Source organism: Mustelus asterias, chromosome 21 (assembly GCF_964213995.1).
Source record: "Mustelus asterias chromosome 21, sMusAst1.hap1.1, whole genome shotgun sequence".
NCBI lineage: Eukaryota > Metazoa > Chordata > Chondrichthyes > Carcharhiniformes > Triakidae > Mustelus > Mustelus asterias.
This window is the reverse complement of record NC_135821.1, coordinates 381,783-450,548: the sequence shown is the minus strand read 5'-3', so window position 1 is coordinate 450,548 and position 68,766 is coordinate 381,783. Positions and strand designations below refer to the sequence as shown.

At 44.7% G+C, this 68,766-nt stretch overlaps 1 protein-coding gene across 1 annotated transcript; it reads left to right on the top strand.

Annotated features, from left to right (window-relative positions):
- Positions 1–14,182: 14,182 nt before the first annotated feature.
- LOC144508864 (F-box only protein 47-like) lies at positions 14,183–54,289 on the top strand. The gene is made up of 10 exons (XM_078237078.1): positions 14,183–14,387; positions 16,935–17,096; positions 19,588–19,664; positions 27,015–27,092; positions 29,410–29,518; positions 36,047–36,223; positions 40,600–40,743; positions 43,290–43,432; positions 44,350–44,509; positions 54,177–54,289. The coding sequence occupies exons 1-10, from the start codon at positions 14,183–14,185 to the stop codon at positions 54,287–54,289; spliced, it is 1,368 nt and encodes a 455-aa protein (XP_078093204.1).
- Positions 54,290–68,766: the final 14,477 nt, after the last annotated feature.

Genomic DNA, 68,766 nt, shown 5'->3' with positions numbered 1-68,766 from the left:
ATAGAAAATGCTGGATAAACTCAGCAGCATCTGTAGAGGGAGTTTTGGATCCAAATGATCCTTTTACAGGAAAAAAAGGTGTGGTTGGTGAATTATTTGCAATGTGCATTGCATGGCTTCAAGCTTTGTTTCAAGGCAAGAAGTAGAAAAAACAGACATGGTCTTAATGGACTCGTAAATTTTATTTTCGCAAATTACCAAGATCACACCATGATACAGCACAGAGGGAGGAGGCTATTCAGCTCGCTCTGTCCCCATGCCATTCCTTTAAAAAAGCTATCCGACTCTGCCAAAAGGAGTAACACTCCAAACTTGCCGCTAACGAGGCTGAGACGTTACCCAGGGAAATGTGTGAAGGGCGAGTTTAGAAGTTGGAGGGTCAGTGAGCGGGGTGACAGAATTGGGATCAGAGCAGGGGATTTTCACAGCAACTTCACTGGAGTGTTAACCTAAGCCTTACTTGTGACTAATAAATAAACTTTACTGAAAATATGTTCTGTCAGCACCAGTGGGTCATTTTACTCTTTAAAAAAAATGGTACTGTACAAATGCCAGGGCGCAATACACACATCCAGTTAGTTATTAGCATTAGATCAACTACCCTGCCCTTTCTGAGGACACACATCACAAATCGTAAAATTTGTGGGGTCAATTTGCAAAGTAAATCTCATCTTTTCCCCCACCTCTCTTTTCCAGTTATGTTATAACGGTGTCCTCTGGCTATCGTCCCTCTTTGCTCGCGGAACCAGCTCATTCAGCGACCGTCACAAAAGGAAAGGAACAATCAGAACGGCATTTGGAAACGATTCACACAGCTCTCTCTCTGCAAACGTAATTCCACAGCATGCCTGGTTGTCGAAGAATTGCCACGTTTCTTTGCTTCACATAGCGCAGAACATGTCCCAATACCCAGAGAGAAAGCCAAGTTTCCTCCCCCCCCACCACCTCATCCAACAGATAATTGGACACATCACCATTGTCAGATTAGTATTAGATAAAATTGAGAGAAAGTAGACAGAACAGTTCTTAAATGTTGAATATACCAAATGACAGATTTATTTTATCTGCGAATTATTTCCAGCACATTTAAAAATAAACACTCAGCATTTTTCCCCCATATTCCAAGCTTGTTAAATATACTTGTCCAAAATAAAAATTAATTTTGGCTTCAAAGTCTGAGTCAGAAAGGCGTGTACAAATTCATCACTCAAAACAAATGGGAGTTTATAATTAGCTTAAATGGGAGTAACTGCTCATACAACGGGTTGCTTTCTTATTAAAGACCATGTTTGCAATGCAGTCCTTTTTTTTCTAAGTACTTGATGGTTTTTTTTCCCTCGACTGAAACAAAAAGCTTGAAGCTATGCAAAGCACAAAAAAAGGTGAGCAGGCTTGAAACGTTTCTAGTTTCTGGCTGTAAATGGGGTTTTTTTTGGAAAAAAACTCAATTTCTGAGCATAAACAACATGTACCAAGTTTTTTTTTCCAAAACAAGTACTCCCCTCTTTCTCAGAACATTGTCTTACCATTTGACAGAAGCAGCCTGACACAGTGAACTTTCCACTAATTTCACACTTCAAATCATTCGCAAATTTTGTGAAGGTTTAGACAATTTTTCCCCCCCTTTTGAAAAGGAATAAGGTTTGACATCTTTTAGCAAAAGTGCCCAAATTTCAAAGCAGCAACAGGCACAATTTTGACACAAGAGCAAAAGTTAACATGGACTTTTTGCCAACTTTGAAACATTCTTTAAAACTTTTTAAAAGTGGGCAAAACACACAATTGCATTAATTTAAAAAAACATAAACATCTGTGTTATTTTGCAATAAGTTAAAATCAGTTGCTGTCTTATTGACATAATCTGATAAATCTTACCAGTTATCAGTGAGTGTGATAAGATGCTGAAATCATGCCTGTATAAAAAGTTATATTGAGACCACAGGGGGCGTGGTAAGAGTTACCCAATCAGCGCTGCGCTTTCATTCGGCGCTCAGCGCCTACCCATCTGTTACAGATCTTTTGATTGGCGGATTCCACCAGGGTGACATCATGCCGCTTACCGGACTTCTAATTGGTCGGGAATTGCCACGTTGACAGGAGCGAGTGTCTGCGCCTGCGTACTGACCGCAAGGCCTTCTGGTACTTGTAGTTCTTCCCCCTTCCTCGGGATTTCATTTTCAAAAAAAACACAAAAAAAATTGCTATTTCTATCATTAACGGTCTTAAAACAAGTAAGAACGATTAATAGGCGGAGTAAAACAAAAAGAAAACGCGAATTTTGAAAAATAATTAAGGACGCTTTTGGTCGGCGTCACACAACGGGGGGCGGATCCGCTGCCCCCAACGACCGATCTTCCCCATTGGCGCACAAATCACCGACCCGATACGATCATTGGTTAATGTTAACGTCAATCATAGCCGGACCGCCCTTATTTCCAGCGTGAACCACTCCTGATTGGCTAATTCGCCGGTCACACACCAGCTCGCGGCTGGATTGGCTGCTGCCTGTCGGATGGGGGCGGGACTCCCAATAGTTTCTTTCTCGATCGAGGTCCCGCCTCACACGGTGGGACGTCAGCCAATCAGAACTGGCCTGACCCAGGGATAAGGGGCGGTGCGGGTTATGATTGGCGTGGTAGCTAACCAATGGGTGTGTCTTACGATTGATCGACAGCGGACATATCCAATCACCATCGAGATTCAGATTTGATTGATGCACGTTGGGCGAATGGTAATGAGGGGAAGGGAGCCCCGCCCACCGCCACTACGTGAGGGAGAAAGGACCAATCGAATCCCTAGGAGGGCGGGACCTGGTCGGGAGGGCCGGGCGTTGATGGGCCGAGCGGGTTTGGGCGGGAACCTGGCGCGAGGGCGGTTGTTCGTAGGCGCGAGGCTGGCGTGGCGGCGGCGCCGCGAGAGAAAACCCAGCCAGCAACCTTTCCCTCACATAAAACAATCATAATTAATAACCATATTTACAAAAATAAGTGAGCCTCAGATATAAAAAGCCCACCTAAGAGACAGCTTTTTAACCAGAAAAAAAAGAGGTGAGGAATTTAAAAAAAAAGAAATTTGTGGAAGGGCCAATTCTTTTTAAATACCCATATTTCGTGAAAAAAAACCAAATTGTTTCTGTCAGAATTTGTGCGGCAGGGAGAGAGAACAGGAATTATTTGAAGATTTGCATTGGGATGGCGGTCATAGCTCATTCAATTAAAAGTCAAGGCAATTATTTGCAGCAAAGTCCTTTTTTTGAAGTCACGCCCCATTTTTTTTGCACAACCCCCCCCTCCTCCCCCTGCGTTTGCCTTCCTATGAACGTATCCGAATGCTTAACCCCACGCAGTTGGTGGCTTTCAATGACGCTCCTGGTACAAATTGAACCATCTTTGAATTTAGCTCAGCTAAAAATTGTTGCCGCCCTCGAACCAAACTCGCACCAACGGGCGGGATTTTCCGGTTGCCAACGACCCCCCAAAATTGGAAAACCCACCACAGGTCAACGGACCTTTGCATGGTCCGCCCCCACCTCACCTGCTACGATCCCCATGGTGGGCGGCATGGTGGCACTGTGGCTAGCAGTGCTGTCTCACAGCGCCAGGGACCCGGGTTTGATTCCTGGCCTCGGGTCACTGTCTGTGCGGAGTCTGCACGTTCTCCCCGTGTCTGCGTGGGTTTCCTCCGGGTACTCCAGTTTTCTCCCACACTCCAAAGATGTACAGGTTGGGTGCATTGGCCGTCCATGCTAAATTGCCCCTTTGTGTCCCGGGATGTGTAGGTTAGAGGGATTAGCGGGGTAAATATGTGGGGTTGGGGGATTGGCCTGGGTGGGGTTGGGGGATAGGCCTGGGTGGGATTGTTGTCAGTGCAGACTCGATGGACCAAATGGCTTCTTGCATTGTAGGACATCTATGACATTCTATAACGGAAGAATTCCCCCGCCTCCCCCCCGCCCCCCCCCCCCCCCCCCGAGTGTCATTTGTCCGAAACTCCCTTTCCCCGCTGATCTAAATTTGTTTTTTGTCTGGCAACATCTCGATTTTTAAAATTCTCACCCTTGCTTTTGTCCTCCAACCTCCCACCTTGAACTCCTCCAGCACTGGTATCTTCGTATTTCTGCAATTCCTTTTGATTTGATTTATTATTGTCACATGTATTACTATACAATGAAAAGTATTGTTTCTTGTGCGCTATACAGACAAAGCATACCGTTCATTGAGAAGGAAGGGAGAGGATGCAGAATGCAGTGTTACAGTCATAGCTAGGGTGTAGAGAAAGATCAACTTAATGCGAGGGAGATCCATTCAAAAGCCTGATGGCAGCAGGGAAGAAGCTGTTCTTTGAGTCAGTTGGTATGTGACCTCAGACTTTTGTATCTTTTTCCCGATGGCAGAAGGTGGAAGAGACAATGTTTGAGGTGCGTGGGGTCTTTGATTATGCCGGCTGCTTTGCCGAGGCAGCGGGAAGTGTAGACAGAGTCAATGGATGGGAGGCTGGTTTGCGTGATGGATTAGGCTACATTCACGACCCTTTGTAGTTTCTTGCGGTCTTGGGCAGAGCAAGAGCCATACCAAGCTGTGATACAACCAGAAAGGATGCTTTCTATAATGCATCTGTAAAAGTTGGTGAGAGTCGTAGTGCGTCCTTGATTATTGGCTCTTCCCTGCGCACGACTCGCTACGACAGCCAAGGATCCTAACCTTCCTAACCATCCCCTCTCGCTCTTTTTAAAACCCACCTTAAAACCTCTTAGACCAAGTTTTTGTTTACGGGTGGGATTTAGCAGCCGTGCTTGCCCCAAGGCTGGAAAATCCTGCCTGACGCCAACGGATTTTTGCAAGGCCTGTGTCTTACCTGCTACGATTCTTGTGGCAGGCGAGATGGGAAAATTCCTGTTTATATGCCTTAAACCGCCCTTAAATAAGGACAGAAAATGCTGGAAATAGTATTGTGTGCATCCGCAAAGAGAGGGAAAAACAGGGTTAACATTTCAGTCAGTGATTAATTTCATCAGACCTGGAAAAAGTTAGAGACCTTGCCAGGTCTTAAGAAAATATTGAGGCAGAGATAGTAGAGATGGGAGAAAAGAATACAGGGGAAGGTCTGTGATGGTGGAGAGCAGGAGAGACTAAGCGAGTGAAGGGATAAATGGTGCTGGCAAAAGGCAATGGTACAATGCTACAAGTAAAGAAACAAAAGATAAGTCTAGAGATGGTGTAAATTAAAAAAACAGGATAATTTGGGGCGGCACAGTGGTTAGCACTGCTGTCTCACAGCGCCAGGCTCCCGGGTTCAATTCCGACCTCGGGTGACTGTCTGTGTGGAGTTTGCACATTCTCCCCGTGTCTGTGTGGGTTTCCTCCGGTTACTCCGGTTTCCTCCCACAGCCCAGAGACGTGCGGGATAGGTTGATTGGCCAAGATAAATTGCCCTTTAATGACAGGGGGATTAGGAGGGTAAATACGTGGGGTTACGGGGATAGGACAGGACCTAGGTGGGATTGTAGTTGGTGCAGGCTCGATGGGCCAAATGGCCTCCTCCTGCACTGTGGATTATATGATTCTAAGAGCATCAGCACCCGACCGAGGAAATGAGGGAAAGAGGTTCTGATCTGAAATCGTTGAACTCAGTATTGAATCTGGAAGGCTCATTGTAAAGTGCCTAATTGAAAGATGCTGTGTTATCCCTTCAATTTCCATTAAGCTTCATTCAAAGCTGGAGACAGATATCTCACCCCCTTTCCTGCTTTTCCTGCCTCAGTATTTATTTAAAACCTGTTAGCTTCCCTCATCATTTCCAGCTCTGATGAAAACTGAATGAAAAACCTTTACTCTGTTTCCTCTTCCTGAGTATTTTCATTATTTTCTGTTTCCATTTCAGATTACCAACATCTCTGGCATTTTTCTTTTGTTCTAATATCTCCATACGTGGCTTAGGCCAAATTTATATGATGCTCATGTGAAGCGCCGTAGGACAGTTATAATGTTAAAGATGTGATATAAATGAAAGTTATCACTCCAATAGCATTTCTTGCCTGTGTGCACCTGTCTTGTTTAACTTCTTGTCATAATATTTGGCCTTGAATTTATGTTAACTAAAACTGCGTATATAAATATTTAGAATGGAAATCCGGTATGTAAACATTCCCTGTAATATTGTCATTGCGTGACGTAGGTGGCATGGTGGCACAGTGGTTAGCACTGCTGCCTCTCAGTGTCAAGAACCCAGGTTCGATTCCCGGCTTGGGTCACTGTCTGTGTGGAGTCTGCATGTTCTCCCTGTGTCTACGTGGTTTGCTCCGGTTTCCTCCCACAGTCCAAAAGACGTGCTGGTTAGGGTGTATTGGCCATGCTAAATTCTCCCTCTGTGTACCAGAACAGGTGCCGGAATGTGGCAACGAGAGGATTTTCACAGTAACTTCATTGCTGTGTTAATGTAAGCCTTACTTGTGACACTAATAAATAAACTTTAAAACTATTAAAAACTTGCAAGCAGCAGCCAATAAGTAAAGTTCTGGAGTGACTTTTCTAAAGCGTATCTCAAACCTGTCCCCATTATTATATGCAAATACCAATAATAATAATTACCTGTCCGAGGGCAGTTTAATTAATAGAAGTATTAGCTTTTTTTGACATTTGCTGGTGTTTAATTAATTTCCCCATTCTTGTCTCTTCCCATTGATCCAGGTAGACTGGACACCAGCTGTGGTTGACAAGGTAGGTAGGTGATCCTGCATCTTGAAACCTCCAGCAGTACTGCTCTGAATCTTGCAGGGGAAGGTTGGAATGCTGATTTTGTTCGTTTATCATTCCTTCACTCAATGACTTGTTTCAACCGACAATGGAAATCCGAAATGGGGTGAAAATGACAACCTGTGCCGAGAGGAACCTGACTGTCCATTTATCAATAGTAACATTGATTATCAATTGTATAATCCTAAAGGTTATCAATTTAAAAATTAAATTAGGCTTGTAGTGAGCAGTGATGCCAAGGGTGAATCCTAATCATAGAATCACTACAGTGCAGAAGAGGCCATTTGACCGATTGACCAGAATTTTACCACGCCGCCCGCCACAAGAATCGGAGCGGGCGAAGGGCGGAACATGAAAAGGTCCGTTGACCTCGGGTGGGATTTTACGGTTTCGGTACGAGCAATGCCGTGATACCACCCATTGAGTCTGCACTGACTCTCTGACAGAGTATCTTACCCAGGCCCTCTCCACCGCCCTATCCCTGTAATCCAACACATTTACCATCTAACCTACACATCTTGGGACACTGAGGGGCAATTGAGCACGGCCAATCCACCTTAACCCGTACATCTTTGGACATTAAGGGGCAATTTATCATGGTCAATCCACCTAACCTGCACATCTTTGGACTGTGTGAGGAAACCGGAGCACCCGGAGGAAACCCACGCAGACACGGGGAGAACGTGCAAACTCCACACAGACAGTGACCCAAGGCCGGGAATCGAACCCAGGTCCCTGGTGCTGTGAGGCAGCAGTGCTAACCACTGTGCTGATTTTAGATGGTAAGAGAGTGAAGGAGACTTTAGCCAAACCTAGTTGAGTGTCTAACATCAGGATAATCTTGTATTGCCTAAAAGTGTGGAAATGATCTGAACTGAGTGTCCTTTTTCACAGCCATCATCACTTTCTTCCACTTTTGCAACATTTTTTTGCATCTGATACTATCTGGTCCTAATCTCTTCCGAAACATTTTTTCACGCCTTCATCACATTTAGGCTTGTTTCCTGTTGATAACTCCCAGCTAGCATTCCACCTTCCACAAATCACAACTCATTGTGGATGGCACAGTCCAAGTGTGAAAGGCATAGAATAGAATCATAGAATCACCACAGTGCAGAAGGAGGCCATTCGGCCCATTGAGCTTACACTGACAACAATCCCACCCAGAACCTATCCCCATAACCCCATGTATTTATCCTGTTAATCCCCCTGACACTAAGGGGCAATTTAGCATGGCCAATCAACCTAACCCGCACATCTTGGACTGTGGGAGGAAACCGGAGCACCCGGAAGAAACCCACACAGACACGGGGGGAACGTGCAAACTCTTTTTCGCTGACGATTATTCTCCACCTTAATTGCCACTTGAGAAGGTAATGGTGAGCTTCCTTCTCGAATTACTACAGCCCATGTGGTGTAGGTACTCTTATGTAGCAAGTTCCAGGATTTTTAAAAGTTTATTTGCTAGTGTCTCAAGTAGGTTTACATCAATAGAATGGTAGAATCGTACAGTGCAGAAGGAGGCCCATTTGGCCCATTGAGTCTGCACCGACAACAATCCCACCCAGGCCTTATCCCTGTAACTCAGTGCATTTACCCTAGCTAGTCCCCCGATACTAAGGGGCAATTAAGAATGGCCAGTCCACCTTAACCTGTACATCTTTGGACACTAAGGGGCAATTTATCATGGCCAATCCACCTAACCTGCACATCTTTGGACTGTGGGAGGAAACCGGAGCACCCGGAGGAAACCCACGCAGACACGGGGAGAATGTGCCGAGTTTGCACAGACAGTTACCCAAGCCGGGAATCGGACCCGGGTCCCTGGCGCTGTGAGGCAGCAGTGCTAACCACTGTGCCACCCCTACTGCAATGAAATTAATTCGGCCCAATGATAACAAAGCAACGGCGATGTATTTCTAGGTGAGGACGGTGAGGGCCTTGGCTTGGAAGTTGCAAGTGGCGGTGTTACGAGGTGTCTTTGATGCAAAAGCAGACCCTTTGAAGATGGAAAAGATTTTGATAATGCACTGGGAGAAGTGTACTATATTACGGATCTTTCCAGAATCCCAGCATGATAGCTCAGAGAATGAGCATTATCTAGATGATATTTATAGCTTCTGACAATCAATCGTTTTAAGACAATCATTGCCAGGAGAAATTCACAGAGAATAACTATATGGTGGGCTTTATGGAAACAACCAATTAACAATATTATGCTGCTAGATATACATTGAAATAACAAAGGAAGTTTATATAAATCAGACATTTGCCGTAGACATCTGCTGTCTTTCATTTTTAATCTTGATGATGGAGGATGGATTTAACTTTAGTTGTTTTAAAAATTAATATATAAAGGCATTCGTAAAACTGAAATATGATTTGCTTGCCAATCCACATTATTGCCCACATGGCCATACTGAACAGGAGCATTTGTGCTCTGCTAATACCTCCAAAACCCCCAATATCTATCGTCTAGAAAGATGAGGGCAGCAGGCACCTGGGAACTCCACCACTCAGTCCAAGGCTCTCACAAGGTAAAAGCAAACTACTGCGGAGGCTGGAATCTGAAACAAAAACAGAAAATGCTGGAAAATCTCAGCAGGTCTCAGTACGGTAGCACAGTGGTTAGCGCTGCTGCCTCACAGCACTAGGGATCCGGGTTCGCTCCTGGCTTGTGTCACTGTCTGTGCAGAGTTTGCACGTTCTCCCTGTGTCTGTGTGGGTTTCCTCCGGGCGCTCTGGTTTCCTCCCACAGTCCGAAAGACGTGCTGGTTAGGGTGCATTGGCCATGCTAAATTCTCCCTAAGTGTACCTGAACAGGCGCTGGAGTGTGGCGACTAGGGATTTTCACAGTAACTTCATTGCATTGTTAATATAAGCCTACTTTGACTAATAAATAAACTTTTACGTGAGCATCTGTGGAGAGAGAATAGAGTCAGTGTTTCGAGTCTGGATGACTCTTCGCCAGTTCCGCCAGTCTGGTGCTGCCAGACCTGCTGAGGTTTTCCAGCATTTTATGTTTTTGTTCAAGGCTCTTACCATCCTGACCTAGAAATACATTACTGTTCCTTCATTATTGTTGGGCCAAAACCCTGGAACTTTTTAAGTTGACTTATTAGTGTCACAAGTAGGCTTACATTAAGACTACAATGAAGTCACTGTGAAAATACTCTAGTCGCCTGTTCGGCTACACTGAGGAAGAATTTAGCATGGCCAATGCACCTAACCAGCACGTCTTTCAGACTGTGGGAGGAAGCCAGAGCACCCGGAGAAAACCCACACAGACATGGGGAGGATGTGCAAACTCCACACAGACAGTCATCCAAGCCGGGAATCGAACCCGGGTCCCAAGTGCTGTGAGGCAGCAGTGCTAACCACTGTGCCACCATGCCAGCCCTGCCACCGTGCCGCCCCTCATTAAAACTTACTTCCTAACAGTACCTACACCATATGGGCTGCAGTAGTGTGAGAAGGTGGTTCACCATCACCTTCTCAAGGGACAGTTAAGATGGGGAATAACTGCCAGCGACTCCACAAACATCCCAAGTCACTCCTAATATCTCCTTATTTGACTCAGCATCCTTTTTCCTTTATACCTAGATGAAACGTATAGGGCTGTTTGTTGTTACAGTTGTTACTTTGGCCTATCATGTTAACTCTCAGACTGCGTTCTAACAAAAACATTGGGTGGGATTTTACGTCCTTGCTTGGGCGAGGCTCGTAAAACCCCTCCCGAGGCCAACGGAGAATTCCGTTCAGTGAGCCTTGCCCGTCCCGATTCCAGGGTGGCCGAGGCGGTAAAATTCGGGCCATTATTTAAATTTTGGGAGTCATTATCCAACTTTGGGGAGCGAAAATGAAGTTTGAGCTCTCATCTAATCAGTTTTAAATGTGGCTTTCAAAGCCTTAGAGGAGTGTTACTGCCCAGTGATAAAGAGATTTTCCTATTTCAGTAAAACTACTTGTAACAAAATGTTGTGATGGAAGTAGAGTTTGAGCATGCTTAAATCTCTATCTTCCTCATATTAATTTCAAATAGAAGAATATAATGTGAATTTAAAATGAGACTGCGTTGAAAGTTCCCCTTTGAAAAGAACACTCTTGGTTTTGTGCATGAGAAGGGAGACAGACACACAAAGGATGAGAACTTCTATTCCCTGGGAAGGAAAAGGAGGTCGTATCCCAGAGGTACCTAGAAGATGTGCTGGGGAATCCCAGAAGTCCCCACGTAAGGACCGCATGGGAATTGCCTGGGAAGTTCCAAGAAGCAATTAGCCTGCACCTGGAACCATCCTAAACTTCAAGTTAAATTGGAGACTTTGGATTGTTCTTAGCAGAATAGTTACCCAGCAAATGTTCGAAGGACTAAAATCACTTCTAACTCCGGGGTGACACCCCTACCCTGACTAACCCCCACATCTTGACTACCCACTTAACCCCCACCACTCAGACTATACCCCTGTCCCCACTGACTACCCTCTCCAAAGACCAGCCTTTCCCACCCCTCCTGACTACACTACTGTTCCCACGACTCCAAGTACTCCCCTGGCCTCTGCCTCCACAGCCCTCTCTCCCTCACCCCCAATTACCCTCCGACTATAATCCCGCCCCCGACTACACCCATTCCCTCCCCTGACTGCACCCACCACAACGACTACCCTCAGACTATCCCCAACCCTCCCCCTACACCGTCCAACCTCTCCCCGACCAATCTACCCCCCTGACTACTTGACTCCCCCCACCTTACCATGGACACTTACCTTCTCCCTTGGTTCTCAAAGTAGCTGGCACCTTTTAAACTTACCTTTGTGACAGAGAGTGCTATAAAAAGGTGGCGTGGCTTCACTTGCCCCCAATATTGCAGCCCCACACTGGAATGAGTCTGAAGCTACTCCTTGCATATCCTTCACCAGGGAAGATTGGGCAAGAAGTGTACAGATACTGGCCTAGGTAAGTGAAAAAAGGAGCAGAATGGTAATCCAACGGTAATTGACATTCCATAGCACTTCTGGACCGAAGACAGTTAGTTTCAAAGATAGGTAGTCCACCTCTGTTAACAGGACCGCTTGGAGCCAGAATAAAATCAACCATTTTGTTTGGTTGGGTGCATTGGTTGTTGAAATGGCGATGTCTGCACATTTGTCATTGTCACAACAGATAGAGGGAACCTCTGTGTTATTGCCACAATCATTAAACGAGTAGGTGTTAAGAGAGCCAGGTGAAATTTCAGTTGGTTTTTATTCTCTGAAATTTAGAAGAATGGGAGGTCATCTCATTGAAACATACAAGATTCTGAAGGGCTTGATAGGGTAGACAGTGAGATTGTTTCTCCAGGCTGGGGAATCTACAACACAGGGACATAGAACATAGAACAGTACAGCACAGAACAGGCCCTTCGGCCCACGATGTTGTGCCGAGCTTTATCTGAAACCAAGATCAAGCTATCCCACTCCCTATCATCCTGGTGTGCTCCATGTGCCTGTCCAATAACCGCTTAAATGTTTCTAAAGTGTCTGACTCCACTATCACTGCAGGCAGTCCATTCCACACCCCAACCACTCTCTGCGTAAAGAACCTACCTCTGATATCCGTCCTGTATCTCCCACCACGAACCCTATAGTTATGCCCCCTTGTAATAGCTCCATCCACCCGAGGAAATAGTCTTTGAACGTTCACTCTATCTATCCCCTTCATCATTTTATACACCTCTATTAAGTCTCCCCTCAGCCTCCTCCGCTCCAGAGAGAATAGCCCTAGCTCCCTCAACCTTTCCTCATATGACCTACCCTCCAAACCAGGCAGCATCCTGGTAAATCTCCTCTGCACTCCTTCCAGCGCTTCCACATCCTTCCTATAGTGAGGTGACCAGAACTGCACACAATATTCCAAATGTGGTCTCACCAAGGTCCTGTACAGTTGCAGCATAACCCCACGGCTCTTAAACTCCAACCCCCTGTTAATAAAAGCTAACACACTACAGGCCTTCTTCACAGCTCTATCCACTTGAGTGGCAACCTTTAGAGATCTGTGGATATGGACCCCAAGATCTCTCTGTTCCTCCACAGTCTTCAGAACCCTACCTTTGACCCTGTAATCCACATTTAAATTAGTCCTACCAAAATGAATCACCTCACATTTATCAGGGTTAAACTCCATTTGCCATTTTTCAGCCCAGCTTTGCATCCTATCTATGTCTCTTTGCAGCCTACAACAGCCCTCCACCTCATCCACTACTCCACCAATCTTGGTGTCATCAGCAAATTTACTGATCCACCCTTCAGCCCCCTCCTCTAAGTCATTAATAAAAATCACAAAGAGCAGAGGACCAAGCACTGATCCCTGCGGCACACCGCTAGCAACCTGCCTCCAATCCGAAAATTTTCCATCGACCACCACCCTCTGTCTTCGGCCAGACATGGTTTCAAGATAAGGGGCCAATCTTTTAGGACTGAGATGAGGACAAATTTATTCACTCAAAATTGTTGTGAATCTTTGGACTTCTCTGCCGCAGAGGATTGCGGATGCTCCATCATTGAGTCATAGAAGTCATAGAATCCCTACAGTGCAGAAGGAGGCCCTTTGGCCCATCAAGTCTAAACGTAGCACATTACCCAGATCCTATCTCCATAGCCTCACCTATTTATCCCGCTAATCCCCCTAACCTACGCAACTTGGGACGTGGCCAATTCACCTAACCTGCACATCTTTAGAATGTGGGAGGAAACTGGAGGAAACCCACACAGACATGGGGAGAACGTGCAGACTCCGTACAGACAGTGACCCGAGGCTGGGAATTGAACCCGGGTCCCTGGCGCTGTGAGACAGCAGTGCTGACCAGTCTGCCATGACCAGTGACACCTATGTCTCACGATTGTTTAAAAAAAAGCCGTGAGATGGGCAGAAGTGTGCCCATGTTATATATTTCAAGGACTCTGTGAAAAGAGTTGGAAATAGGATAGAATCCCTACAGTGCAGAAGGAAGCCATTTGGCCTATCAAGTCTGCACCAACCACAATCCCACCCAGGCCCTATTCCCATAACCGCACACACATTTACCCTGCTAATCCGCCTGACACTAAGGTCAATTTAGCAAGGCCAATCAACCTAATCCGCACATCTTTGGACGTTTAAGATTTCAAGACATCATTATTTTGTTTTTCAGGATCAGTTTAATACATTATGCCAGTCAAACTTTGTATTGTGAAGTTTCTGTAAAATTTCTAGCTGAAATTGTGTACAGGTGCAAATGTAACTTGGGTGAAGGCCAACAAGACTGTTGACTATTAAATCATACATCTCTTGAGTTGCCACCTTCAGGGGTAAAGGAGAGAAAACTATAAGATGCAAGGAAAGGAAAATAAAGTGGTCAGACACGGGATTTACTTGGCTTTGAATATTTACTTGTCCATTTACTTTGCAAATAACAGATGAAAGCCATGGAGGGAGATGAGGTGCCTTTGGGGATCAATGCTTTCACCCTGATTCCAAACCAGAAATACAGAAGAAGTTGCAGACATCTGCAATCCAAGAAGGATGGCAACAGGCTGGAAAACTTTCACATACAGTATAACTTTGGCTACTTCCAGATAATACCAGTTGAAATCTTTCACAAGGTGTTGTGTTATCTTTCAGGTATAATTATCACAATACATGATTTTAAGAAAATCGTTGCACCCCCCTCTGCCCCCCCCCCCCGCCCCCCCCATCCCTCAACCTCCCTTTTGCTGATCTCCCAAAGGCCTTAACTTTCTTCCCATCTCTCGTGATACTGTGATGAAGTTCCAGAGGGCAACCCTCCAGTTACCTCATCCGAGCGGCTGTGTATTTATTGCAGTCTGGGTGGTGATGGTCAACAGTTAATTCGATTTTCAGCTGAGCTTTCTCGTGTTCTCACTCAAAGTCCATGTATGCACAAATGTTTAATCTTGGCCCCCTAAATATTAATCGAGAGCAGGGAAACCTAAATTCTTTTTCATTTTCACCTAACCTAGGAGCATTGAGTGCAATTCTAATTTAAGTCCAGACTGCGGGAATCAAATCTGGGATTTTTATGTTCTTTAAGTTCAGTACCACACTGAGTGATTCATTATAATTAGTAAAATTACTGTAATGTAGGTTAGGTGTCAGTATTATATTTTAACAAGCCATCCCTGCTAAAATAATTTGCAAGTAATGTTTGGAGTTTGTAAACACTAATAATAACTGGTATGATTAAGCCGTTCCATCACTGGTTTTCTTTGCAATATGCTCCTAAAAACTAGAGCTAAGCATTGAAGCACCATTATGAGTTACCCCGTGACATTGTAAAGTCACTGCCTTGTGTAGTATGATATCACATAGATCAAAAGGCCCACATTTGATTATTTATCTATCCTCAGGTTGCTAATCTCAAAGCAAATTCCCATTCCTGATCACTTTTCCGTAATCCCTCCACATGTGTAGATAACAGTCATGGAGCTCTGGAGATAGACAGAGACACATCTTGTTTCTTTCAGAACCAGGCAGTAACTGCTTCTTTCAAAATTGAAAGGGAAACTATGGACAGAATCTCCCAAAAACATTCTGAATTGGCGAGAAAACTGGTGAAATTCACGATTGTTTTTTCAGTGGGTGTTCAGAATCTCCCACACTCTGTGCAATGCAGAGGTCACAATCATGAATATCATTAAAAGCTCGGGGGGAGAGGGGCCTATTCACGCCAGAGTCTGACAGTTCCGGAACTCTGCTCATACACCGTGGCCCCGATCTGTCAGCCCGCAGTTTGCTGGCTACCTCGATCGCTGGCCAGCCCGGGACCCTCGCAGTGCTGCCCCTCCAACAACCCCCCCACGGACCAATCGCAGCCCACACAAGCATTCCTGGGGCAACCCCGACACTCCCCCTCCACCCCATCCTGGAGCGCCCACCCCCATCCCCCAGCAGTGACGGTCCCCCCCCCCACCATCCCAGTCAGAGGCAGACCACCCCCCACGGGAGGCAGACCTCCTCCTGGAAGGCAGAGCCCTCCCACTCCCCGGCGGACAACCACCCCCCCTCCCCCAGCTGGCCCCGACCACTGGCCTCCCTCCAGCCCCGACTGATCCCAATGCAGAGTGACAACAGGATTCCCCATCCCCACCGATCGCCCCTTGGCCCTGCCCACAATAGGCCCTGCCCCTGGCCCTATTCACAACAGGCCTATACTTTGGCCCTGCCCACAATAGGCCCCACCCCTTTTCCCATTCCTTTGCCCCCCAGGCCCCTCCCCTAGGCCCCACCACCTTGGCACTTTGCCCCTTGGGCAGTGCCAGGGGCATAAGCTGGCACTTCCAGGGTGCCCATGCCCAGGGGCATCACTCCCCATCGCCTGACACCCTGGGGGGGCCTGATTGCCCCCACCGGCAGGGTGGGAGGTGCTATCGGGCCCGGCACAGAATTCTGTGCCGGGCCCGATAATGACATTTAAAATACATTAAAAACAGATTTAAATGACTTACCTCTCTTCCCGCTTGTTTCCAGCGTGGGTCCTGACTGCGCCTGCTCTCCGGCTGTGGGAGTCGCGCATGCGTCGGGAACGCATGCGTAAATCCCGCGAAATGGCTGATGCGATTCTCCCATCCCGCGCGCCAAAAAACGTGCGTGTTGAGATGCGAGAATCGGGCCCTATGGTTTTCCCTGCAAGCTTAGCTCCTCCTATGAAGCACATGACTCTGTCCCTGTCAATCAACCTAATTAAAATTCAACTGTGAAACTCCAGGGAAACCGAAGTAAACACAAATGCTCAGCATAAAACAAACACCTCCAGCACTTACCCTCTTCTCCCAGCTACCAATTTAAATAATTTCTTAGACAAATTGGCACCTTGCAAAACAAATCTGAATTTTAAACATACCCCTTGCAAGAAACATGGTGTACATATATTTCTTAAAGGCACAGTATCATCACACCTCTAAGTTTCTTAAAATATACTGATTGTGCCACAGATGACAGACAACATTAGCAGCCACAGGCTTTCTAACACTGGAATTTGTCAGAAGTAAATTGCCCCCCTGCCCTTTGTTGCAGGACAGAGATAGGTCTGTGCACCCGATGTGGAGAGAAAAGGAGACAGAGTGAAGAGTCTGTATGCTATCTTTAAAAATAATAATTATTGTGTAATAATCAAACATGATGCCTTACTTTTTTATCCTGTTTTCTCAGTGACAGACATCAGTGTTCTGAGCATGGCATCAAAAGTGGTTGGCACTCAGATTGTGGGTTATATCGCCACTTCATCTGGAATCAGACGGCTTTTATTGGAAGGATTCCACTCCACTGATATTTCCAACAAATCAATTGCGATGGAGCACTACAAATCCTTAGGTAACACCCGAACGCAGGGTAAGGTACAGATCCACAGGTACAAGCAGCCCCCTGTGCAAATGGAATTCTTTATATGAAGCAGAGATTCAATTTTTGCCAGAAGTATAAAGGGAGAGCTTAGGGGAATTTCTTTCACACGCAAGTGGTTATTGAAGCTGATTGAATCACAATATTTATAGACCTTTAACAAAGAAAAATCAGAAGAGAGCAGCAAAATGGCACTGTAGTGTGTAGCTCCAGTCTGGAATTAGCCGAGGTACGGTCACGATGGACAGAATTGCCACCTTCTGTGTTTAACTTTATGATATACAAGTGCACCTAGTTACATCGGCAAGTTATTTAATGGTTAGTGCAGGGGGGCTTAGATCCAAGTCCAATTCTGCTCTCACATGTAGACAATTAGCAGGGGCCACACTATGCCAATATCAAGCAGAATTCCTGGCTTTCTTTCCCATCTCTGCCTTGCTTGTGTACACTTTAGCAGAAAAACGAATTACGTAATACGACCGGGGTGGTTATGGTGGCACAGTGGTTAGCACTGCTGCCTCACAGCGCCAGGGACCCAGGTTCGATTCCCGGCTTGGATCACTGTCTGTGTGGAGTTTGCACGTTCTCCCCCTGTGTCTGCGTGGGTTTCCTCCGGGTGCTCCGGTTTTCTCCCACAGTCTGACAGACGTGCTGGTTAGGAGCATTGGCCGTGCTAAATTCTCCCTCAGTGCACCCGAACAGGCGCCGGAGTGTGGTGACTTGGGGATTTTCACAGTAACTTCATTGCAGTGTTAAATGTAAGCATACTTGTGACACTAATAAATAAACTTTAAAAAACTTTAAGACTTCAGAAAGGCCATAAATATCAGTTAGAAGTGGATACATCATCCAGTGATACTGCATTTTAAGGAGGGTCATATGTAGATTGCATAGAATTTACAACACAAGTACAGGCCATTCGGCCCATCAGGTGTATGTTGGTGTTCATACTCCACGCATGCTTCTTCATAATATTTTCTTCATTCCACCCTAGCTACATAACATTTTAACCCTTTCTCCCTCATATACTCCCTCACTTTCCTTAAATCAATGTATATTATTTATCTCAGTTACTGATATAATAGCGAGTTTCAAATTCTCACCAGTATGTGCAATGAAGTTCCTCTTGAATTTCTTACTGGATTTATTAGTGACTATTTAATGGTTTGGTCCCTGGCTTTGGACTCCCCCACAATTGGAAACATCTTTTTGCCTACTCTATCAAAGCCTGTCACAATTTTAAAGACCTCTGTCAGGCCATTTCAGCCTTCTCCCTGGGAGATTACTGGCGTCATATATTCACAGAATGGTTACAACACAGAAGGAGACCATTCAGCTCATCAAGCTCGCAGTGGCTCTCTGCAACAGCTATTCAGCTGGTCCCACTCCCCTGCCCTTTCCCCATAAACCTTCATTTTGTTTTTAATCTTCAGGAGCTTATTCAATTCCCTTTTGAAAGCCATAATTTAATCTGTTTTCACCACAAGCCCAGGCAGTGCATTCCAGATCCTAACCACACCCTGCGTAGAAAAAATGTTTTCTCATGTTGTCTTTGGCTATTTTGCCAAGCTCCTTAAATCTGTGTCCTCAGCTTCTCACCCGCTCTGGCAAATGGAACGGCTTCTCTCTATCAACTCTGTATAAATGCCAAATGATTTTGAACCCCTCAATCAGATCTCCTCTCAAGCTTCTCTGAGGAGAACAGCACCAGCATCTTCAATCTGTATGTGTCTTCCCCGTTTCCCCCATTAACTGGAGCCCTCCCCGAATTCTGGTGCTCTCAATTCCCTGAATTACTGCTGCTCTCCATCAGTTTAGGGTGGCACGGTGGCACAATGGTGAGCACTACTGCCTCACAGCACCAGGGACCCGGGTTGAATTCATGGCTTGGGTCACTGTCTGTGTGGAGTCTGCACATTCTCCCTGTGTCTGCGTGGGTTTCCTCCGGGTGCTCCGGTTTCCTTCCGCAGTCCGAAAGACGTGCTGGTTAGGTGCATTGGCCGTGCTAAATTCTCCCTCAATGTACCCGAACAGGTGCCGGAGTGTGGCGACAAGGGGATTTTCACAATAACTTCATTGTAGTGTTAATGTGGGCCTCCTTGTGACACTAATAAAATAAACTTTAAACTTTATTTCCCACACACCAGGCCCATTCTCAATTCCTTCATTTGCCAGTATGTCCCCTGCCCGCACCACTCCCCACCACTGTTTCTACTCCTTCCAATTCCTCCCACTATATACTGCTGCCCTCCCCTGATTCCTCTGTTTACAGTTGGCCTTCCTGAATTTCCCCCATGTACTGAAGCAAGAGGGACCTAATCTCGCACTCAGTTGCATCTTCGGCTGAGATCATCTAACTCATCAAAGACTGAAAGTGGATTGGAATTAGCATTTTGCAGTCATGGACCTCATCAATCTGTGCAGCACGCTATCACAGTAGTAATTTTTGATTTCTCCCACGCAGGTTTGCTGTTTAAAAGATGCACCCTTTTGTTGCCCACTAAAGAGAGACTAAGATTTGTGCAAAACCAACTGTTAAAGGTAAGATAGCATGATTGTAAAGATTTTAAAAATGCAGCTTATAGGATAAACTCAGTATAAATGATAGTTGATATCAAAAAAGAGAAAACGCTGGAAAATCTCAGCAGGTCTGGCAGCATCTGCAAGGAGAGAAAAGAGCTGACGTTTCAAGTCCAGATGACACTTTGTCAAAGCTTTGACAAAGCGTCATCTGGACTCGAAATGTCAGCTCTTTTCTCTCCTTACAGATGCTGCCAGACCTGCTGAGATTTTCCAGCGTTTTCTCTTTTGGTTTCAGATTCCAGCATCCGCAGTAATTTGCTTTTATATAGTTGAGAGTCAAGTCTGTTGAGCCGTGGCAAAATCTAAAGTGTTCCAGTATAGTTGTTTTAGGTCACGAAATACTGCAGCTTGGGATGAATGACATTGTTGTGCCAAATTTATGTCCTCGCTGACGATGTTGTTTTTGCCAAACAACCCAGAATGGGTCAAGAACATCCAAAAATGACTCCTGGATAAATGCATCTGCATGGTGTGCCTGATTCATATGAACCAGGAGGTCCTAGGTTCAATAAAGCCAACTGCAGTAAGCTAGTACATTTGGGTTACCGGAGTCTTGCACAGGTGTCCTTATTTTCAAGATGGTCATTGGTATGTTAAGTAAACTGGATAAGCCACATACCCTGTGACTGGCTGTGCTTCCTCTGGCGTATCTTATTTTTCACCTTAACCAGATTTTAGAGCCCTGCCAGCAGGATGTGATTTCATTTCGTTCTGTGTAGCTAGGTCATTGCGATCCTGAGGCCCTATTCCATGAAGGGATGGATGTCCAAATCCTGGGAACTGCAACATTGGCAGCGTGTGGGGTGACTGCTGTAGGATCTGAGTGGCTGGGAGATCGTAGCCAAGTCGCTAATGTCCAGCAGATCCCTATCCCCTTGAGGCAACGTGGCACTGCTGCCTTCACAGCGCCAGGTTCCCGGGTTTGATTCCCAGCTTGGGTCACTGTCTGTGTGGAGTTGGCACGTTCTCCCCGTGTCTGCGTGAGTTTCCTCCCACAGTCTGAAAGACGTGCTGGTTAGGGTGCATTGACCTGAACAGGTGCCGGAGTGTGGCGACCAGGGAATTTCACAGTAACTTCATTGCGATGTTAATGTCAGCCTTACTTGTGACTAATAAGATAAACTTTAACTTTAACTACAGCTGTTAATGTTTGAAATGTTGGGGTGTGGTGGGTGGGGAGTTGTTGGCAATTCATTAGTACCTGACACTTGGGGTAGGCAGTGGTGTAGTGATATTGTGACTGGACCAATAATCCAGAGACCCAGGGTAATGCTTTGGGGACTGGAAATCCCATCATGACAGATGGACAGAATGGCCTCCTTCTGCACAGTAGGGATTCTGTGAGATGGTGACATTTGACTCAGTCGAATTCTGGAATTAAAAGTCTAATTATGACCATGAAACCATTGTCGATCGTGGTAAAAACCCATCTGGTTCACTAATATCCTTTACGGCAGGAAATCATGGAATCACTACAGTACATTTGACCCATTGAGCCTGCACTGACAACAATCTCACCCAGGCCCTATCCCCGTAACCCTAGTATTTACCCTGCTGCTCTCCCTGACACTAAGGGTTAATTTAGCATGACCAATCAACCTAACCCGTACATCTTTGGAGTTTGGGGGGAAACCGGAACACCCGGAGGAAACCCAGACAGACATGGGGAGAAAACGCAAACTCCACACAGACAGTCACCAGAGGCTGGAATGGAACCTGGGTGCCTGGCATTGTGAGGCAGCAGTGCTAACCACTGTGCCACTTTGCCGTCCAAATCTGTCATCCTTATCTGGTCTGGCCTACATGTGACTCCAAATCCACATAAATGTGGTTAATTCTTAAATGTCCTCAGGGATAAGTGCTGGCTCAGCCAGTGATGTCCAGTGACATCTCTACTTTCTCAGAAGATTAAGGAAATTTGGCATGTCAGCTACGACTCTCACCAACTTTTACAGATGTACCATAGAAAGCATTCTTTCTGGTTGTATCACAGCTTGGTATGGCTCTGCTCTGCCCAAGACCGCAAGAAACAACATAAGGTTGTGAATGTAGCCCAATCTATCACAGAAACCAGCCTCCCATCCATTGACTCTGTCTACACTTCCCGCTGCCTCAGAAAAGCAGCCAGCATAATTAAGGACCCCACACACCCTGGATATTCTCTCTTCCACCTTCTCCCATCGGGAAAAAGATACAAAAGTCTGAGGTCACGTACAAACCAACTCAAGAACAGCTTCTTCCCTGCTGCCATCAGATTTTTGAATGGACCTACCTCGCACTAAGTTGATCTTTCTCTACACCCGAGCTATGACTGTAACACTACATTCTACACTCTCTCATTTCCTTCTCTATGAACGGTATGCTTTGCCTGTACAGCACGCAAGAAACAATACTTTTCACTGTATGCTAATACATGTGACAATAATAAATCAAATCACATCTCAATAAACGAATAAAAAGAAACATTGATGAAGTTGGGTTGGCTACTCTGGCTGGAGTTCAATTGCATGCAGTTTTGACCATGTGATGCTTGAACATGTGATGCCAGATCACATGGAATCTGATCAGGTGACTTCTACAAATGTTATTGGAATTACCTTCTAAAGAGCTCTGGTGAAACCACATCTGGAAAATTGTGTACAGTATTGGTCTCCTTATTTAAGAAAAGATCTATATGTGTTGGAAACAGTTCAGAGAAGGTTTACTGAAATAATTCCAGAATGGGCAGGCTGTCCTGCGAAAAAAGTTTGCAAAAGTTAGGTTTGTATCCACTAGGGTTTAGAAGAGTAAAAGGCAACCTTTAAGATCTTGAGGGGTATTGACAGGGTATATGTGGAGAGAATGTTTTCTCTTGTCGGAGAATCTTGAGCTAAGGGTCATACCTAATTGCCCTTGCATGGCTTGCTAGGCCATTTCAGAGGGGCAGTTAAGAGTCAACCACATTGCTGTGGATCTGGAGTCACATGTAGGCCAGACCGGGTAAAAATTGGCTTGTGATGATTTAAAAAATGCCGAAAAACTGTGTGAAAGTATGGAAGCAGGTGTTATTGAAACAATCAGAAATAAAATTAAAAAGAATGTTGATATGCAGAAGCCCAGTGCTCTGGATATTGATCAACTAGGGGTAGGGGAGGCAGTGGCGTAGTGGTATTGTCACCAGACTATTAACCCAGAGACCCATGGTAATGATCTTGGGATCAGGATTTGAAACCCACCAGGGCAGATGGTGAAATTTGAATTCAATAAAAATGTGGAATTAAAAGTCTAACGATGACCGTGAAACCATTGTCAATTGTCATAAAAACCCATCTGGTTCACTAATGTCCTTTAGGTAAGGAAATCTGCCGTTCTTACCCGGTCTGGCCTACATGTGGCCATAGCAATGTGATTGACTCTTAACTGCCCTCAGGGATAGGCAATAAATGCTGGCCAGCCAGCAATGCCCACATCCCATGAATGAATATATTTAAAAAATGGCAGATTTCCTTCCCTGAAGGACATTTGTGATCCAGATGGAGTTTTAATGGCAATCATTGATAGTGTTATGGTCACCATTACTGAGATTAGTTTTATATTCCAGATTTATTAGTTGAATTTAAATTTCACCAGCTGCCGTGATGGGGTTTGAACCCATCTGACCAGGCCAGTATCCTGGGCCTCTCAATTACTAGCCCAGCAACATTACCACTAAACTACCATCTCCAGTTTGCCGTTGATATACTGTGATCAGGAAAGTTTTGAAAGGAAATATTTTATAACTCTTAATAATGAAGAAAGCAGAAAAACTAGTGCATGGTTTCACCCATTGGTGCCTGAAGATTGCATCAGGTCTCATGAACAGTTTCTGATTTGTAAGGTAAAAGTAAGCTCACAATTGAAATAGGCGGGCACTCTGACTGCTTATTTCCTAAATGGGTCAGACATGATAGGAGATCAGAGTAGCTTGCAACTCCTTTCCCAATCTATGGAATTCCTGAAGGAAAAGCAGCCAGCATAATCAAGGCCCCCACGCACTCCGGATATTCTCTCTTCGACCTTCTTCTGTCAGAAAAAAGATACAAAAGCCTGAGGTCACGTACCAACCGACTCAAGGACAGTTTCTCCCCTGCTACCATCAGACTTTTGAATGGATCTACCTTATATTAAGTTGACCTTTCCCTACACCATAGCTATGACTGTAACACTACATTCTGCACTCTTTCCTTCTCCCCTTTGTCTTGCCTGATATTTGTCCCTCAACTGGCATTGCTAAAATAAATTGTCTGTCCATTATTTCAATGCTCTTTGTGAAATCTTGCTTTGTGCAAATTGGCTGCTGTGTTTCTTACATGACAATAGTGAGTTAATTTTAAAAATGCGACATTAGCTGTAAATCGCTTGGGCACATCCAAGTCCATGAAAGGTGGTGCATGGATGCAAGTTCTTTCTTTTTCTGACCCCGGCTATGTTACCTGTGGTCATGATCACCAACTCATCCAGTCCCGAATGATTACATACTGCTCATGTTCAGACTTGTCCTCAAACCCTGGCCATGTTCTTTCCTGACTTAATTCTGTTCTGTCATTTTTCCACTTGCTGCCTTGAACCTGACAGGCTGTTTAATCTTTACTTATGCTGTTAGGTCTGCTTGATACTTGGCCGAGACTTTTCTCTTCCCAGGCCATTTTCACACCATCCCCGCTCCTTTCATCTTTTGTACACCTCCTTGGCAGTCCCTGAGCTGACGTTTTCTAGAATCCCACTTAATAAGAACATAAGAACATAAGAAATAGGAGCAGGAGTAGGCCATCTAGCCCCTCGAGCCTGCCCCGCCGTTCAATAAGATCATGGCTGATCTGACGTAGATCAGTACCACTTACCCGCCTGATCCCCATAACCCTTAATTCCCTTACCGATCAGGAATCCATCCATCCGCGCTTTAAACATATTCAGCGAGGTAGCCTCCACCACCTCAGTGGGCAGAGAATTCCAGAGATTCACCACCCTCTGGGAGAAGAAGTTCCTCCTCAACTCTGTCTTAAACCGACCCCCCTTTATTTTGAGGCTGTGTCCTCTAGTTTTAACTTCCTTACTAAGTGGAAAGAATCTCTCCGCCTCCACCTTATCCAGCCCCCGCATTATCTTATAAGTCTCCATAAGATCCCCCCTCATCCTTCTAAACTCCAACGAGTACAAACCCAATCTCCTCAGCCTCTCCTCATCATCCAAACCCCTCATCTCCGGTATCAACCTGGTGAACCTTCTCTGCACTCCCTCCAATGCCAATATATCCTTCCTCATATAAGGGGACCAATACTGCACACAGTATTCCAGCTGCGGCCTCACCAATGCCCTGTACAGGTGCATCAAGACATCCCTGCTTTTATATTCTATCCCCCTCGCGATATAGGCCAACATCCCATTTGCCTTCTTGATCACCTGTTGTACCTGCAGACTGGGCTTTTGCGTCTCATGCACAAGGACCCCCAGGTCCCTTTGCATGGTAGCATGTTTTAATTTGTTTCCATTGAGATAGTAATCCCATTTGTTATTATTTCCTCCAAAGTGTATAACCTCGCATTTATCAACGTTATACTCCATATCCTTTGCCATATCCTCGCCCACTCACTCAGCCTGTCCAAATCTCTCTGCAGATCTTCTCTGTCCTCCACACGATTCACTTTTCCACTTATCTTTGTGTCGTCTGCAAACTTCGTTACCCTACACTCCGTCCCCTCCTCCAGATCATCTATATAAATGGTAAATAGTTGCGGCCCGAGTACCGATCCCTGCGACATGCCACTAGTTACCTTCCTCCAACCGGAAAAACTTGTTTGCCTTACCTTACTGCCATTACAAACCTGATGGGTGAGAATCCAAACCATTACCTTACATAGACAGAAAATGAAAGGCTGTGAGACTGAGAGTTCCCGACCAGCACTCTCACTTTCAACCGTTCAGAAAGACATCGAGGCTTCGATATTTTTTAAATGATTCAAGGGTTTTGCTTTTGCTACTTGAACTGGATGTAAATCCCCAAAATTAATCAGTCTTTATGTGAAGAAGAATATCCTGCTATTAGTCCTGAACCTACTTTTTGCTAGTTTGAACTTATGTCCCTTTGTCCTACTCTCGCAAGTTAGAGTGATATTCCAGATTTATATTTTCAATTCTGTTAACTTTTAATTACTTATTTGTATTCATTTATTCACGGGATGTAGGCATTGCTGGCTGGACCAGCATTTGTTGCCTATCCCTACTTGCCCTTGTAATCCAACAAGAAACTCGGGTGAAACTTCCTTACCTAAAGATTGGGAGTTACCTAAAGAACTTGGAGTAGTTGTGTGGAGTAGCATAAATGCATTGAAGGAGAGGCTAAAATAAATACATGTGGGAGAAAGGAGTAGAAAAATGTGCCAATAGAGTTGAATCAGTTTTTTAGTTTATTTATTAGTGTCACAAGTAGGCTTACATTAACACTGCAATGAAGTTACTGTGAAAATCCCCTAGTCGCCACACTCTGGCGTCTGTTCGGGCACACTGATGCAGAATTTAGCATGGCCAAGGTACTTAACCAGCCCATCTTTGGACTGTGGGAGGAAACTGGAGCACCCGGAGGAAACCCACGCAGACACGGGGAGAGCGTGCAGACTCTGCTGTACAGCGACCCAAGCCGGGAATTGGAACCTGGGTCCCTGGCGCTGTGAGACAGCAGTGCTAACCGCTGTGCCGCCATGCCCATGGGATGAGAGGGGACTAGTGTGTGGAGAATAAACATAGGCATAGATCTGTTGGGCCAAATGGCATGTTTCTGCGTAATTTATAATCCCGTGTATGATCACCTCTCAGTTGTTTCCTGGCTGAAAAGCCCAAATTTCTGTAGTTTTTCAGTTCTTAGACTTTAAAGGCTCTTCTCTACAATACCTCCAACAATTGGATGTGTTTTTACATCAAGAACTGGATGTAGGACTCAAGGTGCAATCTGCATGGCCAGGGCATTGTACAAACTGCTCATTAATCCCTCTGCCTTCTATTCTACACTTTTGGCTACATCATTCCATTCCAACATGTTTGCTAAGGTTATAATGAAAGAAAAATGACCAATCCTGAATATCTGAAGTAAAAAAAGAAAATTCTGGAAATTCACCGCCAGTCAATCAGCACCTGAAAGGGAAGCAATAGGCTGATGTTTCAATGTGATTTGTTATCAGAACCAGGCAACCCTGAATGGGCCCTCACAAAAGGTTATCCGAGATTTTTTTGTTCCAATATCTTCTGCTTGTCTGTTAATATTGCTCTAAAAGGTGCCTTCTTCTTTTCCTTTGTCAGAATCCATGCTTTAGGATAGGTGGCTGTACTATGCTTGTACGGTGTTCAGGATTTGCTTGTTTCGGGATATTATTGCAGGTAAGGCTCAGGAAGTCCAATTATAAGTAGTGATGTTATATTAAGGTTTTTAAGGCATTCAAGAAAGAATTGGATTGTTACTTGAGAGGGAAGAAAGGGGAAAAAGCGGGGAAATAACACTAGGTGCATTGCTCCACTTCGGAGAGCTGGCACAGATACAATGGGCCGAATGTCCTTCTGTGCGGAGACAGTTCTGTGATTCTGTTAATAGTAGTGTAACACATTTAGTAATATTTTAAAAAGTTGTAATGATCTATTGTGGAATAGAATTCTTCACCACAGAGGGCTGCAGAGGCTGGCCATTAAGTATGTTCAAGGCTGAGATAGACAGATTTTTAATAAGAAAGGGTTATGGGGATAAGGTGGGAAAGTGGAGTTGAGGAGTATCATATCAGGTCAGTCATGATCTCTTTGAATGGCAGAGCAGACTTGATGGACCGAATGGCCTACATCTGCTCCTACATCTTATGGTCTAACTATATTTTCCCACGTTATTGTCAATTGTTTATTTCCCTCTTTTTAAATCAATACCTGTTTTAAAATAATGTTATAGGTCATAGAAATAACAATAGATTTGTAGATTCGCATAAGTATGTGGAGGGTATGAAATTTGGGTTGAGGAGGCTATGGTTAGACAGTCGTGTGTAGACTGTGGAAGGCGTAATGGGCCAAATGGCTTTTATGTTTTTGCCATACCCTTGGGTAACTTTGAAAGGATTGTGGCATTGGTGTACCTTTAAGAAAGTTTTTTTAAAATCATGATTTCTGCAGATCAGCCTCAGCTGATATCATTATTGTTGCTGGGCGGACTACGAGATGTCTTTTTATTGCACCTTAAGTGGCTTGGATGGGAGTTGTTTGTTTTTACTTTGGGATTTTTTAATAACTCTGCATTCTTAGGAGGAAAAGATACTGGTTGGCAGGTCAGGTGACAAGTTCTTTCATTTCCAGTTCTGAGCTATAGTTTAGTTTTAGAAGGGACAGCAAGCTAAAAAGATGTGTCTTCCCTCTTTCCCTGTTGTTTTGGAAATTCTGCTGGTTATCTTACCTTCCTGCAGTAAAGATTCTGCAGTTGGTGGCTTGACCAGAGAGTCTCGCCCTGGGATTCTGAGCAGCTGTTTTGACTTCAACTTGTTCTGAGTGAATCCAGAGGACTGCAGACTTCAGCCAAAGGATTCAGTTTCCAGTGTCACGTGAGCAGTAGTCTTTGCTGTGTTGAACTTGTTTAAAGGGTTTTGTCTATGGAAGGTTTTGGTTTTGATTGGAACACATTAGATATATTTGTTCAGGGTTATACATTATAGTGGTTATTTTATTTCTTGTTCGTAATTGATAAAAGTTCTTGCTAATTTTCTTAAATAAACTTTGTTCGATAAAAGCACCCTAGTCGGTCATTTGAATCATACCTGAAGTGAAACATATCATGCTTACCCTAGCCAAATTCAAGATGCAAAACGTATGATCCAAGCAGGCTCCATAAAACATTTTGGAGTTCCTGATCTGAACCATAACAGGATGCCTATGCTCACAGCGCAGCCCATTCATTCTTGGGATGTGGATGGCATAGGGAAGATTGGCAATTATTGCCCATCCCTAGTGCCCTGAGATGATGGTGGTGAGCTGCCTTCTTGTACCCCTGATATAATGGTTTGATATAACTGAGTGTCCTGATAGGCCTCTTTCAGAGCCTGTTAAAAATTAACTGTTTTGGTGTGGAACTAGAGTTAGGCCAGACAGTCAGGTTTCCTTTCCTTCAGGGTAATTCTTGCAAATTCCTTGCAGTGGATCTTCTGTGTGACCCCCAGCTGGGGTACCTCTGGGTTATGACCATCTGGAGACCGAAGATCTGAGCCATTATTTTCCATCTCCCACCTGCAACCATTTTACGTCCTTCCTAACGTCTACGCCATCTTTTGGTGTTTAATTGGGCAGTTTTTATTTTGATTCTTACCCATTCGACTCATATGTGAGGACATGACTTGAGCAGAAGTGAATGTTGGAGGGGGACTTAACCTGTTCATTCTCCTGGATGCTTATAGCGGGATATTTTTGGAGAAGTAGGCCAGGATTTTACTGTCCCACCCGCCACGGGAATTGGAGTGGGCGAGAGGTGCACCATGGAAAAATCTGTTGACCTCGGGTGGGATTTTACGGTCTCGGGTCAAGTAAAATCCCGCCCGTAATCCTTCACCTGTATTGTGAAATTGTGAGATTTCTGATGGGAAGAACGCAATCAAGTGAGTTAAGGGAGGAAAAAAAAAGAGGATTCTATATTTGCTTTGCCTTGTAATGTATATTTTCTTCTGTCTTCCTGCAGACTCTTATCGCAGGCTGGGATGAGCTGGAGTGCCATCGTGTGTTTAACTTTCTGAATGAGAGTGCAAATCTGCCACGGAAAATGCAGAGTGTGGTGTGCAGTAGACCAGGTAAATTACAATGCAGCAGACAAGGCCATTGAGTGTAAACATATTGCAAAACATGGAAATTGATAGAAGTGTAATTTTAACTAAGAGCAATTTATGTTTAAGAGAAACGCCTTTGAAAAATTACTGAGCCTGATAGTGTTCTGGAGTTGAGAGAAAATATTAGAGATTCAACCATTAGCAGCAATTTGCTTCAGTGAACATGTCACTCCAGCTCTGTCTGTTAATTCAGCACCCATGCAATGCTGGGATCAGCAATTCTTTGAGGCCAGAAGCCCCGGTGAAGTCATCAAAAGCAATCACTGTTTAAATAAAAATAATATGTGCAGACATTTGATGACTCAGTGAATAAATGCACTCTTGATGTGGTACTAAGCCATACAAACCAACAAAGTCTCAGGTTGATTTCTGCTCTATGGCTGAAGAGCTGGCCTCTAGCTGGGCTGGCAGTTGACCTCATCATCCCCCGGGTTGCGGAGGAAGAAAATCTGCCATTGTTCTTGCTCCCGATCGTTTTCCAGTGACCTGAGCTTCCCTATATGTTAAATACCCTGGCAACACTTATTCGCAAGGCTCACACACGAAGAATTGACACTTGGGCAAAATTTCAGAGTGCGGCCAGCACTAATGAGAGGCATGCGCTTCAAGAAAAGAATATATGCATGTATACAAAGTGAACAGGATGATAAGTTCCATACGCAACCTTTTGTAACTATTTGATTTGTAATAAGGAGACTGATGGTTGACTCCTTTTTAAGAGGGATGCACAATCAAATGGGACTCACAGTCCAGTTCCTGTAGTAAAATACTAATAATAGTGAGCTCTCCAATCGCAATAACTTAATGATCGTGGTCATTGAATTAAAAGAAATGGCTCCAAAGGGTCTGAAAATAAAAAAGTTATTATCAGCGGTAAAATAAAAGATTGGCAAACCTAGGCTTAACACCCTTAAAAACTTTAAACAAAACTTTAAACTTTCATGGCTGATCATCGAATTGTGTGCGTAAGGGTGTGTGCCACCGTGTGGGCGTTAGCACTGCTACCTCACAGTGCCAGGGACCCGGGTTCGATTCCTGGTTTGGGTCACTGTCCGTGCGGAGTCTGCACATTCTCCCCGTGTCTGTGTGGGTTTCCTCCGGGTGTTCCGGTTTCCTCCCACAGTCCGAAAGACGTGCTGGTTAGGGTGCATTGACCATGCTAAATTCTCCCTCAGTGTACCCGAAAAGGTGCCGGAGTGTGGCGACTGGGGGATTTTCACAGTAACTTCATTGCAGTGTTAATGTAAGACTACTTGTGACACTAGTAAATAAATAAAACTTTTAAAACTTCAAATAAGTTTTTCGGTTGCAGCACTTAATTTTTGCCACCAGAGGCTGCTGCGGTATAATGTAAAATTATTTAGATTGTCAAGTGACTTAAAAGTTGAAATTCTCGGCGCTGCCTCCTTTTCGAGGGTATAACATATCAGCCCTGATCATATAACTGCATGGAAGAGCCCAAGCTGTGGGGTTCCTTAGAGCATTGATGTGCTATGCAATGGTCCGATGGGATTGGAGTTTGCATTCCCCTGATTTCTTACATGGTGCGTTCTCATCTCCATCCCACTACTGATGGGACACCAGTAGGTTGTCATTTAGAGTGGAGTTCAGATTTTTCTCCAAGCACCAAGCAGGTGGACATAAAAGATCCCGTGGCACAGTTTCAAAAAAAGAAAACCCAGGGCAGTTCTCCCTGGTATTCTGATCAATATTTGTCCCTCAACCCCAACACCTAAAAACAGATTAGTTGGTCATGATTGTATTGTTGTTTGCAGGAATTTGCTGTGTGCAAATTGGCTCCAACATTTCCTGCATTCCAACAGCAGCTACACTTCCTAAAATTTGTGCAACAAGTGGTTAGAATCTGAAATGCCTGAGAACGTGGCGGATGCAGATTTGATTGTGGCTTTAAAAAAGGTCATTGAATAATTTGAATAGAAAATACTTGCAGGGCAAAAGGTGGAGAATGGGAATAGCTGAGTTGCTTTTGCGGAGAGCCTGCCCAGACAGGATGGGTCGAGTGACCACCACCTTCTGAGCTGTAACCATTCTCTGACTGAAGGTGAGAGGTCACACGACACCAGGTTATAGTCCAATCACAAGCTTTCGGAGCGCTGCTCCTTCGTCAGGTGAAGCGTCATTCTATGACTGAATGATACTTGATTGTCTTGAGGTTGTGAAAGGTGTTATATAAATGCAAGTCATTTTTTTTTCCTTTTCACCATCTTCTTGGCTGTGTGCAGTCCAATTTCCTAATTGTGCCCAATGAAAATAGAACTGATGTGGCCTTGGACAGGGGAAGGGAGTTTATTCCCGGGAGACAGCAAAGCACTCTGTCCACACAGAAACTCTTTTGTGTGTTTTAGAAGCTCCAAACACAAGCAGCAGTTTAAATGCGTTCTTAAGATGTTCTCCCTGTTTTTGGATCTGCCTGTGCATCATCCCGTTCCTTGCCGTGAAGGCATTTAATCGGCCAGGCAACCTGCTCCCAGGCTTTTGCCAATGCTGTTCTTGAGCTGATTGTTAAAAGGCGAGGACAAGGCAACCAGGGAGTTCATCCAATTTTCTCCTGGGGGTGGTGGGGGGGAGGGGGGGTGGAGGGGGAGCAGTGCCTCATGTCTGCTCTGCATCTTGGCCACCAGCATATCCCTGCAATAGCAACTGACAATGTAAGGAAAGACAGTTATTTACCTTCAGCCTATCAATCTGTCACAAAGCACATTAGAGCAATCTAACACTGTGCTGTGTGCTTTTGTTGATGAAGTTTTAACAAGCCAACATAAATTTTGCAGTGTTATGGAGCACAAACTTACTCAGTCAAGGTTGAGGAAAGGTCATCCCTTATTAACTTGAAAGAATCTGTGCCTATATTCTATAGCGTTATTTTGTCTGCTTGTAGGCACTTGGATATGACATTGTTGTATTCTTTCGATCACCATTTTCAATTAAAAAAAAAAGACCTACCAGCAATTTCTCCAGCACCAGGGACTCCCAGCGCTTGATTGGCATTTAAAAATCACGTTCCAGCCTTGCTGCTGTGTCATTTCCAAGGGCTATAGTCCTGGACCTGGGACATGAAAATCACTTTCCTGGAAGTCATCTTGGGATCCCAATGCAAGGGCTGGCAAGGGGAGGGAACAGAAACCCCATGCTGCAAATTAATAGCTCCTTAAGGATGCGCAGGTTAGGTGGATTGGCCCTGGCAAATTGCCCCTTAGTTTCTCAAGGTGTGCAGGTTAGGTTACATTGATCAGCAATGGTAAATGCGTGGGGGTTATGGGGATAGTGCGGGGTGGTGGGCCTGGGGAAGATAGTCTGTCAGAGAGTCGGTGCAGCCTTGATGGGCTGAATGGCTCCCTTATGCACTGTAGGGATTCTGTAATGACTCTATTCGATGATAAGGAGCTCGATAAGTGTTTTGTTTGGTGCAACATTGAATCTTAAACGTTATTTCAGTGAATCTGGGTGGCATGATGGCACAATGGTTACCACAGCTGCCTCACAGCGCCAGGGATCCGACTTCGATTCCCAGCTTGGGTCACCGTGTGTGCGGAATCTGCACGTTCTCCCCGTGTCTGCGTGGGTTTCCACTGGGTACTCCAGTTTCCTCCCACAGTCCAAAAGACGTGCTGGTTAGGTGTATTGGCCATGCTAAAAAATTCTCCCTCAGTGTACCTGAACAGGCGCCGGAGTGTGGCGACGAGGGGATTTTCACAGTAACTTCATTGCAGTGTTAGTGTAAGCCTTACTTGTGACAATAAATAAATAAAAACTTAAATGTTGGTATACAGTTGTCGGGTTGGCCACGGATCCAATTAAAATTTGTCTATCCTTGCTTTTACCTGTTTTTTCTGAGACCTGCTTATGCAAATATGGGAACTAGATTCTTCCATGGCCTCTTTCAGCCCCATCAACTCTGTTGGCCAAGTGAGGAACTGCCTGCTCTCTTTGACAGCACCTAGAATGATTGCCACCTCCATTTACCACTGATCCCTGGCTGGCAGCCCCCACCATTTATGCTGAGTTCATCTCCTGGCTATATCAGCCATTCAAATTTAAAAAAATAGCATTGCAAAGCTGATATTGTTGAGAAACAGGGGTTGTTGCAATTATGAGGTTTATTTTCAGGTGGCACGGTAGCACAGTGGTTAGCACTGCTGCTTCACAGCTCCAGGGACCTGGGTTCGATTCCCGGCTTGGGTCACTGTCTGTGCGGAGTTTGCACATTCTCCTCGTGTCTGCGTGGGTTTCCTCCGGGTGCTCCGGTTTCCTCCCACAGTCCAAAGATGTGCGGGTTAGGTTGATTGGTCATGCTAAAATTGCCCCTTAGTGTCCTGAGATGCGTAGGTTAGAGGGACTAGTGGGCAAATATGTAGGGATATGGGGGTCGGGCCTGGGTGGGATTGTGATTGATGCAGACTCGATGGGCTGAATGGCCTCTTTCTGTGCTGTAGGGCTTCTATGATTCTATAAGATTGTTATGTTTTGGGACTGTGCCTTTTGGGTAAAATGAAGGAGGTCATATGGTCTGTTCTGTAGTCTACCTGACAACAGGCTTGGGTGAGGGGGCTGTAAAAGATTAATGGAAGGCCCAGATTGTTTTACTGGGAAGAAGATGCAAGGTATTTTCACTTGGAGACAATGACAACCGCCTGTATGTAAACAGTGAGTGATTGTGAGTCTCCAAAGTCCCAGAAAAGTGTTGAGAATGTCATGTTACGTTTAATTCCAAGGATAGGTAATCGTAATTTCTACCTGGTTACAAGGCCCAAATGATTCCTTTTGCCATAATCACGGGCTTGGAGAAGGGAATCGTCTAAAATACCCTTGGGAACTTAAAGACTAGGTTAATTTGCATGATTTGGGAGAGGGAGAGCAGCTATAAACAGCATGACACTGTGGTTCGCCGTGCAGGTGGGAGCTCATGCTCAGACTAAAAAGACTGAATTCAGGGTGACTTAAAAGGAGGCTGGAAGACTTGCCTCATTTGTTGTAGAAGAAGAATCTCCGGGGGATGGAAAAAGTTTTGTTGCGAAAGACAGTTCTGAGATGAAATATTTTCAGGTTGAAAAAGGAAACAAGTAAAAGTAAAGCCTCAGGAGCTAAGAATCAAAGAACAAAGAAAGGTACAGCACAGGAATAGGCCCTTCGGCCCTCCAAGCCTGCGACGATCATGATGCCTGCCTAAACTAAAACTATGCACTTACGGAGTCCATATCCTTCCATTCCCATCCTATTCATGGATTTGTCTAGCTGCCCCTTAAATGCTGCAATCGTACCTGCTCCCACCACCTCCCCAGGCAGTGCATTCCAGATATTCACCACCCTCTGTGTAAAAACCTTGCCTCACACATCTCCTCTAAACTTTTCCCCACGCACCTTAAACCAATGTCCCCTAGTATTTGACTTTTCTACCCTAGGAAAGAGCATCTGACAATCCACTCTGTTTTAGACCTCTATCAGGTCACCCCTCAACCTCCGTCGCTCCAGTGAGAACAAACCAAGTTTATCCAACCTCTCCTCATAGCTAACACCCTCCAGACCAGGCAACATCCTGGTAAACCTTTGGAGAGTACCCTCTCCAAAGCATTCACACCCTTCTGGTAGTGTGGCGATCAGAATTATACACAATTCTGGACTGATTCCAGGAGTATTGAATGTCTACTTAAAGGCTGATATAAAGTTTATCTGTGAAGTGTGTTTTCAGTCGTGCTAATAGAAAAAGGAGAACGTTCTGTTTTGTGACTGAATAATCGCATTAGTTGCAAAGATAATGTTTAGTCATTCTTGATTTTAGTCTTTTGTTACAGTAAAAGTCATAAAACGTGAAATCTTGTGTCATTCTTTCAGCCATTAACTGAATTTATTTTTAAAAGTTATCAGCCTCTACGAAAGTACGAATCCTAAATTTGTCTGGGTATTGGGTTCCGGACCCCACTTTGAAAATCCGGCCCAGACTATCAGATAATGTTATTATTCGTAGCTATTATTGTCACCAAATTTATTGGTCTTACCATCTGGTTTCCTCCTTTATTATGAGGAATGGTGGTGAAGAGGGTCGAATCAGGATGAGGTGTTACTTTACAGAGCAAATTGCAAGAATTTTCTATTCAATGGCACATTAAAGACTCCTGGTTGTATCAGTTATACATAGAGGGCGGGAATTTCCGGCTTGCCCCAAAACCGGAAAAGCCCGCCCACGGTCAACGGACCTTTGCATGGTTCGCCTCTCTCCCCACCTCTACAATTCCCGTGGTGGGTGGGACAGAAAAATTCCCCCCAGAATGTTAACTTTTACTCAACCCGCCCTCTATTACCTTACCTGCTACACCCCCATCCCTAGCAAATCCAGACAGTGCTATTTAGTCTGAAGGACAGAAATCCATAGGACATAAATATTTATTCTGGAGATCTGAAATGCATAAATAATGCATTATAATCTTGGGATTTATAGCACTTTTACAACTTATTTTTGTGCTGTGCTTGAAATAGGTGCGACTAGAAAGCTGGAGCTACAGATCCGCCTGTTCTACCGGCACGTTCTCTTAGATCATTGGGAGCACCAGTGCGATATTGCCTTCTGGTTGACTCGCATCCTGAAGCCATGGCCAATGGTGAACCAAGCAAGACTGCTGTACTTACTGTACGGGCCTATGTCCCTCAATGATGGTAAGGAGGGGCATAGAACATCTATGCAATTTGATATACTTGTTTTAAAAATCAATTTTCCCTCTTGTTTTTTGAAGTTTCCTGACTCCTTCTGAAGCTGTTTAGTGGGTGCAGGCAAGTCTCTAAACCTCACTCAAATGATCATTCTTCATGTGTGAACCTCATCAATAAGTGTGTGATTAATCAATTATGATGAGCGTCATAGGACGTTGACGACCGCCCCCCTCTCTTGCTATCCCTGTAACCCTGCACTTATATCATGGCTAATCCACTTAATCTACACATCTTTGGACACTTAAGGGCAATTTAGCATGGCCAATCCCCCTAACCTGCACATCTTTGGACTGTGGAAGAAAACTGGAGCACCCGGAGGAAACCCACGCAGACATGGGGGGGAACATGCAAACTCTACACAGATAGTCAACCAAGCCAGGAATCGAACCTGGATCCCTAGCGCTGTGAGACAGCAGTGCTATCCACTGTGCCACCCTGCCGTCCACTATGGTTCGTTTTCTTTATTTCGCTCATGAAGGTCCATATGTTGGAATAGTGTCACATACATTGGCCATCTTCTGGTACAGTGACCCACTTTTGCCAACTGGCTGACCTTCAGGACCCGCGCCATGTTCAATTACCTTTAACGTGACAGGTGAGTTTGCTTGGTCCTCATGATCTCACTCCATGATGAGATCATCCTCTAGGATATCAAGCGCAGAGTTCAGCTGGTTCCTTTGTGTTGTCTTCACCTTTGTGAGAACGGAAAATCCCGCTTCAAAGATCATGATTGCGCCAGTCATGATTGCTGGTAATGTCAAGCAGCACAGAAACTCCTCAACAAATTAATTGTGCCTAACATACCTTACAATGTAAACTTACACTGGATAAAAGCAAATTACTGCGGATGCTGGAATCTGAAAACTAAAAGAGAAAATGCTGGAAAATCTCAGCAGGTCTGGCAGCATCTGTAAGGAGAGAAAAGAGTTGACGTTTCTAGTCCAGATGACCCTGACAAAAAGGGTCATCTGGACTCGAAACGTCAGCTCTTTTCTCTCTTTACAGATGCTGCCAGACCTGCTGAGATCTTCCAGCGTTTTCTCTTTTAATGTAAACCAGCACAATCTGTAGCGTGTATACTTTTATCCAGTTGTGTTCAGAACTCCTGCTCTAACTTTAAATAAGGATTCTCAGCAATATTGCGAATTTGGAGAGTCACTGTGTTATCACTAAGTGGGATGTATTTCAGTTTTTCAGCTGACCTCTCATCTAGGACCCACGCGAGTTATGTCTAATGCTGCAGAGAGAACTTGACTCTCTGCAGCAGCGTGGGGCATTTTCCCTTTAGCTACGTGGTAAGCTACCATGTAAGAGGCTAATTGTGCTTTGTCATTCAATGTTAAACTTCTGCTATGAACTTGAGCTTACGATTGCAGTTCTTGCTGTATCCTTTGAAAAAAAATCAGTAGGTTTGTTCTCGAGGTCACCATGGTTAGTCTTCAGATGACCTTGCAGTTTTGAGAGTTTTAAACTCTCATTCGCCAGTATTTGCCCGCATATAACTCACCTGGGTTTTGTTTCCTGATTTAGAATCATAGAATCCCTGCAGTGCAGAAGGAGGCCATTTGGTCCATCATCGAGTCTGCACTGACAACAATCCCACCCAGGCCTTATTCCCGTAACCCCACATATTTACCCTGCTAATCCCCCTGACATTAGGAGCAATTTAGCATGGCTGATCCACTTAACCCACACATATTGATGGGGCGGCACGGTGGCACAGTGGTCAGCACTGCTGCCTCACAGTGCCAGGGACCAGAGTTTGATTCCGGCCTCGGGTCAAGGTTTGTGTGGAGTTTGCAAATTCTCCGTGTGTCTGCGTGGGTTTCCTCCCACACTCCAAATATGTGCGGGTTAGGTTGATTAGTCATGCTAAATTGACCCTAGTGCCAGGGGGATTAGCAGGGTAAATAGGTGGGGGTTATGGGAATAGGGCCTGGGTGGGATTGTGGTCGGTGCAGACTCGATGGGCTGAGTAGTCTCCTTCTGCACTGTAGGGATTCTATTCTATTCTATTCTATCTTTGGGCTGTGGGAGGAAACCCACACAGACATGGAGAGAATGTGCAAACTCCACACAGACAGTGATCCGAGCCTAGGTCCCTGGCACTGTGAGGCAGCAGTGCTAACCACTGTGCCACTGTGCTGCCCATTTGCGTTGGCACAATTAACAAAACCATGACTCAAGAAATCATCTTTATACTACTTTGTTCCCGATTTTAGTTTATTCTTTGTGGGCTGTTCACCTGAGGCTCTGGCGCTCTGTACTGAGCTAACAGTAGCATGCTCTGTCCTGTTGTGGACTGGACGGAGTTCTCTCCAGCAGATCCCGACATACCAACCAACTCAAGAACAGCTTCTTCTCTGCTGCCATCAGACTTTTGAATGGGCCTACCTCGCACTAAGTTGATCTTTCTCTACACCCTAGCTATGACTGTAACACTATGTTCTGCACCCTCTCCTTTCCTTCTCTATGAACGGTATGCTTTGTCTGTATAGCACGCAAGAAACAATACTTTTCACTGTATGCTAATACATGTGACAATAATAAATCAAATCAAATCAAAATTTGAGATCTAGTAGGTACACTGCCTATTAATTTCTCTGGCCATTTCCTTTTTGTAACGAAACGATCCATGCGCACAGACCTCTTGTCTTGTTCGTAAGTGACAAAAGCTCGCCTCCAAGTGAATCTGCGGCAAAAGCATATACGTACAGGGCACTTGGCACCAAGTGTACGTGCAGGGTGCACTGACCTGCTCACTGCTGCCTCTTATGATCGGAGACTGTACTGTTAATCATGTGACTTTCAACTTTTCATCTTACAAAAAACTCAAACAAAAATTCAATTTATAACCTCCCGCAAATGAGTGAAAACATACTCACCTCATAATATTCAATCATTGGCTCAGCACACACCAAGGAACTCCACAAAGCATGAAGGTGGCCTCACTGTCTCTGAGCGAACTCTCGGGTGTTCATTCCCTCCCAGTCTGCTCCTGCACTTAGTGTAAAAAGGTTTTGCCTTGAGGAATCTGAAGCATGAGTCCTGTACCTTTTGTAACCGTGACCTCGAGCGGCTGCTGAGGACATAGCAAATTTTCACTCATCTCCGTTCGGTGAATGGTGACTTTCAGATTGTCCTTCCTCCGTTCAGTGGCAGATTCTGCCCCGGTGAACTGCATTAAAATACATGCATGGCGAAACTCTGGTCTCCCAGTCAGACATATGAATATCAGTTAATGTCTATTTATTTTAAATTTATGTGTTGGCCTGGGCAAAAGGAAAAAATAATGGAGAGCAAGATTGGGGCCTTGATTCTGCCGATCTCCCCACTTGGTAAATGCACTGCTTTCTGCGTTGGGCTCACAACCCCAGGCTTAAGCCACTGTCTGTACTGAAAGCCCACGCCATAGAATCAGCTGGCCCTGGCTACGCTCCACGTGCCTTGTACACATTCAAGTTAGTGTGTGACCTTGTAACATTAGAGCTCGCCTAACGTAAGGTTGCAATTTACAAAATCATGTATAATGTGCCCCCAGAAGTTGGGATACAAATGGTAATTTCAAGGTGCTGCGGTTCTCAGGCTCAATGCCTGTGTTAGTTGATGGATGCAGCGAGAAACAATTAATGTCAGGCGACTTAATGTCAGTCCAGAGAGGTGCGGGTTAGGTGGATTGGCCATGTTAAATTGACCCTTAGTGTCAGGGGGGACAACCTAGGGTAAATGTATGGGGTTATGGGGATAGGGCCTGGGTGGGAATGTGGTCAGTGCAGACTCGATGGGCCGAATGGCCTCCTTCTGCACTGTAGAGTTCTATGATCTATGATCCATGAAATTACTTTGGCGAACACGGGTGCACAGTGGTTAGCACTGCTGCCTCACAGTGCCAGGGACCCGGGTTCGATTCCCGGCTTGGGCCACTGTCTGTGCGGAGTCTGCACGTTCTCCCCGTGTCTGCGTGTGTTTTCTCCAGGTGCTCCAGTTTCCACCCACAATCCAAAATACATGCTGGTTAGGTGCATTGGCCATGCTAAATTCTCCCTCAGTGTATCCGAACAGGCGCCGGAGTGTGGCGCCTGAGGGATTTTCACAGTAACTTAATTGCAGTGTTAATGTAACTTGTGACTAATAAATAAACACTTTTTACACCTTTTTACACCCCCCGCTACCTACTTGTGGGTTGCGACCCCCTCTTGGAAAAAGGCTGCATTAGCATACTCAATATTCTTTCTCCTGTATGATGAGTCTTACGGTATCAACTACTTTAAAGATGCTTAATAAATACAGGATGTTGTTGTTTGCGTATGTCCCATTCTCAGGTCAGATCCACTGGCATCAAATGACCCAGTTACCTGCGAGCGAGGACAGTATTCGGGGTATTGCAGCAGCGGTTAGATTGCTACATGAAAACGCCAAGGAATGGACAGCTGATGACATTTTCACCTTGTTAGAAGAATTAGCAGGTAATTGTTTTTGTGTTAAAAAGCCTGAAAACGTAACAGAAAACTCAGAAAATTGTGAAAGATAAAGAGTTCCACGGTTTTGAAGCTCTGAGAAAGATTGAACAAGTCTTACCCGTGATGTGATGATCCTCAGTTTTGTTTCAAAACAAAAAGCTCAAACATGACATTCAAAGAACAAAGAAAACTACAGCGCAGGAACAGGCCCTTTGGTCCTCCAAGCTCGCGCCGATCATGACGCCCTAACTAAACTAAAAATAACCTTCTGCCCTTCCTCCCTCTATTCCCTCCCTATTCATTTACCCATCAAGATGCCTCTTAAATGTTGCTAATGCGCCTACTTCCACCGCCTTCTCTGGCAGCACGTTCCAGGCACCCCCCCACTCTCTGCGTGAAAAAATTCCCCCGTACATCTACCTTAAACTTTCCCCCTCTCACTTTGAACCCATGCCCCCTTGTAATTGACACTTCCACCCTGGGGAAAAAGCCTCTCCCTGTCTATGCCTCTCATAATTTTGTAGACTTCTATCAGGTCTCCCCTCAGCCTCCACCTTCCCAGTGAAAACAATCTTGGTTTATTCAACCTCTCCCCGCAGCCAACACCCTCGAGACCAGGAAACATCCTGGTGAATCTCCTTTGCACTCTCTCCAAAGCTTCTGTGGCCTTCTAGTAGTGTGGCAGCCAGAACTGCATGCAATACTCCGAAGGAGGCCTAACCAAGGTTTTATATAGCAGCAATATGATTTGCCAACTCTTGTACTCTAAAGGAGGAAAAATGTAAAAACAGATGGATAATTCCAGGTTTAGAAGAAGCAAGAAAAAAATAATTCGGAAAAGCACTGATTGGTATTATAAGTAAGATAGAGATAAGAGGTATGAAATGTTGTGATATAGGGTTAAGAGTTACTGAGGGGAAAGTAAATTGAATGACATGAACTGAAGAAACTGAGCTTGAAGGCATCTGAAGATAAAGTTTATGGTTGACATTTCTATATTCCCAGCAGCACAGGGACCGTAATATCCCGTAAAGGATTTGATCATCCATTTCTATAAGTCTCTTCCTAATTGTCAGCCCTTGTTGATAACCAGCAGCCATGCGTTGGCCCACCAAACATAGAATGTTGTTGTTGTTGATGGAAGCCTAGACAATGCATTTACTACTCTGCATAATCTCTAGTTTTACTTGGGACGTCAACTTTGCAGTGTGTACTCTCTGGTCATTAGATGAATTATCTATGTACCAGCCTTATTTCAGTACATAAAAACACTGTACGTGATGATACTGAGTAGATCCCAGGTTTGACTAATTGTATTTGCTAACTTAGTCGATCTTGTTTGGGTCTGTCATGAGGATATTACTTATAGTCGACCTTAGACAGGCTTGGATTAAAAAAGAGACAAAAAAAAACTTGTTTCAGATCCTGAGTGATCACTGCTAAAAAAGTGCATGGGTGCACTTCAGGAAGGATGGAGCTTGAATGTGATGCCTCAAGAGTTGAATAGACTGCTCATGTTCTCTATCTAAGTTTAAGTTTATTTATTAGTGTCACAAGTAGGCTGACATTAACACTGCAATGAAGTTACTGTGAAAATCCCCGAGTCGTCACACTCCGGTGCCTGTTTGGGTACACTGAGGGCATGGCCAATGCACCTGACCAGCACGTCTTTTGGACTGTGGGAGGAAACGGGAACACCCGAGAAAACCCACACAGACACGGGGAGAACATGCAGATTCCGGAAAGACAGTGACCCGAGGTCAGAATCGAACCCGGGTCCCTGGCGCTGTGAGGCAGCAGTGCTAACCACTGTGCCACCGTGCCGCCCAGGCCCCCGCATGAGAAATGACCACTTGAGCAAGGAACTAGGCAGATGCTATATAAGACCCTCGTCAGACCCCACTTGGAGTACTGTGCTCAGTTCTGGTCGCCTCATTACAGGAAGGATGTGGAAAAGATTGAAAGGGTGCAGAGGAGATTTACAAGGATGTTACCTGGATTGAGTGGCATGCCTTATGAGGATAGGCTGAGGGAGCTCGGTCTTTTCTCCTTGGAGAGACGTAGGATGAGAGGAGACCTAATGGAGGTGTATAAGATGTTGAGAGGCATAGGTCGGGTGGACTCTCAGAGGCTTTTTCCCAGGGTGGAAATGGCTGCTACGAGAGGACACGGGTTTAGGGTGCTGGGTGGTAGGTACAGGGGAAATGTTAGGGGGAAGTTTTTCACACAGAGGGTGGTGGGCGAGTGGAATCGGCTGCCGTCAGTGGTGGTGGAGGCAAACTCAATAGGGTCTTTTAAGAGACTCCTGGATGAGTACATGGGACTTAATAGGATGGAGGGTTATAGGTAGGCCTAAAAGGTAGGGATATGTTCGGCACAACTTGTGGGGCCGAAGGGCCTGTTTTGTGCTGTAGTTTTCTATGTTTCTATGCTGGTGCCCTGTGAAAATGTACCCCAAAAGGAGTTTATGCCACGAGAAATAGAGGCCTGAAAAGAGGAGAAATTTGGAAAATGTTACAAGAAACTGATGACAGAGGTTGCATCTATTCCAGGTTTCCCTCAGGAATGGCTCCTGGAGAACAGTGCTCGTTTTCTGATTTGTTGTGGGAATAACATGTGCTTTACATTCCTGGCCAATAAAGCTGTTAACGGGAGGCTGAATGAACTCGCCACACTTATTGTGTTCCTGTCTTTGGTAAGTAAAATGAAAATAACTGAATCAGATTCTATTAGACACGGGAGAAAATATTTGTTACTTTCTGGTGTCCTCAGTCTATTACAGTTATGAGTGGAACTAAGGTGGCATTTTTCAATTTACCTGTTTTTGTAAAAGTGCTGTGGTAAGAGAATAAAGTCTGGCTCAATGCAGAGAAAGGGAATGTTATTAAGGAAGATTCTGAAAATTAAAAGTGGGAACTGAAAAGTAATCTCAGAGCCCCACATTCCAAATCGTGGCATGGATACCTGTAAAAAGTAAAAAAAAATAGTCAAGCCCAGTGTGTAAAGAACAATTCTTTTCCTTCACAGGAAAAATTTGATTTTGGCTATGACCGAGATTAATGGGACAAAAATGATCTTTCACTGCTGATTGTAAGGCCCCACGTTGCACAATTCCTATTCAGGGCACAACACAAAATGTCCCTGAATCAACAGAACTGGCATTAAATTGGCAAACGTACTGAGAGAGACTGCAAGGTTGGCTGGTTGGGGATGGGGAGTTGAAATGTTAACTTCTGCCCCAGGTGGTATTCTTCAGAGGCTGGGTTTATGGCATATTGTTGGGGCAGAGTGGAGGCAGCCTTACTTTGCACCTGATCTCTGATCTGCTGATTCCAATGAAAGGTCGCATTTGAAATGTTAACCCAATCTTTCTCTTCCTGATGCTAGGTGGCCCTGGAGATCATTTCCAGGATTTTCTCTTTCAAATTGAAAGCAGAGATTTTACTTTTTTTTAATTTACCGATGATCCCTGGCATAATGTTTGTGCTTGTAGTGAAGTTAAGTTAAAGTTTATTTATTAGTCACAAATAAAGCTTACATTAACACTGCAATGAAGTTACTGTGAAATTCCCCTATTCCCCTGAATACCAACGTCTCGACTTTTGTGTGCAGGTGTGTGTAAAGGATGGATACTGCATGGACTGGACTGTGAAAATGGTTCATAGAATTTGCAAGGTGATCCCCAACAGTGAAAGCAGGTGGAACTTTCTACAAGCTATTGAGAAGGTCTTTGCACAGGTTACCATGGATATGATCGAATCCTTAATGTTTAGTGAGTACTTTTATATACTTTTATATATTCTTTCATAAGTCAGAGGAAATAAAGCAATATTTTTGGTATAGATGTTCATCATTGGTTGTAGAAGGGCGGCACGGTGGCAGAGTGGTTAGCACTGCTGCCTCACAGCGTCAGGGACCCAGGTTAGATTCCCAGCTTGGGTCACTGTCTGTGTGGAGTTTGCACGTTCTCCCCGTGTCTGCATGGATTTGCTCCCACAGTCTGAAAGACGTGCTGGTTAGGTGCATTGACCTGGAGAGTGGCGACTAGGGGAATTTCACAGTAACTTCATTGCAGTGTTAATGTAAGCCTATTTGTGACTAATAAATAAACTTGACCTGCGAGGGCTTGTGGGAAGGAGACCCACATTTTTTGCTAAAACTTTGACAGTTCCTATCTGAATCCCAGGGACAGTTGAATTCTGTCAGAGATGCCTGACGTCAGTATCAGATGAGTGTCCTGACTCACCTGATGAAGGGGCAGCGTTCCGAAAGCTCGTGATACCAAATAAACCTTTTGGACTTTAACCTGGTGTTGTGAGACTTCTTACTGTGCCCACTCCAGTCCAACGCCGGCATCTCCACATCATGACAAGAAAAACAGCAATTTGTTTTTATATAACACCTTTTACAAAATAAAACACTCCAACAGAGGCTTCCCAAGCAAAAAGTGGGTAAGTTAACAAATAACTTGAAGTAAAGTTCTCAGCAACCTTCTGAACATAGAACTCTCCCCCTCATTCATATTTTGCCAGTGAAGAATGAAACAACCAATTTTGAAAATCTAACTCTGAAATGTAAACTCTTATATGTGTGATAATATAACCATACATCACTCTGGATCCATTCACTCACCCATCTATTCCACTCAACTACTCACTGGTTTCCTCTTGGGCGGCATGGTGGCACAGTGGTTAGCACTGCTGCCTTACAGCGCCAAGGACCCGGGTTCACTTTCGGCCTTGGGTTACTGTCTGTGTGGTGTTTGCACATTCTCCCCGTGTCTTCGTGGGGTTCTTCCGGGTGCTCCGGTTTCCTCCCACAGTCCAAAGATGTGCAGGTTAGGTTGATTGGCCATGCTAAATTCTCCCTAGTGTCAGGGGGATTAGCAGGGTAAAAATGTGGGGTTACAGGGAATAGGGCCGAGGTGGGAATGTGGTTGGTGCAGACTCAATGGGCCAAATGGCCTCCTTCTGCACTGTAGGGATTCTACTGGATTCAACAACTACTCACTGGTTTCTTCTTGCTCATGTGTTCTATTCTTTCAGCAATCTTGACTTTCAAAGTTTAACTCGTGTACAAGTCAAGGGGATATTCACTCTCTTTCCAAATGGCTGAGATGGTAGCTGGGGTTGTATAACTTAGAATCTGCTGAATTACCTCATCGCCATCTGATTTCTCTTTAACCTCATTGGTCCAGCGATTTGTCTGTTAATGCAGAACAATTATAGATTCATATGGCAGAAAAAGAGGCCTTACCGTCCAGCACGCCTATGCCAACTCTTTGTCTCTTTGTTTCTTTTCATGATAGCATTGATCAGATTGCAATTAATGGCCTCATATGATATCATAAGCTTCGCTGCATGCATAGGCTGCTGATCTCTGGCAAATACTAACAAACAAAAATCTAATCAAATGTTTTTAAGGACCACTCGGTTATCTTTCATCTGAGCAATTTGAAGATTATGATCATGTTGGGTAGGGTCTGTTGGGGGAAGCTGGGAAGGAGAAAGCAATGTAGTGCAGTCCACCATGCAAACCAGCCTCCCATCATTGACTTTGTCTGCACTTCCTTCTGCCTCGGCGAAGCAGCCAGCATAATCAAGGACCCCATGCACCCCAAACGTTCGCTCTTCCACCTTCTTCTGTTGGGAAAAAGATACAAAAGTCTGAGGTCACGTACCAACCGACTCAAGAACTGCTTCTTCCCTGCTGCCATCAGAGTTTTGAATGGACCTACCTCGCATTAAGTTGATCTTTCTCTACACCCTAGCTATGACTGTAACATTATATTCTTCACTCTCTCCTTTCCTTCTCTATGAACGGTATGCTTTGTCTATATAGCGCACAGGAAACAATACTTTTCACTGTATACCAATACATGTGACAATAAATCAAATCAAATCAAAAACAGCAACTTATATTTATTTAGTGCCTTTAGGATAATCAAACTTCCCAAATCACTTCACTGGAGCATTGTAAAACAAAATACCACAGCGAACCACATATTAGGCAAGGTGACCAAAAGCTTGGTGAGAGAGTTAGATTTTAAGGAGTGTCATTCAGGAGGAAAGTGAGGTAGGGAGGTGTAAGGAGGGAACTCCAAGCATTTTATAGGGACTAGGTAGCTGAAGGCATGGCCACCAATAGTGGAGTGACTAATATGAGCACAGGGCATCTCGAGAGTTGTGGGGCTGCAGGAGATTGCAGAAAGAGAAAAGGGGTGAGACTCTGGATGGATTTAGAAAGAAAGAAAAAAATAACTTTTAAAAATCAAGACGCTTCTTGTCTGGAGGCCAGTATATGTCAGCAAGCACCTGGTTGATAGGCGATGGGTTGTAGGTGAACGGGTCACCTCAAATGACCTCATATTGACGGAGGATGGAATGTGGGAAACCAGCCAGTAGTGCAATGGAACAGTTGAGTGCAGCGGTAACAAAGAAATGGGCTGAGACAGGGGTGAAATTGGGCAATGTTATGGAGGTAGAAAAAGACAGCCTGAGTGATGGCATGAATATGTAGTCAAAAGCTCATCTTTAGGTAAAGTATGACACCAAGATTACTAACAGTCTGATTTGGTCTCAGACATTTGCCAGGGAGAGATATAGAGCTGGTAACGGACCTTGGAGTCGAGACTGAAAACGATGGCTTCAATCTTAATATTTAATTCTTCTCCTGCATTTCACTGCGTTAAAACAGGTTTCTTTATTATCTCTGGGTGTCACTGATAAAGCCAACATTTGTTGCCCATCCCTCACTGAGTGGCTTGCTTGGCCACTTCAGACGGCAACCAGATTGTTGTGGGTTATGCAGGTCAGAACAAGTAAAAACAAGTAATGATGGCAGATTTCCTTCCCTAATGTGGCATTAGCAAACCAAAAGAGTTTTTATGGTATTGATGATAGTTTGATGGTGGGAGGGTGAGCTGTGAGGAGGATGCAGAGATCCTTCAGTGTAATTTGGACAAGTTGAGTGAATGGGCAAATGATTGGCAGTTGCAGTATAATTTGAAACGTGTGATTATCCACATTAGTGGCAAAAACAGGAAGCAGATTATTATCTGAATGGCTATAAATTAGGAGACAGGAATGTGCAACGAGACCTGGGTGTCCTTGTACACCATTCACTGAAGTTAAGCATGCAGGTTGCAGCAGGCAGTAGAAATGGCAAATGGTATGTAGGCCTTCATAGAGCGAGGATTAGAATACAAGAGCAGGGATGTCTTGTTGCGATTATACAGGGCCTTGGTGAGGAATATTGGTCTCCTTATCTGAGGAAGGATGTTCTTGCTCGAGGGAGTATGGAGAAGGTTTACCAAACCGATTCCTAGGATGGCGGGACTGACGTATGAGGAGAGATTGAGTCAGTTGGGATTGTATTCGCTGGAGTTTGGAAGAATAAGGGGTGATCTCATTGAAAGCTATAAAATCGACAGGGCCCGAATGGCCTCCTGCTGCTCCTGTTTTCTGTGTTTCATGGTCACAATTACTGAGGCTAGTTGTCGCTTCCAGATTTTATTAATTGAGTTTAAATGCCACCAGCTGCCTTGGTGAGATTTGCACTTATGTCGCCCAAGGCATAGCTTGGCCACTGGAATACTAGTCCAGTGACATTACCAAAACACTATCACCCTCCCACAGAAGACTTTTCTAATTCAAAACTCTTTCATACTGGCAATCAGTGTTTGGAAAATAATGCCAATTGAATTGGAAAAGTTAGCTGGTAAACCTTGATGGTAGACATGATTCAAAGTGCTGAATTTTATTGACCTCCAGAAGGCAAGGAGGGAAGGGCGGCATAAAAATATGGCTCCATGACCATGGGCGACGCAATGGTTAGCATTGCTGCCCCACAGTGCCAATTACCCAGGTTCAATTCCAGCCTTGGGTGAGTGTCTGTGTGGAGCTTGCACGTTCTCCTGGAGTCTGATTGGGTTTCCTCCGGGTGCTCCGATTTCCTCCCACACTCCACAGATGTGCAGGTTAGGTGAATTGGCCATGCTAAATTACCCCTGAGTGTCCCAAGGTATATAGGTTAGGGGGATTAGCGGGCTAAATGCGTCTGGTTTTGGAGCAAGCCTGGGTAAGAGTAGGCACAGATTCGATGGGCCAAATGGCCTCCTTCTGCACTGTAGGGATTTTATGATTCTATGAATTTTACCAATGATGGGATTGGGGTAGGGGAGGCTTCCAGACTCGTGGAGTCGGGCAGTCAATTTCTATGAATTAAGGCCCAATTAAGAGCCATTTATTGGTGCCATTGGCACCTTGCCATTGGCACCAGACCCCACGGTGCATAAGGAGGCAATCAGTTCAATGGAGGCAGCTCCTACTGGCAATCTGGGGGGTTGTATAAATGAAAGAGAAGCAGCACCCTGGCCTCAGTGATTTTCTGACAGCAGTTCCCCCTCCTGCACTCAGCCCTGTATTTTTAAAAGATATTTTTTGCCTACCTTCTGTAGGCTGCACGTTTCTTACTGGTGATGCTGAGGCTGCTGAACTGCGGCCTTCTGATTGGCTGCCACGCATAAAATGGACGCTGACATGCATTTCTGGCCATCCACCGAATCGATAAAATTTATCATAGAATTCCTACAGTGTAGAAGGAGGCCATTCGGCTTAGCGAGCCTGCACTGACAACAATCCCAACCAGGCCCTATCCCCGTAACCCCTCATGTTTACCCTGGCCAAAGATGATGTGCGGGTTAGGTGGATTGACCATGCTAAATTGACCCTAGTGTCAGGGGGGATTAACGTGGTAAATATGTGGGGTTACGGGAATAGGGCCTGAGTGGGATTGTGGTCAGTGCAGACTCGATGGGCCGAATGGCCTCCTTCTGCACTGTAGGGATTCTATTCTATGAATTCCCCTGACACCAAGGGGCAATTAGTTTATCATGGCCAATCAAACTAATCCACACATCTTTGGACTATCTTGTAGTTTTGCAATGTGGATGCGTAAGCCTGAGTTTCGCTGTGCTAATTCTATCAGTTTGTAATTTGAGTTTGTTTCATTTTTGTTCCCTTGTTGTTTCTCCTACTCAATGATTTAGCCTGCGTTCCTCAAACCTAGTGGAGCTGAAATTCATCCTGGGCACTTGTGCAAAATGGCGTAAACAAATCAGCATATTTTACACTTGCGCATGATTTTCTTTTCAACATCAATGGCAAAGTATACTCAGCTGAGTGTAAAATGAGCTGTGGATTTGCTATCACCCATTTGTAGGATTCCACCCCACCCCGGGATGAATTTTACCACCAATCTTTCTTCCAGAAGTTGAAGCGTTAGGTGAGAAAATGAGTAAAAGCTACTGGTGAACTGATTATTGATTTGGCATTATAATAAATCCTGCTCCCTTACGCATTGCTTCAGAAAGCTTGTTCCATTTTTCAGTCCATGTCATCCTACACCCTCTAACAAATGCAGAATAAAAAAAGCCAGTTCTGTCCATTACAGTAATTCATCCTGACAGCTCCTGCTCCCTTCAATGCAGCCTCGCAGCTTTCCCTTACCTAAAACAAACGACAGAAAAATATGATAGCAATTACGACAATCGGCTTAATAAACTGTGTGCGACGAGAAATGGCGAGATTCTTTGAATGATTACACGCAAATGGAGTATATTTGTACCAGAATTTATAGGAATGCAGTTTATCCCACCCCCTCACTCCAAAATGCTTCTGTTATTTATCACTTATCCTCATTAATGAGAATTTTAACCCACCCCGCCTTTTGGGATTGGTGTGCAGTTAAAATAACCGCAAAAGAACCTTCCCGATCTTTTCCACTTGATTCCTGCCCGCTGGGATCCTAACTAGGTCCCTTTTATTAGGTGACGCCTGGCTCGGATGGGAACCTCATTAATATACGCTAATCAGCATTCTACAATGTCTCTCGGACTCCGATGCCTTTTTCACAGCTTAATGGTAAAAAGAGAAACTCCTCCACAGTAAATCAGTGGGAGACGGTGGTGTTCTGGTAATGTCTCTGGATTAGCAATCCAGAGGCCCAGATCTGGGTGCATGAGTTCACATCCCACAATCACAGCTGGTGGAGTTTAAATATGATTAATAAGAAAATCTGGGATTGAAGGCTAGGCCTCAATTTCACGTTCCCTTGCTGGCAGGTTTTTAGGCGTGATGGAGGGTGCCCTCTGAGGCTGGTAGCAATTGGTTCTCCGTGTCTGGCTTTGTTCACACTGTCTTCTGGGAGTTCTGACCAACTATCCGACTGTATTCTGGGAGATCTAAGCAGCTATCCCCTCATCTTGGTATCAATATTTCCTTAAACATGTCTTTTTCCCTCGATCCCTCTATTGTTTCAACCACTCTTCAGAAATGCTTTCTTCCCAAAGTTGATTAGATTTATTTCTTTACTTTAGCTCTTCTGCTTTTAAGAACATAAGAACTAGGAGCAGGAGTAGCCATCTTGCCCCTCGAGCCTGCCCCGTCATTCAATAAGATCACGGCTGATCTTTTCGGGGAATCAGCTCCACTAACCCGCCCACTCAACATAACCCTTAATTCCTTTACTGTTCAAAAATTTATCTATCCTTGCCTTAAAAACATTCAATGAGGTAGACTCACTGCTTCACTGGGCAGGGAATTCCACAGATTCACAACCCTTTGGGTGAAGAAGTTCCTCTCAACTCCGTCCTAAATTTGTTCCCCCTTATTTTGAGGTCATGCCCTCTAGTTCTACTTTCACCTGCCAGTGGAAACAACTTCCCTGCTTCTATCTTATCTATTCCCTTCGTAATCTTATATGTTTCTATAAGATTTCCCCTCATTCTTCTGAATTCCAATGAGTATAGCCCCAGTCTACTCAGTCTCTCCTCATAAGCCAACCCTCTCAACTCCAGAATCAACCTAGTGAATCTCCTCTGCACCCCTTCCAGGGCCAGTATATCTTTTCTCAAGCAAGGAGACCAAAACAGTACACAGTACTCCAGGTGTGGCCTCACCAGCACCTTATACAGCTGCAACATAACCTCGCTGTTTTTAAACTCCATCGCTCTAGCAATGAAGGACAAAATTCCATTTGCCTTCTTAATTACCTGCTGCACCTGCAAACCAACATTTTGTGATTCATTGTGATTATTTAAAAAAATAAACTTACCCTATTTTTACCTTATTTACTTACACCTTTTGCAGCCTACATATATGCCCCTTTGAACTAAAACAAAACACATTAAAACTATTGTAGAGGGGTCATATTGGCTCGAAACGTTAACTGTTTCTCTCTTCGCAGATACTGCCAGACCTGTTTATCAAGCATTTTCTGTCTTTATTTCAGATTTCCAGCATCTGCAGCATTTTGCTTTTATCCTGCTGTTGCTTTACGTAAAGTTCTAATTGAAGTTCCTCTTGGTTCATTGACATATCAAAACATTTCTTACTGTTGGTTTAGATTCTTGCAGCCTCCTACACCAGTTACCACATTTACAACCCCAGCAGCTTATCTTAAAGGAATATGACAATGATATTACCAAAAGAAAAATATTTACCTTTTCTTGACCACTGGTTTTACTCATATACAGTCAATATCTGATGAGCCAAATCCCAGGAGATCCGCCCACAAATTTGTGTTAAGCCGAGCTTTGTGGTAGCCAAGGAGGTCCCATTCCCACATGAATGCATTTCTGTGTAACCTGATATGTCTACAAATATGGTCCACGTGAAAACAATTATAGCCAGGTTTTGCACACCCTTCCACAGGGAGACCTGACTCGATTTGATTTATTATTGTCACATGTACTGGGATACAGTGAAAAATATTGTTTCTTACACGCATATTACAGACAAAGCATACTATTCATAGAGTACATATGGGAGAAGGAAAGGAGAATATAGTGTTGCAGTTACAGGTAAGGTGAAGAGAAAGACCAGCATAATATATGATAGGACCATTCAAAAGTCTGATGACAGCAGGGAATAAGCTGTTCTTGAATCTGTTGGTAGGTGTTTTCAGACTTTTGTATCTTTTTCCCGACGGAAGGAGGTGGAAGAGAGTATGCCTTGAGTGTCAAATGGTGGCTTTCCAAAAGCTTCACGATTTCATAGAATCCATACAATCATAGAATAGAATCAAGGAATCCCGACAGTGCAGAAGGAGGCCATTTGGCCCATCAAGCCTGCACCGACAACAATTCCATCCAGTCCCCATTCCCGCAACCCCATATAAGACCATAAGACATAGGAGCCGAATTAGGCCACTTGGCCCATCGAGTCTGCTCTGCCATTTAATCATGGCTGATATTTTTCTTATCCCCATTCTCCTGCCTTTTCCCCATAACCCCTGATCCCCTTATTAATCAAGAACCTATCTATCTCTGTCTTAAAGACACTCAATGACCTGGCCTCCATATTTACCCTACTAATCCCCCTGACACTGACAGACAATTTAGCACAGCCAATCCATCTAACCTGCACATCTTTGGACTGTGGGAGGAAACTGGAGCACCCGGAGTAAAAACACACGGACACGGGGAGAACGTGCAAACTCCTCACGGACAGTGACCCAAGCCGGGAATCGAACCCGGGCCCCTGGCGCTGTGAGGTAGCCACTGTGCCACCATGCTGCCCTAAACGATAAATAAAACTATGACGATAATGAGAAGTAGAACCAAACAGATAACTGCAGCTCTATAGGATTCATTATTCTGGGAACGGAACATCATACTTGACATCACTCCCTGAGTTGTGGCACAGTGGTTAGCACTGCTGCCTCACAGAACTAGGAACCCGGGTGAATGTCTCTCTGTGTGGAGTGTGCACATGCTCCCCGTGTCTGCATGGGTTTCCTCTGGGTGCTCCGGTTTCCTTGCACAGCCCAAAGATGTGCAGATTAGGTTGATGACCATGCTAAATTGCCTCTTAGTGTCCAAAGATGTGTAGGTTAGGTGGATTGGCCATGCTAAATTGCCCCTTAGTATCAAGGGGACTGGCAGGGTAAATACGCAGGTGTTCTGGGGCTAGGACCTGGGTGGGATTGTTGTTAATGCAGATTCGATGGGCTGAATGGCCTCTTCCTGCACTGTAGGGATTCTATGGATTCTATTAAGTAACAATATCAAGAAATTCCTCCCATTAAGTCAGCAAAAATGTCTCGGAAACAAAAAAATTAACTGTTCTTACTCCTGATTGTGTCTTCAGTTCTATTTATTTCAATGGGTCTGAGTATTGAGAGGGAGGTCTAAACTGGCAGATGCATTACCAGCGGTTTTGCATTCCTGCCCAAGTCAAATTTTACCCCTGTAGAAATCAACAAATGGACTTTGCAGCTGTGTTCTAATTTTTTGTTTCTATATGTGCGCTTCTGAGACTGAAAGTAATTCTTTCAGTATTACTGTAATAATAGTATTATGATACTGTGATTAAAACTGTGATTAAACTTGCTAACCTGATAACGGTTAATTTGTTGTTGTGCTGTTTGTGTTACAGGCGGCCTTGATGAAGACGAAGCTGTAACATACAACATGTACAATATGGTGAATGCTCAAGCAGAGTTTCATAAAGAAGTCATGCTTTGTGCCTTCAGCAACATCCTGACGTGAAAGGCATTCTTGAAATCAGAAGTAATACCTTTTTTAACCTAACCTATTGTCAGACCAAAGTCTTCTGCATTTTATGTTTCTATTTCCCTGGCCAATTGAGAAAACAAGATAGTTTCCTTTTGACTTAGGCAGCATTCATTTTCAGCTTGTCCTTCTGAGAGTAAAACTTATTCCAGCTAAAATGGTAAAGCTGTGATTTAATCATTGAATCCCTACAGTGCAGAAGAAGACCATTCGGCCCATCGAGTCTGCACTGACCACAATCCCACCCAGGCCCTATCCCCATAACTTCTTTACCTTACTAATCCCCTGACACTAAGGGGCAATTTAATATGGCCAATCAACCTAACCTGCACAGTTTTGGAGTGTGGGAGGAAACCGGAGCATCCGGAGGAAACCCACGCAGACAGAGGGAGAATGTGCAAACTCTACACAGACAGTGATCCAAGCTGGGAATCGAACCCAGGTCCCTGGCGCTGTGAGGCAGCAGTGCTAACCACTGTGCCACCGTGCCGCACAACAGTTTGATCAGGAGCACCATGGGTCAAATTGAAGAGAGAACTCTCGATCTTGTCAATGCATAGAAATTTTTTCCAATCTTTTTATTACTGCATACTAAACTGATTTTCTTCTCTTTAGGTCATTGGAACGCAGGAAGAGGATATAACTCCAACATTGGTTTCCAGTACAACCCAAGAAGTGAAACAAGATGGTCCTGACACAGGATCCTCAGTTTTATTCCTCCCTCTGGAGCGAAGACTCAACGTCCACCAGGCTCCTCTGCTAGCAGGGTGGCTGAATGGGGAATCATAGGTGAAAACCTACATCCAGGATGCTAGGATGTGAAGCTGATGAATGTCCAACGATGGACAGAAACAGAAAGAGCAAAATCTGGAATGCCAAGCTCAAATTTCAAGTATTTATAACTTTAACCTTTTTGGTCATTAGCATCTTCTATAAATAATAAATTCCTTTATCGATTTTCCTCAAAGGTGTTACAGAAGGAATCCAAAGTGAGAAACATGCAGTCAGTTGGGTTAATGTATTACGGCGTACACTGATTCAGAAAAACTACTCTTTACCTCCAGATTGCTGTATGGAAATTGCTGCTCCGAGCAGATGTCTCATAATGCACATCTGAGCTAACATGTTACAGTGTGCACCTGGTGTATATAGCATATGGCTTCAGTAACACTTTACGATAGTACCTGCCGTGCCTAACATGCAGTAATGTTACTTGCAATACCTATCTGATATTTAGACACAGTAAGAAGTCTCACATCACCAGGTTAAAGTCCAACAGGTTTATTTGGTATCACAAGCTTTCGGAGCGCTGCTCCTTCATCAGCTGAGTGTACTCTCACCTGATGAAGGAACAGTGCTCCAATAACTCGTGATACTAAATATACCTGTTGGACTTTAACCTGGTGTTGTGAGACTTCTCACTGTGCCCACCCCAGCCAGCATCTCCACATCATAATATTTAGACACTGTGCTTCTGGTGTAATGTCTGGCTTATGTGGAATGTGGATGCAAGAATCAGACACCGAGGTTAGTTCACTGAGCCATATTGCTGCTGATTTTCTAGTCCCTAAAATCAGTGGTTTGAGAATTAGCCACGCTGATCTCTGCATCCGATTTTCCAACCTAAGCGCCTGTGAGCAAGAGTTCATGACTGAAGAGTAGTCACACAAAGCTTGGTACTCTGAGGAATATGACACACAGTTGTGTTAAATAAAATATTTAATTGTCTATCAGCTGTCTCCAAAGTAGACTGGGGTAAAGTTCTACAGTGCCTACTATGTGATTAACCCCATAGCTCTTGGCATGCTGAGAGGCATTCCCCTGCGGGCTGGGGATATCTTGAAACATTTGCAAGTGTTGGACATGGATAGGGGTGCAAAATAGGCAGAATTGCATCTTCTGACAGTTGAAGCCAATGGGATTGCATATCAGGCAGAGATAACAGGCAACCTATACAATACGGTCTGTGTTGCCTTCCCCCACCCATGTCCCAGTTCCACCCCGCCCTCCCCCTTAGATTTTCTGGCCTTCAGAACCTTTCATTGTTCTGTTTTCAAAGCTGCTGTTCACTGATACTGCTAAGGCAACTGAAAATTAGGTTAGTCAGGATTACTCTAGCAACCGGCTTTGTCTTGTGATGGACTTAACTCCGATGTCCTAATAACTTCATTGAGTCCTCGCCACTTACTTCCATTCTTTATCATTTATTAATTCTAGTGTTTGGCCATGAAAGGTAGATAGAAATAAGGCAGAGTGCAACCTAGGGAAGAGAAAATAAGTCACTTGTTGGTGAAGTTAAAAATTCTGCTGTGTTCACAGCACTGGTCAATGTTTTCATGCAAGATCCCCATGCATTATTTTAACTGAATCAGCAAACACAGTCAAAATAAATGGGTTAAAAATTTGGTTAGAACACACATGTAGGAATTTTACACAAATAGTGGAATTTAGGCCACACAAATTCTCATCAAAGAGAAATTAAAGGAATTTATAATTTATGCTCAGAACACTATTCCAGTATCAAGTTCTTAGCACTAATATTTCACTTTTTTTTGAGCCCATTAGTGACTGGATTTCTCATGGCATGGCCCACCTAACTCAGGGCACACAGTTAGTTGCTCTCAGTGATGCTGTGTGTTTGGTGTGAGATCTGTAGCTTACCCAGTCGTGTACATTGCAGACAAGCGTGTACGTCATGGAATGGTGAAGTCTCACAAGTAAGGCTTACATTAACACTGCAATGAAGTTACTGTGAAATTTGGCGTGGGATCTGTAGCTTACCCAGTCGCGTACTTTGCAGGCAAGCGCGTATGTCACAGAGTGGTGAAGCCCAAATAAGGTTTGTTTGATATGCATGCCAGATTTAATATATTGCAGATTTTTCCTTTTCTTTAGGTTCCTCCAGTGCCGCACAGCATTTTCCTACTGAGAGGTCATGCATGTCAGCTGCTCCTGCTCTCCTGGCAGTGCATCAGCTCAAGCTAGCCACAAGCAAATGTACTAGAGAAAACCCATGTTTTTTTCTCTCATCTTCCCATTATTTCCCAGGCTCCCCGGAGCGAATTATCAGAACTCTGCTGAGTGTTGTTTTCCCTTCAGCAATACAACTGAGGTTAGAATTTTGACCTGTGCGACATTGTGAGCAAGGTACCTTAAGACATGGTTATGTTGATACGCTGGCTTAAGCAGAGATCCATACCCTTTGAGTGCTGCAGTTTCTTTTCAACCTGCATGTCACCAATCCCTTTTCCAAAATGACACGGTGGTTAGCACTGCTGCCTCACAGCACCAGGGACCCGGGTTCGATTCCCAGCTTGGGTCACTGTCTGTGCAGAGCCTGCACGTTCTCCCCGTGACTGCGTGGGTTTCCTCCGGGTACTCTGGTTTCCTCCCACAGTTCGAACGATGTGCTGGTTAGGTGCATTGGCCATGCTAAATTCTCCCCCAGTGTACCCGAACAGGCACGGGAGTGTGGCAACTGTGGGCAGCACGGTGGCACAGTGGCTTACGGCCCCGATTCCCGGCTTGGGTCACTGTCTGTGTGGAGTTTGCACGTTATCCTTGTGTCTGCGTGGGTTTCCTCCGGGTGCTCTGGTTTCCTCCCACAGTGCTGGTTAGGTGCATTGACCCGAACAGGCACTGGGGTGTGGCGACTAGGGGAATTTCACAGCAACTTCGTTGCGGTGTTAATGTAAGCCTACTTGTGAATAATAAATTAATTTAACCTGCGAGGGCTTGTGGGAAGGAGACCCACATTTTTTGCTAAAACCTTGATGGTTCCTGTCTGAATCCCAGGGACAGTTGAATTATTGTCAGAGCTGCAGAAATAGTTTCCTTTAAGATGCTGGTGTGCTACCAGCATATCTGACAGCACAGTGACAATATTAGAAAGCCTTCAGAGCAGAAAGACACTACTTCACTGCCATATTATACTCACCTCCATTACAGAGTAATGACAAGTTTAAAAATTAATCCTCCCATTTACCGAGAGCAGTCACTTCCAACTTTGTTCGCAATCTTTTTCCCACCAATAACATCTGTACTGCCAGCTAAAATACATGGGGAAATGGGAAAATAGAGGACTTCCTAACATTGGTGCACATCAGAACCATTGTAGTTCAGTTATAGTAAGAAGTTTCACAATACCAGGTTAAAGTCCAACAAGTTTACTTGGTATCACGAGCTTTCGGAGCGCTGCTCCTTCACCTGATGAAGGAGCGGCGCTCCGAAAGCTCGTGGTACCAAATAAACCTGTTGGACTTTAACCTGGTGTTGCGAGACTTCTCACTGTGCCCACCTCAGTCCCGACACCGGCATCTCCACATCGTAGTTCAGTTATGTGGAAGATTTCTGTGTGTTAATTGCCATTTTGCACTCGACTTAGTAAAAGAAGCAAAGCTGAACACAGCCTGGGACCTGTCATTTCCCCTCGCCGAGTTGTGGGCTGAGTGTGATAGGAACAAAAATTCCCTGTGCACACCCACCATTTAATCTTCTGCTGGTTGCCTTCAATACACCTGCTTTGATGCAGGGGGATTTTTGAAATCCATGCAATTGAGAGAAATGCATCAATGTGTTTCCTTCCATTTGTGTGATTAAAAATTCTGGAGCCAAGGATAACTCTTCATCTCTGGCATTCAGAGTTGCTTAGTGGCTACAGGAGCTTATGCAAAGCTTTAAAAGAATGTTTTTTTTGCCAAATGCCACTCCCGCCCTAGCCAGACTCTCAGGCACTCATGCACCTACCAAACATCTGTTGCTGAACCCGAGTTTGAAAAGATTGGTTGGGGTCCGGTGCAAGGTTGAATTCCTGCTTCACTGGAGACGTGGCCCACTTCCATGGAAGTAGAAAGTCCAGCCTACAATTTCGAGATCTTTATGCTAGTTTTTAGCCTGGCAGGAAAGCGGCTGCATGGGTCATGTGTAATCTGACCATAACAACCGGCTAATGCTCTATCCCGTAGGATTAAATCTCTACTCTGAAACCCAACTACCCAAATATTCCCAAAATATCTGCTGTGGGGCGGTACGGTGGCACAGTGGGTTAGCACTGCTTCCTCACAGCGCCAGGGACCCGGGGGTTCGATTCCCAGCTCGGGTCACTGACTGTGTGAGTTTGCACATTCTCCCCCATGTCTGCGTGAGTTTCCTCCGGGCGTTCCGGTTTCCTCCCATGCTCCAAAGGCGTGCAGGCTGTGTGGGTTGGAAATGCTAAATTACCCCTTAATGTCAGGGGGACTAGCATGGGGTTATGGGGCCTGGGTCGGATTGTTGTCGGTGCAGACTCGATGGGTCGAATGGCCTCCTTATGTACTGTATGAAGACTTCTTCCCCCCCATCCTTAACAAATGTAGAGTTGCAAAGAATTGTAATGAACTTTAATGCCCTTTTATTTATTTCTGTTGGTCTCAGAGGATGTATATTTTTGTTCAAAAATTCAGTGTTGATTGCACTTACCATTTAATATTTTGTTCAGTGGAGCTACTGTGACCAACAGTGTGAAATGATGCAGGAACTACATTTTTTTTTTGTTGTCTTTTAGTTAAAAAGTAGACGTGGCTAAGATGTGGAGGTGTGGCTGTTTGTTTTGTCCAGCTCCATTGTTGTGAGCGCTAGTGTAGTGCCAAGCCACAGAGGAACAGAAACAAGTAAAATAATAATGTTAAAATCAATCATAATTCTTTGTAACTCTAATTTTTGAAGAAATAGGAGTGACGAGGCTACCTCCTTAAAGGGATGTGTACAAGGGTCAAATGCAAAATATATCAGCTAGAAGAATTTAGCTGTAATTTAAAAATAAATATATAACTGCATTATTTATTTGTTAGTGTATTTGCATATGTGCAAGTTAATTTTGATTATTTTAATGTCTTGGAAAGTAACATGCCAAATAATTTAAATTATTTATTTGTAAATAGATTGGAGATTGTATTTTTCATGTTTGTTGCTGATGGATATTAAAGCTTAAAACATTTGAGTGGAATTTAGTGTTTTGATTCATCTGTGACAATGCCTTAATGTGTTCATATTTTTTTACCCCAGCTTGAAGGCGCAATATGGGTGGCACAGTGGTTAGCACTGCTGCCTCACAGTGCCGGCATTGGGTCACTATCTGTGTGGAGTCTGCACATTCTCCCCGTGTCTGTGTGGGTTTCCTCTGGGTGCTTCAGTTTTCTCCCACAGTCCAAAGATATGCTGGTTAGGTGTATTGGTCAAGCTAAATTCCCCCTCAGTGTACCCGAACAGATGCCGGAGTGTGGCGACTAGCGGATTTTCACAGTAACTTCATTGCAGTGTTAATGTAAGCCTACTTGTGACACTGATAAATAAACTTTAAACAGTACCTTACCTAACCACCTACACCTTGCCCTACACATCTTTGGACACTAAGGGGCAATTTAGCATGGCCAATCACCCTAACCTGGACAATGGGTTTTCTTCCCTCACATCCTAATGATGTTGAGTTTCTTGAGTGTTATTAGTTTTGTAACTAACAAAGGAGAGTGTTCAAAGGAAATCAAACAAAAAGACAATTTATTTAATTCCACCATGACTTTTCCCCAGGATAATCAACAGGAGAGTCTTAGTGATTAATCTTCAATTCTGAGAGAGACCTGTTCAAACCTTGGGTTGACAACCCTAGGCCTGATAGAGATGTGAAATAGGACAAGTTAACGGAAAGAACCAATTAAAAGTAAACTTCAACTGTGGGAGTAGTGGCTTGGGTGCCGACTTGTAGAAGGTAAGTTCGGGTCTGGCCTGCCTCGTTTGTATTTGTGTTCACAATTGTAGAATACTCTGGAGAATGGGAACTGGCATAGGTAAGACTGTGGGGGGCATTTTCCTGCTCCGCCCGCCACAGGAATCGTAGCGGGTTGGGGGGGGGGTGGTGGGGGGACAGACCATGCAAAGGTCCACTGACCTCGGGCAGGATTTTTTGGTTTTCGGATGAGTGAGGCCAGAAAATCCCGCCCCTTGGGTTGGGAACCGAGAGAGCAGGACCTGCAATGACCAGAGACAGAGAAATGGGTTCTGAAACTCCGTGGGAGCAGGGAGCAATGCTTTGAGTGACCTGTGTGAGACAAGGGTCTGGGCACTACAGTGTTATGAGGTGGAGGCTCAGATCCAAGGTTTAAAATAAAAGAACGACTTGCATTTATATAGCACCTTCCATGACCTTTCAGGATGGCCCAATCAAATAAAAGCACGAATTGCTGGGAAAACACGGCAGGCCTGGTAGCAAATGCGGAGAGCGAAACAGGCCGGAATCCCACCACCGTTCATGCCGGTGGGATTTTCCCATCCCACTGCAGTGAACGGAGATTTGGCTGGCCGTCAAATTCTCCGACCTCGCTGCAGCGGGAGATTGGCGTGAACGGTCGGTAAGATTGCGTCCAGTGGGTTTCAAGTCCATATGCCTTGTTCAGAGCCCAATGGAATGCTTCTTGAAGTGTCGTCACTGTTGTAATGTGGGAAACGCAGCAGCTGATTTGCACACAGCAAGATCCCACAGAGATCAACATGATAACCAGATAATCTGTTTTTAAAATTAAGTTTATTTATTAATCACAAGTAGGCTTACATTAACATTGCAATGAAGTTATGGTGAAAATCCCCTAGTCGCCACACTCTGGTGTCTGTTCGGGGACACTGAGGGAGAATTTAGCATGGCCAATCCACCTAACCAGCACATCTTTGGACTGTGGGAGGAAACCGGAGCACCCGGAGGAAACCCACGCAGACAGGGGGAGAACGTGCAGACTCCACACATATAGTGACCCAAGCCGGGAATCGAACCCAGGTCCCTGGCACTGTGAGGCAGGTGGCCACCATGCCATTTTGAGCACTGTATCATAGAAACTAGAAGCAGGAGTAGGCCATTCAGCCCTTCACACCTGCTCTGCCATTCATTTTGATCATGGCTGATCATTGAATTCAATATCCTGATCCCGCCTTCCTCCCATCTCCTTTGATCCCTTTAGCGCCAAGAGCTGTATCTAATTTCTTCTTGAAATTACACAATGTTTTGGCCTCAGCTACTTTCTGTGATAGTGAATTCCACACATTCACCACCCTCTGGGTGAAGAAATTTCTCCTCATCTCAGTACTAAAAGGTTTACCCCTTATCCTCAAATGATGACCCCTAGTTTTGGACTCCCCCACCATCAGGAACATCCTTTCTGAATATACTCTGTCTAATCCTGTTAGAATTTTACAAGTTTCTATAAGATCCCCGCTCACTCTTCTGAACTCCAGTGAATATAATCCTAACTGACTAGTCTCTCCTCATGTGACAGACCTGCCATCTCAGGAATCCTTCACTGTACTAGCTCTATAGCAAGAACATCCTTCCTCAGATAAGGACACCAAAACTGCACACAATATACTCCAGGTGTGGCCTCACCAATGGCCTATATAATTTAGTTTGTTTATTAGTGTTACAAGTAGGCTTACATTAACACTGCAATGAAGTTACTGTGAAAATCCCCTAGTCGCCACATTCTGGTGCTTGTTCGGGTACTCTGAGGGAGAATTTAGCATGGCCAATGCACTTAACCAGCATGTATTTTAGACTGTGGAAGGAAACCGGAGCACCCGCAGGAAACCTTCGCAGACACGGGGAGAAAGTCCACACAGACAGTGACCCAAGCCGAGAATCGAACCCGGGTGTCTGGCGCTGTGAGGCAACAGCGCTAGCCACTGTGCCATTACAGTAAAATATCCGCATCCCTATACTCAAATCCTCTCGCTATGAAGGCCAACACACCACTTGCCATCTTTACTGCCTGCTGTACCTGCGCGCTTACTTTCAGCGACTAATGCACGAGGACACCAAGACCTCGCTGAGGTGAGTTTCCACCTCACATTAATGAGTGAACGTTCGAAAACACGCAACGCTTGCTGTATGTAAACCCTATGGAAGTGGAGATGATGGAGGGCGGCAGGGCGGTGGGAATAGCAGGGCAGGGGCAAGAAAGCTCGTGTAAACATTCTTGCAGTCTAACCCTTTTACGTTCTGCTTCGACACATCCATCTCCAGTGCAAAGCAAGTCGATTGGAGGTGACAGCCTTCCGATTCTACCCAAAGAAAGCCCTGATTATTTGTGAAATATTGTCTCCTTTTGTCGATATGAATGCTCAGCAGTGTTTATGAATGTGAATTTCCGTTACATTGTGTAGGGGTACAAAGTGCACGACGCGTTTTAAAGGGAGTTGACACTTAACTGATAACCAGAACCTCTTATATAAAGAGAAACATTTGCTCTCTTATGGAGATCAGGAAGCTGATGAGTTGTGATGTGACTTTGAGGACAATGCCACAGTTCCCAAGAGCAGTAACGTATACCCTTCGCTCCATCTCTAGTTTCCTCACCCGCTTTACCAAAAGTGATTGGCTCCGAAATCAGTTCAGGAGGAAGAGTCACGCGGGACTCGAAACGTCAACTCTGTTTCTCTCTCCACAGACGCTGCCAGACCTGCTGAGTTTTTCCAGCACTTTCTATTCTTATTTCAGATCTCCAGGATCCGCATTGATTTGCTTTTGTTACCAAAATGATTGACATCTTTGTTACTTATTTTGTTTATTATTTATTAGTGTCACAAGTAGGCTTACGTTAACACTGCAATGAAGTTACTGTGAAAGTGCCCTAGTCACCACACTCCTGTTGGGGTACACTGAGGGAGAATTTGGCATGGCCAAAGCACCTAACCAGCTCGTCTTTCGGACTTTGGGAGGAATAGTTGGGGTGGTTTGCCTTTGGCTGGTGCAGATGTGATGGGGCGAAGGGCGATTTTCTGTGCTGTAGGCCTCTACAGAATCCATAGAATTGCAGAAGGAGGCCATTCGGCCCATCAAGTCTGCACCAACCACAATCCCACCCATGCCCCATTCCCATAACCCCACATATTTACCCTGCTAATCCTCGTGACACTAGGGTTAATTTAGCATGGCCAATCAACCTAACCCGCACATCTTTGGATTGTGGGAGGAAACCGGAGCACCCGGAGGAAATCCACGTAAAAACGGGGAGAATGTGCAGACTTTACACAGACAGTGACCTGAGGCTGGCGTTGAACCCAGATCCCTGGCAGCAGTGCTAACCACTGTGCCACCGTGCCGCTCTATAACCCAGTTAATGAAACCTTGGTGTTCCAATGGGCGATCCTTTCAGCAATAATGTTGACTATTGAGGCAAATTTTCTCCTTCACCCATCTGGGCACTAATCCTATGGAGCAGGTATCCCCACATTGACAGATGTTCCCCAAATGTTGAGAGAGCAGCGGTGCTAACCGCTGTGCCACCATGCTGCCCTCCCAATATTTGGAGTATTGCAACGTGATTTTACGCCAGCGGGTTTATGACTTTTTGGCCCCTGCCACATTCACCACGTACGCCTGCCATCAAACCCCCTGCCGCGGGGTGGTTTGGGTGAATTCCATCCACTATTTATTTTTCTCTTCGTAGGCCATCAGCAAGGCTCACCGAATATATTTGTTGGATATCTGTGTACAAGTAATTGGCTCTTACTTGAAAGCTTATACTTAAAAAGAAATGTAAACAAAACCTTTTTCTTGTGTAAACCTGAAGAAATCGCACTAAAAAGGCAAATGCATGTTTAACATTTTCAGCTCGTCGCCACTCACTTGAGGTGGCACGGCACAGTGGTTAGCACTGCTGCCTCACAGCGCCAGGGACCTGGGTTCGATTCCCAGCTTGGATCACTGTCTGTGTGGAGTTTGCACATTCTTCCCGTGTCTGCGAGAGTTTACTCTGGGTGCTCCCACAGTCCGAAAGACGTGCTGGTTAGGTGCATTGGCCATGCTAAATTCTCCCTCGATGTACCTGAACAGGCACCGGAGTGTGGTGGCTAGGGGATTTTCACAGTAACTTCATTGGATTGTTAATGTAAGCCCACTTGTGACACTAAGAAATAAACTTAAAACTAATCAATAAACTTATTCATTTGCCATGAGAGCTACAATGGTGTGAACAGATATACTCAAAATATAATGGGGCAAATTTTACTTTTCCACCTGCCATGGGAATTGGAGTGAGTGAGAGCGGACCATGGAAAGGTCGATTGGCATCGGGCAGGATTTTCCGGTTTCGGGGCGAGCGTGGCCAGAAAACCCCGCCCAATATGTGCAGCGTGCTTTGTTGTGCCTACTAAGAAACTAGGAGCAAGAGTAGGCCATTCATCCCTTCAAGCCTGCTGCACCATTCATTTTGATCATGGCTGATCATCAAATTCAATATCCTCATCCCACCTCCCCCATATATCCCTTGATCCCTCGAGCCCCAAGAGCTATATCTAATTTCTTCTTGAAACCACGCAATGTTTTGGCCTCAAGTCCTTTCTGAGTGTGTGAATCCCACACACTCACCACTCTCTGGGTGAAGAAATTTCTCCTCACCTCAGTCCTAAAAGGTTTACCCCTTATCCTCAAACTATGACCCCTAATTCTCGACTCCCCCACCACCGGGAACATTCTTTCTGAATCTACTCTGTTAGAATTTTATAAGTTTCTATGAGATCCCCTCTCAGTCTTCTAAACTCCAGGGAATATAATCCTAACCGACTTAGTCTCTCCTCGTATGCTTGAAGCAGAATTTTGAGCAGTGATTTGGGGAGTATAGTAACACCACTTCCAAACCAGCCTCCCATCCATTGACTCCATCTATACTTCCGCTGCCTCGGCAAAGCAGCCAGAATAATTAAGGACCCCACGCACCCCAGACATTCTCTCTTCCACCTTCTTCCTTCGGGAAAAAGAGGTCACGTACCAACCGACTCAAGAACAGCTTCTTCCCTGTTGCCATCAGACTTTTGAATGGACCTACCTTGCATTAAGTTGATCTTTCTCTACACCCTAGCTATGACTGTGACACTACATCCTGCACTTTCTCATTTCCTTCTCTATGAACGGTATGTTTTGTCTGTATAGCGCACAAGAAACGATACTTTTCACTGTATGTTAATACATGTGACAATAAATCAAATCAAATTAAATCAGATTCCCAAATACCCACCCTATTTAATGCTGGCTGGAGCAGTTCAATTGTAACTTAGATTTTGCAAAGTGAATAAAGAATTTTGGTTTGCATTCCCCACCACAACATAAGTATTGGGTTGAAAACTGTAAGCTTTGCTCTGTGGTTCAACTCCGATGTATTGACTGTGACAGTAACGAAGTGTAGCCTGCGGCCCTGTTCACACATGAGTCATTCCGTGTAGCTTTTCTAATAGATCTAACCTGATGTACAGTAGATTTCACTTATCTGCGCGTTCAGTAAATATGTTAAAAACAAGATCCTTTTTATGGACGTCTCATTCAAGTTTAAAGTCCCCTTCTTCATTAAGCTACCCTTTGAAAGTCAACCACAACAATGTTAACGACTTGCATTCATATAGTGCCCTTAACACACTTAAACGGTCAAGGCTCTTATTTTTGTAGCAAAATACCATCTCCAACATCTACTCCCTCCACCACCAATACAGGGTGGTAGAAGTGTGTATCGCAACGGCACAGTGGTTAGCACTGCTGTCTCACAGCAGTAGGGACCTGGGTTCGGTTCCCGGTTTGGGTCACTGTCTATGCAGAGTCTGCACGTTCTTCCCCCATGTCTGCGTGTGTGTCCTCTGGGTGCTCCGGTTTCCTCCCACAGTCCGAAAGACCTGCTTGATTAGGTGCATTAGCCGTGCTAAATTCTCCCTCAGTGTACGAAGGGAATAGATAAGATAGAAGCAGGGAGGTTGTTTCCTCTGGCAGGTGAAACTAGAACTAGGGGGCACTGCCTCAAAATAAGGGGGAGCAGATTTAGGACTGAGTTGAGGAGGAATTTCTTCACCTAAAGGGTTTTGAATCTGTGGAATTCCCTGTCCAACAAAGCAGTTGAGGCTACCTCATTGAATGTTTTTAAGGCAAGGATAAGATACATTTTTGAACAGTATAGAAATTAAAGGTTATGGTGACTGGGCGGGTAGGTGGAGCTGAGTCCACAAAAAGATCAGTCATGATCTTATTGAATGGCGGAGCAGGCTCGAGGGACCAGATGGCCAACTCCTGCTCCTAGTCCTTATGTTCTTGTGTACTCCAACAGGCATCGGAGTGTGCCGACTAGAGGATTTTCACAGTAACTTCATTGCAGTGGTAATGTAAGCCTACTTGTGACACTAATAAAATAAACTTTAAACTAATGAAATGCCTAAATATAATTACGTACATTTTAGCTTAGTTTTCATATTGTACACTGTGACGACATGGTCCCTATCTCCGTAAAATTGTGGCCAACCCTACCCTTCTTTACAAAAGATCTTCCTCAAGCCTTTAAGCCTACTCATGGCACCAATAAATAAAAATAAAACATCTGTCTGTTCTGTCCTCTGTCCCTAGCCAAGGTTAAATATTCTTGGGCTACTTCCTCTTTCGTATGACTGGGTATAGAGCAACAACAACAATTTTATATTTAGATGGTCAAGTCAAGATTTTCTTTTAATTCATTCGTGGGTCATGGGCATCGCTGGCTGGGCCAGCATTTATTGCCCATCCCTAGTTGCTCGAGAGCAGTTGAGAGTCAACCACATTGCTGTGGCTCTGGAGTCACATGTAGGCCAGACCGGGTAAGGACAGCGGATTTCCTTCCCTGAAGGACATTAGTGAACCAGATGGGTTTTACCAACAATTGCCAATGGTTTCATCAGTAGGAACATAGGAACTGGGAGCAGAAGTTGGCAATTCACCCCTTCAAGCCTGCTCTGCCATTCAATCAGATCATTACTGATCTCTCCCTGGTCTCAAATCCACCTCCCCACCTGTTCCCCATATCCCTTTAACCCATTTTCTTTATCGGAAATATATCCACCTCCTTCCTGAAACCATTTAATAATTCAGACCCCACCGCGCTATGGGGCAACGAGTTCTACAAATTCACCACCGTCTGCGGGAAGTAAAGAACAAAGAAAATTACAGCACAGGAACAGGCCCTTCGGCCCTCCAAGCCTGCACCGACCATGCTGCCCAACTGAACTAAAGCCCCCTACCCTTCCGGGGACCATATCCCTCTATTTCCATCCTATTCATGTATTTGTCAAGACGCCCCTTAAAACTCACTATCGTATCTGCTTCCACTACCTCCCCTGGCAGCGAGTTCCAGGCACCCACCACCCTCTGTGTAAAAAACTTGCCTTGTAGTCCCTTCTCACCTCAGTTTTAAATCTACTGCCTCTCAACTGATACAGTATTGGCAACATGAACAATTGCTCTCTCCTCTCTCAGATATTGGTTTGCATATTGTCTATTTTTCACGCCTTCATATAATTTGTTGTTTAGTAAATGCGCCATATCTTTCTTTCTCTTCCCCATCCCCTTTTTTTTAAATCAAGTTGCCACCACCTGCCCACCATTTTCTCCAGTAGGGGACAAGTTTTAGACAACGATGCCTTAAAACTCT

Coding starts and splice junctions, on each gene's coding strand:
- LOC144508864 (XM_078237078.1), top strand. CDS start 14,183: ATGAAAGCCATGGAGGGAGATGAGGTGCCTTTGGGGATCAATGCTTTC. Junction 17,097..19,587: donor GGAGCACTACAAATCCTTAG/GTAACACCCGAA, acceptor TCTCCCACGCAG/GTTTGCTGTTTAAAAGATGC. Junction 19,665..27,014: donor TGCAAAACCAACTGTTAAAG/GTAAGATAGCAT, acceptor TTCCTTTGTCAG/AATCCATGCTTTAGGATAGG.